At 39.1% G+C, this 72,089-nt stretch overlaps 2 protein-coding genes across 2 annotated transcripts; one reads left to right on the top strand and one right to left on the bottom strand.

Moving 5' to 3' along the window:
• Window positions 1-18,485: 18,485 nt before the first annotated feature.
• Window positions 18,486-22,678, bottom strand: LOC149835062 (large ribosomal subunit protein eL21x/eL21w). The gene is made up of 2 exons (XM_090011666.1): window positions 22,362-22,678; window positions 18,486-18,994 (listed from the first exon to the last, which is right to left on the bottom strand). The coding sequence occupies exons 1-2, from the start codon at window positions 22,596-22,598 to the stop codon at window positions 18,737-18,739; spliced, it is 495 nt and encodes a 164-aa protein (XP_089867792.1). The 5' UTR covers window positions 22,599-22,678; the 3' UTR covers window positions 18,486-18,736.
• Window positions 22,679-30,408: 7,730 nt separating this feature from the next.
• LOC149835061 (proteasome subunit alpha type-6-like) lies at window positions 30,409-58,003 on the top strand. Its single transcript, XM_090011670.1, has 9 exons — window positions 30,409-30,576; window positions 30,836-30,930; window positions 31,064-31,145; window positions 32,601-32,697; window positions 45,365-45,423; window positions 45,586-45,668; window positions 53,292-53,387; window positions 56,752-56,811; window positions 57,676-58,003. Exons 1-9 carry the CDS (start codon window positions 30,501-30,503, stop codon window positions 57,766-57,768), a joined length of 741 nt encoding a protein of 246 aa, XP_089867796.1. The 5' UTR covers window positions 30,409-30,500; the 3' UTR covers window positions 57,769-58,003.
• Window positions 58,004-72,089: the final 14,086 nt, after the last annotated feature.

Genomic DNA, 72,089 nt, shown 5'->3' with positions numbered 1-72,089 from the left:
TGCACCTTAAGCAAAGGGCTGCTTGCTTCAAGTGAGAACAGATCAGGTCATATTGTATATTACTGGTTCCTCAGTTATATTCAATTCCCACCACACATCTCACTTGATGGATATGTGTGCGGGCCCAGTCTTCCGGTTTTCAAGTGAGATGTGCAGTTCTGTACTGTGGGGGCTGAACATAGCTGACGAGGACCGCAGGATCATCATTGACTCATGAAGCATGTCAGATTTATCATAGAGGATGATCACCTTGTTGATGAATCGCTCGCCGCATTGGACAGCATACCGGTTCTTTTGGTCATCGAGAAATTTGTAGAAGGTATCGAAGGAGCAGGAGGCTGCGAGCTTAGAGGCAGCAATGAAAAGGGAGAGACGGTCGAGGTCGGACCCAGGCGAGAGAGAAGCTGCTCGAGCAATCTCGACGATGCGATCAGGATCTCTCTCGGATTTGAGAAGGGCGAGGGTGTTCCGCTCGAGCAATCTCGATGATGCGATTAGGGTCTGTCTCATATTTGAGAAGGGTGTGGGCATTCTAAGACTTCTGTTTGGAGATGAGGAAGAAAAGATTTTGGGTGTTCAGGAAGAGAAAGAGCCACCTACACCGGACCACTGCCTTCCACCACCAAGTTCCCTCCTCCCGTTTCTCACAGAGAGAGAGAGAGAGAGAGAAGATGGGGGGCGCTCGAGAGAGAGAGAGAGAGAGAGAGATGGGAGAGAAGGGGTGGGGAAGTCGAGAAGCAGGAGGCTCGAGGTGGTGGCGGGGGAGGGGGCGATATTTGCATAATTAATATAGATATATATATAGATATAGATATAAGCCAAAAAAATTCGATATCGGTAGGCCAATCAAGCTCGGCCGAGCCTTAGAGCTCAGTTCAAATTTAGCTCATTTATGGGACGAGTCGAGCCCGAGCTGACCAGGCTGGTTGTGCATCCCCTAGGGCCATCTGCGACATCGTATTGCTTACCACAAAAAATCGACAGGCATCTCATTTATGATAAGATCATGCATGATCCAGATCCAACCAATCATATGAATAACATATTCTGATGAATTAGGCCTGTTTCTTTATTAAACCGAGTTTTTTAAGTACATATCTGACAAAATTTGATCTAGCGGAGTCAAAACCTGACCCTAAAACCAATGTTGCCAGTATCATTGTTAAAATGGGTGTAACCCAGCTCGACCTGATGTCTCAAACTGATTATTCCCGACCCAAACCGAAATTGATGGACCTGTAGGTTTGTGTCGGATCCAAAATATAGAATCACAGTAAAAAAATGGGTCGGGTCTTGGGTATTGTAAATGAAGACGTAAACTCTGATGGTCCGGCCCAATTATGCACATGGATCCGATTATGTACTCAAACGACGGTCAGATTCAAGTACATATTTAAGTATTTTTGTGACACATGTTATATTAAAAATTGGCTTATTCAGTTCAGAATCTGAATGGGCCGATTCACCTCAAAACGAATCACGGTCAGATACGATTCTGACAACAGTGTCCAAGACTCATTAGAGGATCTATTCTTTGGAAGTGCAGCATCACATCATTCCAACGATGATCTTTTCTCATCACCGAGTATATACTCGTGTCGATAACGGTAGGTTTGGTCTCTAAATGTGCTGATTTTAACATCTATAATAGGCTATCACATCACCATGACCATGGTTCAACTCAGCATGTACGAATGGATCCATGTGTCTTGCAACTATGGGCCAATTAACAATCACAAAGAAGTAGGACCAAGCCGTTTGCCTTAAGGTCCACAGCCCAAGGCTTCACAAGGTATGTCTGCTAATATCCCTTATGAATTGTGATGGAAGGTGCCTATCACAAATTTATGGCTCATACCAACTTTCTGACACCATGAAGACCCATCCAGAGATTGGCAATTGGTGAAAAGAAACAGAGAATGGATGCATTGCCAATCGAACACAATGATGATTTAGCTTGTTTCAAGATCAATGAGAAACAAACAGAGAATGTGAGGACATGACATAACTGGAGACCATGATGAGGGAGCATTGCATGTGAGTGTCTTTATCGAGTGTCAGTGATGTACAAACCTTCTATTCAAGAGATGAAGAAGGCGTGTACCCTTCAATTGACGAAATGTTTTTTTATACACTAAGTTTGAATGTACAGTAAACGTGATATTTTTTAGAAGTATTTGTAGTTTGACGTCCCAGAACCTCACTTCTTAACTCTTTCTTTGATTGCATGGTAAGTGTATAGACGTCAACCAACCGTCGCAGGGAGTTCTTGAGTTTTCTGGATTTTCTAACTTCTTACTGTTACCAAGAGCACTCATGTTTTTTTTGTGCTTCTTCTTTTGACAGAGGATCAAGTAAGAGGCAGCTTTGACAGTCTGAGCATTTTGGATGTGTTAAAATTAGTAATTTATAATATCTAAATCCAAAAGTGAAGGAAAGAAATGTCTTAAAATTTCAAAGAGAAACTTTGCTTGATGAAAAGATGCAACATTATGTCTCTTTGAAATTTATCAAAAGTTATTAGGTTTCTCTTGAAAAGGTGCAACATTTTGAAGGGACATGGTACGATTTCTTTTTTGCTCTATATAAAGCCTTCATCCTTCTTGTATTGGATATGCAATATCATCTCATTTGCTCAATAAAATATTATTTCTTTTTTAGTGTGTTTGTGTGTAAGTGTGAAAAAATTCTTAAGTTCATCTTCTTCTTAACCTTATTTTTTATGGCTTTTAGTCATATTTCGTTGCATCAATTAAGGTATTCAAAACCCAATAAGTGGTATCATAGCTAGGTTGAAGGAGATCACACGTACATCAAAATCATGCCAGGAAATTTGAACAACTATGTCGTCAATCTCTTTCAACTCCAAGTGCTCGTGTTTGATGGTGAAGGCTATGATTTTTGGAGTCTTAAAATGAAGACTCTATTCGCCTTACAAGAGCATTGAGAGATTGTCCATAACGATTACGAAGAACCAACTAATGATGCAATTCTTGCATCATGGACCGCTCCAAAACAAAAAGAATTTAAGAATAAAAAAAAAGAAAGATGCAAAAGCACTTCTATATATCCAACTTAGGGTAAGCAATGTTATCTTTCGCCAAATAATGAATACAACTTCGTCCAAAAAAGCTTGAGATATTTAAAAGAATGAATTCCAAGGCTTGAAGAAGATTATCTTCATCAAGCTTTAAGCATTGTAGAGAGATTTTGATTCATTGTATATGAAAGCCAATTAATCTATTCAAAATTTTTTACCTAGAGTTGTTGGGATTATCAATCAAATAAAGAACTATGAGGATAAAATTGAGAAAAAAATAATTAATTTTTTTTAAGAAGTTTACCGCCGAATATGATTATATCGTAACAACCATAGACGAGTGAAAAGATCTATCAACTCTATCATTACAAGAATTGATGGGATCCCTCGAGGCACATGAGGAGTGGATTGCAAGGACTTAATCTCAAGTGATTCAACATGCACTTAAAACAAAGTTCAATATAGATGAAGAAAAAGAAGGTTTCAAAAGAAGACCTCATTTTTTAAAAGGAAGAAATCAAAAATTCCTCAAAGGTCGCAGCAAAAGAAAAAATTATTTTAGTCAACCAAGGCAGTTTAAGCAATTAGAAAAATACTGTCATGTCTGCAAAAAATCTGGACATGAGTCTAGAGAATGCCGATTCGAATGTACATGATGCCGAATACCAAATCGCTCTCAAAAGGACAGTTAGTTTCAAGAAAAGCATCAACCCAATTTCTCAAAAAATGAAGATAAGAATGATCAAATTGTCTTCTCTTGCACGAATGTTGAGTAAGAACCAAGTGATATATGGTATGTAGATAGTGGTTTTAGCAACCACATGACTAGAAATAAAAAGTGTTTCATCAAACTTGATGAAACTATCACCTCCAAAGTAAGAATGGGAGATGAAAATCTCAAAATATTGAAGGCAAAGGAGTCATAACAGTCAAAACTAAATCAGGTCAAACCAAACTCATTCATGATGTTTTTTATGTACCTGGCTTAGCACAAACCTTGTTAAGTGGTAGCCAACTGATGAAAATGGGTACTTAGTAAACTTTAATCATTACTAATATACTATTGTTGACAAAAATAGTCAGCAAATAATAGCCAAAGTGAAAATGACTACAAATAAGGTCTTTCCCTTGACTATGAGTTCATGTGAAGGACAAGTACTAAAGGTTGAAAGTTGAGATGTATCAAATCTTTGGCATTTAAGATTTGGATATTTAAATTATCAAAGTTTGAAATTATTGAAGCAAAAAAATATGATGATTGGGTTTCCTTATATTGATGGAGAAAATAAAATATGTGAAGGTTGTTTATGTGGCAAATTCCATGAACTTCATTTTCAAATTCACTTTGGAAGGCGAAACGTCATCTTGAATTGGTTCATGTAGACATTTGTGGACTGATGCAGATAGAATCTCACAATGGAAGAAAGTATTTTTTATGCTTCATTGATGACTTTAGCAAAATGATGTGGATATACTTTCTCCAACAAAAGTCAGAAGCATTCTCCATTTTCAAAGAATTTAAAGCCTATGCAGAAAAGGAGAGCGGGTTCAAATTGAAAAGATTAATGACTGACCGCAGAGGAGAATTTACATCCAATGATCTTTGGAGCTATTGCAAAATCCAAGACATCAAAAGGCAACTAAGTGCAGTAAAAATGCCACGAAAAAATGTTGTAGAGCGACAAAATCATATTATTGTTGAAATGACAAGAAGCATGTTAAAAGGAAAAAATCTTTCAAACAGTTTTTAGGCTGAAGCCATGCACACAACAGTGTATATTTTCACCACAAGAAAAATGCCAATTAGCAACGGATCTTAGCGACGGATTTTTTCTGTCGCAACTTTACAACGGATGTAGCGACAGAAACTTATTTGTCGCTAAGATTTATAATATTGACGGATGTAGCGACGGAAAATCTTTAGTCGCTAAATTTGTCGCTACTTAGCGGCGACTCGTTTTTGTCGTAACATATGCGACGATTACCGGCGGATGATTTTTCGTCGCTACTTAGCAACGACGTTAGCGACAGAAATATTTCGTAGCTAACTGGTCATGTAAATTTATGATGGAGTTGCGAAAAAATTCAGCTGTCGCCAAATCCGTCGCTAATTTTTACGTAAATCCCTAATCAGAGCCCCTTTTCCTCTTTTCTGTTTCGTCTCTCCCACCCGGCCGATGCAACCCTCCACCGCCCAACGCCATCCTCCGTCGCCCGTCGGCCGCCACCCGTCGTTCCTCGGTCCGCCGCCCGACCCTTCCCCCCCCCCCCCCTCGCCACCCATTCCGCCCGGCCCGGCGCCTCCTCGTTGCGCCCGGCCCGTCTTCCTCAGTTCTGCCGCCCGATGCACTCCCCGACCCACCGACCACCGCCCGTCGCTCCCCGGTCCGCAGCCTGGCCCATCGCCCCCCGGTCCGTCGCCCGACGCCCCCCGCAGGTAAATCCCAATTTTTTTTTACCTGCGGCAGGGGGGGCGCCTGCCCTATGTTTTGTTTTTTCAAGCAGGGGGTCCACTCCCCTGCCTAGTTGCTTTTTTCCGGCAGGGGGTCGAGCCCCCTGCCTAATTTATTTTTACCGGCAGAGGGGGGCACCCCCTGCCTGCGGTTTGTTTTTTTCGGCAGGGGGGCGACCCCCCTACCTCGTTGTTTAATTATTCTGGCAGGGGGTTGACCCCCCTTCCTAGTTTATTTTTACCGGCAAAGGGGGTTGACCTCCTGCCTGCGTTTTGTTTTTTTCGGCAAGGGGTCGACCTTCTGCCTCGTTGTTTAATTATTCAGGCAGGGGGTCGACCCCCTGCCTCGTTGTTTTATTTGGGCAAGGGGTCGCCCCCCTGCTTTTCGACAAAGGGTCGCCCTCCGGCAACTCATTTTTTTTTTCCGATAGGGGGTCGACCCCCCTGCTTCGTTGCCACTTTTTTCTGGCGGGGGGGGGGGGGGGGGACCCCTCCATGTTTTTTTTTTTCGGCAGGGGGTCACCTCCGTGCCTCGTATTTTTATTCGGGAAGGGGGTTGCCCCCTGCCTTTTTTTTTCCGGTAGGGGGGGCGACCCCTGCCTCGTTTATTTTTTTGGCAGGGGTCGCCCCCATGCCTCATTTTTTTATTCGGGCAGGGGGTCACCCCATGTCATTTTTTTATTCGGGCAGGGGGTCGCCCCCTGTCATTTTTTTATTCGGGCAGGGGGTCGCCCCCTGTCATTTTTTTATTCGAGCAAGGGGGCGACCTTGCCTTGGGTTTTTTTTCGGCAGACAGTGACTTCATTTTAACACAGTGTCTCTTGCAGATTTTTCAACAAAACCCGCTTGTGCCCCGCCACCCGTATTAAATAAGTGACAAAATAATGCAAATCAGGTAAATACCCGTGGTGAGTAAGTGATGCAAGTGCATCATATGTTATTTAATTTATTGGATGCAACACTTTATTGTTCACACACTCACTTAGTTGTTGGTATCTAGGACTGCTTTGTTAAAGTATGGAGATCATGCTGAGCATGATTTTAATGTATGATAATAGAAGTATTCTTATTTTTGGAGTACGGATTCCATGCTAGGCATGGTAGTAGTTAGCGAGATATTGAAGTGTGTTTGCTGCAGGTACATGTTTGACATTTTTTTGATATGAATGATTTTCATGTATTGTAACGTTTGATGTGATTGTATCCATGCTTGCATGTAGTTACTTTCAATTTAATTATGACTTTCATATGAAATTGTATAATGAAAGTATGCTTCAAATTAATGTATCGTGTTATGAATAGTTTGCACATGAAAATATTAAGTTATCAATGCATGCATCATAATTCTTGTGATTGTATGACATCATATATTGCATGATAAATTTGATATTTTCTTTATCATAGCATTCTGATGGTTCTCTTTTAACTGGTTGAGATATTATTTGTAACATCATACGACAAAATGACTGCAAACCGTAAATGAATGTATTGTAGGATAGTTGACAATGAGTTATCGCATGAATATATGGATGGTGTTGAAAGTTTTATTGAATTTGCAACGGCAAGTGTTAGTACAGTGGATCCCACAGGTCGGATTAGGTGTCCCTGCAAGATTTGTAAGAATAATTGATTTGTAGAACCTCATGGAGTTAGACATCACCTATACAGGAAGGGTTTTGTGAGTGATTATCAGAATTGGACGTTTCATGGAGAAGAACTCAGAAACAATTTTGATGCACGGGTGAATGTGGTGCACGATAATCCATATATGGATTTGATATTTGATGTTGCAGGAACAGAACTCGGTTCTGCTATGGGTCCTAGTGATGTAAGAACTGAAGTAGATGAAGAATCACCAAACGATGCAGCTAGTAGATTTTATGATTTACTTAAAGATGTTGATGAGCCACTTTAGAACGATTGCAAGAGTCACACTATCTTGTTTGCAGTTCTTCAACTAATGAATTTGAAGTCTGAGTATAAATTGAGTCAATCATATTTTGACCATTTATGCATGATTGTGAAGTGTATGTTGCCCAAAGATGAGAAATTACCACAAAATTTCTATCATGTGAAAGTTATGGTCAACACTCTAGGTATGAGGTATAAAAAGATAGATGCTTGTCCAAATCATTGTATATTGTATTTCAAGGATCAGGAAAATAATATATCATGCCCGTCATGTGGGCATCCTCGGTTCAAGCCAAAGACAAGAGGCAATGGTAGCACGAGATCAAAATAAGTTTCATACAAGTCACTCTGCTACTTTCCTATCACTTCTAGATTGCAATGATTGTATTCGAGTACAAAAAAGTCAAATAGAAATGAATGGTGTGCAGTTTGCAAGGTGAAGTCCAAACTATACCCTGAATATGATCAGTTACAAGAAGACAAGTTTATTGAAGAGAGTGATTACTATCAATCAGGTGATATCTATGACTTCTCCTATGGTCACGATGTTGCACATGATATGCATGTCATATCGCTATTGGTCGATGAAACATTCATAGAAGAGTGTGATCCAAATGATATACCAAGTGGATGGGAAAACAATGAAGAAGAAGATGATAAAGAAGATGCAGAAGAAGAACAAGAAAAATATGAAAGTCAAACAAGTGATGAAGAAGAATTCTCGAGCTAGTGAGAAAAACCTTGTAATACAAACCTTTATTTGAATGTATTAATGCAATACTTGATTTTTTGACAGATGCATATTTTGAATGTATTATTGCAATACTTGATGTGAATGATTTGAATATTTTGAATGTATAGAAATGTATTGCAATGATTTGAACGTTTTGAATGTATTATTGCAATACTTGATGTGAATGATTTGAATGTATTATTGCAATACTTGATGTGAATGATTTGAATGTATTGAAATACTTGATGTGAATGATTTGAAACAATTTGAATGTATTGCATGACATTTTTTATTTGTTAGAATATTGTTCATGGAGGTTACAATGGTCGCTCATCCAGTGGTAGTCAGGCTCAGCCTTCATCTTCACGGGCTCCTTTGATAGGTATATCATTTAAATAATTAAATACTTGATTAGTTGAAATGTACATTCTGAGAATTTCTAACGTATTTTTTTACAGATGATGTTTCGCCTGTACAAGACCCACCTACACCAATTGATCACACAAGTCAGGAGCCAACACAGGATCCACAGTCTTCTCAGTCTGGCACAAGAAGACTCATTCGAATAGTATATATCGATAATCGATCGTAAGTATTTCATTTTCACTTATTACATATCTTATAAATATTGTATATTGATATTTATTGTGTACCAATTCATGTGCAACACGAGGTTCGAGGCATAAGAAGTAGTACGCGAAATTAGGAATTCACTACTTCAACATCTACCAAGACCAATCGCTCAATGGAAAGAGTATCCAAAAGAGGTGATAGACAGATTGTGGTCCTCATTCACAGTATATAGTTATTTGTCATAGTTAATGTGTTTCATATTTATTTTTTTGTTAAAGTCATGTTCACTAACTTTCTGAAAATATTTATAGGCTTTGAATCGTTTTGCGAATACGGTGGAGGAACATGATGCAAGGAAAGTATGGTAGAAGGTGGTTGTCAATCGATTTGCAAACATGCTGCATAATATGAAGACTGCAGCAAGAAAAGCATTTGGCGGGATAGATGATCCACTGCGGTGGAAAAGCCATGGACCTCCTACTATCAGGTCAGATGTTTGGGATGCAATTTGCGACAAGTGGGTTGTGGATGCATTTCGAAACCGCTCAGCGAAGGCTGCACAAAATTGAGCAAAAATGCCCGAAGTCTATCTACACACAGGTAGATCTAAGATTTTTGGGAGCCACCAGAAGAAAATAGTAACTCATCAATATATATTGTCAATTTTATAAGTATTGTTGCAAACCTGTTAACTAAATCTTTTATCATTTCACTTTGCAGGAAGCAGAAAAATGAGGCATTGTGGCATACAATGATGTGTTTGTTGAAACAAATAAATGTCAGACCACGTGAGAGTTCGTATCAGAGAAGGCGAGAACGACAATGGTATGTATTTATTTTATTAATAAACATTGTAATAGACAAGTTACTATGATATACGTTATCATAAACATTGTAATTCTTAATTCTTAATTCATATTGTAATCATTACATTATAGGAATCATACAAGCAGCAAATGGTACAGCGATATGGCGATGACTGCACTCAGCATCCGCCTTTTGATCCTGCAGCATGGGTGACTGCAACCGGTGAACCCAAAAAGGGTCGTGTGTTCAAATTTGGGAGTAACATGAACACCACACCAGTCGTTGCCTCCTGCAACCCGGGCCCACAGAGTTCTCCCGCCAACATCAACTCTCAACGTCCTAATGACCCTGCTATGCCTTGGGATGGTGTCTGTCAGCGTCTTAAGGACAAAATGCAGTACTTTTTAAATGAAGTCATTTCCAACATTGTCTGTAATGAGTTGTGCAACTTTTTTCAGGACAGAGGAACTTCGTCTGCATTCAACATGAGCTCTGGTGACCGTCAGATATAAAGTTTTTTTACTGCCTTATAACACATATGAGCATGATAAAATCATATATAAAGTTTTTTTTACTGCTTTATAACACATATGTGCATAATAGAATCACGTATAAAGTTTTTTAACTGCCTTATAACACATATGAGCATGATAGAATCACATATAAAGTTTTTTTTCTGCCTTAGAACACATATGAGCATGATAGAAACACGTATGAAGTTTTTTTATTGATTTATAACACATATGAGCATGATAGAATCACGTATAAAGTTTTTTTTCTGCCTTAGAACAGATATGAGTATGATAGAATCACATATAAAGTTTTTTTACTGCCTTGGAGCATATATGAGCATGATAGAATCACATATAAAGTTTTTTTACTGCCTTATAACACATATAAGCATGATAGAATCACATATACACTTTTTTTACTGCCTTAGAGCACATATGAGCATAGTAGAATCACATATACAATTTTTTTATTGTCTTAGAGCACATATGAGCATGATAAAATCACACATATAGTTTTTTGCTTACCTTAGAGCACATATGAGCATGGTAGAATCACATATACAGTTTTTTTACTGCCTTAGAACATATATGAGCATGATAGAATTATATATAAAGTTTTTTTGTTGCCTTAGAACACATATGAGCATGGTAGAATCACATATACAGTTTTTTTACTAGCTTTGAACACATATGAGCACGATAGAATCACATATAAAGTTTTTTTTACTGCTTTATAACACATATGAGCATGATAGAATCATGTATAATTTTTTTTTACTGCCTTAGAACATATATGAGCATGATAGAATCACATATATAGTATAATTTATTTCAGTATATTTTGTTTATCACTACTGACATTTCTTTTCTCGTGCAGGTTGTTGGCGATAATCAGCGTAGTGGAGTTGAAAGGATAGATCAAGACACTGAACAAGAAGACGCACAAAATCTTGGCGATGATTAGATTTATGTGTTGAATTTGTTCTACCTTCTTTTTGTTTAAAAAATATAAATGTTGAATTATAAATAATTAGAACTTGTGAATTTTATAGTGGATCGATTAATTGTTTCATTTTCCTTTTATATGTATTTTGATGTGTACTTTGTTTTTTATTCACAAGAAATATAAATTGTATCACAAGAAAAAAAAATCGATATTTAATTTTCAAATAATTTTTTTAATTTTTTTCTTTTTTGTGATGGATTAGCGACGGATATATCCGTCGCTAATTAGGCATTGAATTTAGCGATGGATTAGCAATAGATATAAATCCATCGCAAAACCAGACCTCCGCAGAGTAACGACGACCTTGAGATAGATTTTGGCATTCGTTAATCCATCGCAAGTTAGTGACGGAACAGGCGACAGATATATTCTGTCACTAATTAGCGTCGAAAAATTCACGATGGAAGTTATCCATCGCTAATCTGATGCTAATCCGTCACTAAATTTTTTAGCCACGGATTAGCGACGGATTTAGGTCGTCGCTAATCCACAGGTTTCTTGTAGTGTTTGAATAGAGCTCCCACCAAGTCTATTCGCAATAAAACTCCATATGAGGCATGGTACAAGCACAACCAAAAGTAAGTCATTTTAAAGTTTTTAGTTGTGTAGCTTATAGCAAAATTCTTTCTCAAAATAATGAAAAATTTAATGAGAAAGGAGAAAAGTTTATATTTGTTGGTTATAGTGATACTTCAAAAACCTATCGCCTCGTTAACCCAAATACAAAGGAGTTGGTCATCTCAAAAGATATAATTTTTGATGAGAAATGTGAATGAGACTGAGAAACTCACTCAATACACCTCAAAGAGAGACAAATTTGACTATGTCAGACACTTCTACAAACAAAAAACTTATGAACTTAATGGACTCAATTGATTCAGAATCAGATACTCCTCATAGAATGATGAGATCTCTTGTAGATATATATGCTTCTTGTTATATGACATTGTTTTCATTTGAGCCTCAAAATTATGAAGAAGCCATCAAAGATGATATTTGAAAAACTGTCATGAATGAACAGATTTTTGCAATTCAGAAAAAATCATACATGGGAATCGGTAGATAGGCTAAAAGGAAAAGATATAGTTTGTTTAAAATAGATTTTTAAAACCAAATTCAATGAAGGTGGCTCAATTCAAAAGCACAAAGGCCAACTTATAACAAAAGCTATCCCTAAAAATTTGGAGTAGACTTTAATGAAACTTTTGCTCCAATTGTGAGAATAGAGACAATCCGAGTTGTGATAGCCATCTCTGCCGAGTTGAAAGTTTTGGTATACCAGTTGGATGCAAAATCTGACTTTCTTAATTGGGAATTCAAAGAAGAGGTCTATGTTGAGCAACCTCTTGGCTTTAAGAAGGAAGGACATGAAGAAAAAGTTTATAGGTTAAAGAAAGCCTTATATGGCTTAAAGCAAGCACTGCGAGTTTGGAATATGAAAATAAATCAATATTCAAAAGAATTTTTTTTAAAGAAGCCCAAGCGAACCATCTCTATATGTAAAGGGAGATGGAGAAGATTTTTTAGTTGTTTGCTTACATGTGGATGATTTGATCTATGTTGGATTAAATACAAAAATGATTGTCAATTTTAAAGAGGACATGATGAAGGAGTATGAGATGGCAAATTTAATAATTATGAAATATTTCCTTGGAATACAAATCAAGCAGAAGAAAAAGAAATTTTTTTATTTCTCAAGAAAAATATCATGAAGAGTTGCTGAAAAAATTTAACATGCTGAATTGTAAGCCGATGAGCACTCCAATGAGAGTCAATAAGAAGCTGACAAAAAATGATGGTGCTAAAAAGGTGGATGCTTCTATGTATAGAAGCTTAGTCGGATCATTGATTTATCTTACTAACACACGACCCAACATTGTAAATGTCGTTAGTCTTATATCCAAGTTTATGAGTGAACCAAACAAACTCCATCTTGCAGCAGCCAAAAGAATTTTGAAATATTTGCAAGGTACAAAAATTTTTGGAATCAAATATGTTGGTGAAAACAACATTCAACTTGTGGACTATACGGATAGTGATTGGGCAGGGTCAGTTGATGATCGAAAAAGTACTTAAGGATATGTCTTTTGCTTGAGATCCAAAATCATATCTTGGTCATCAAAGAAGCAAAAATACAATTCCATTATCGCTTGTAGAGGCATAATATATCGCAGCTACCACAACAGCAAGTGAAGCAGTTTGGCTTAGAAAAATTCTTTTAGATTTACAACAAAAGCTTGAAGGACCGACCATCATCAATTATGGCAACAAGTCTACCATTGCAATGACGAAAAATCCAATCTTCCATAGCCGCTCAAAGCAGATTGAGATTCGTCATCAATTCATCATAGAATTAGTTTAAAAAAATCATGCTGGAATTCGTGCCAAGCAATAAGCAAGCTAGAGATATGTTCACCAAGACATTGCCCATAGCTAAGTTCAAAAATTTCAAATCCACTTTAAGAATTACAAATCAAAAGGGAATGTCCAAATTAGTAATTTGTAATATCTAAATCCAAAAGTGAAGGAAAAAATGTCTTAGATTTTCAAAAAGACATCTTGCTTGATGAAAAGATGCAACTTTATGTCTTTAAAATTTACTAAAAGGTATTAGGTTTCTTTTGAAAAGGTACAACCTTTTGAAGGGACATGGTACTTTTCTTTTTAAGCTCTATATAAAGCCTTCATCGTTCTTTTGTTGGATATGCAATCTCTTCTCATTTGCTTAATAAAATATTATCTTTTTTAGTGCATTTGTGTGTAAGTGTGAGAAAAACTCGTAAGCTTGTTTTTTTCTTAACTTGATTTTTTTTTGGCCTTAGCCATATTTAGTTGCAGCAATTGGGGCATTCAAAACCCAACAAGTTCATCCTAAAAAATTAAGGAGATCCATAGAAACATTGAATATGCTCAATATGAGCCGTTCATCTTAAGTTGAAACTATACTGCCCATCCGAAAAAACATGAACTAGAAAAGGCGTGGGGCCCATCTCAATCTTACAAGATTTGAATGTTGTTCATCATGAGATCAACGACATCCACGAGTGCCCTGACCGAATACAGTCAGAGCACATTTTGTCCTGATCCCATCTCTTTGCTTTTTTGGTAGGTCACTGGTCACATTTTCATGTGATTCCAATCGGTTGCTTGTACTGTGCAGATGATACTCACTTTCTAAATCTCATGACAATTCCAATATCATAAGACCTCATGAGATTCTAGTTCTCACACAAATTCGATTCATTTTTTAAAACGACTCTTTATAAATGAGATTGACTTTCCCATGAGGGTACATTTTTTTAAGTTCAGTTGCTTTTGCAAAAAAAAAAATGAGATTCACTTTCTAAATCTCATGAAAATTCCAAACGCATAAGACCTCATGAGATTCTAATTCTCACATAAATGAGATTCATTTTTTGAAAACGACTCTCTACAAATGAGATTCACTTTCTCATGAGGGTACCTTTTAAGTTCAGTTGCTTTTGCAAAAACAGCAAAATGAAATTCACTTTCTAAAGTGTATGAGAAAGTGAATCTTACGAGATCGAACCAAACGTACCCTTAATATCCTTGTTGTGCTCATTCGAGAGAAATATTGTCAATATCAGTTCCAGAACTTTCAGAGAATTGGCTGGTTCAGACTTAAACTGAATCTAGTTGAATTGGTCATTTTTATTTATTTGTTATTTAAAATTTTCATTAAAAATTAACAACCTGTTGTCAATATAGTTTCGGCCTTTGAACTGTTTACCCATTCAAATTCAAAGCTGAATTGAACTAAATCGGCCAACTTCAATCAGAAAATGTCGTATGTCACAAAAATATTAAAAAAAAATATTTAAAAAATATTTTTTAGTATTTTTGAACAACAAGGCGAATCTGCCTTGTAGCATATCGATTTCTGGCTGATACAATATGAATCGGCCGATTCGCACTGATACTAACAACACTGCTCTCTACATGAATTTAGAATCATGATCATCCCACAGTTTGGCTTTAGCCAAGAAGGCCGAGTTCTTATGGGCTTCTTCTTCTTCTTCTTTTCTTAGCATTATTACTAATAGTCTGATGTGTGTGGAAGGAGTGCAACTGCAACCACAGGGCATCTTATGAGAATTTCAAGCTACGTGGAGCTTCATTTCCCCATACATCATTGGTGAGGTGACAATGGGCCATCTTGTGCTGGTTTCAGGTCATTTATAAGTGGGTCCAACCCTGGACCCAGATCCCAGATGAAATAAATGTGGAATCTGGGTCAGTTTGTTTTAGGAAAAATTTTCAGCTAAAGTCTCGCTTATTGCCTGATATTTCAAAAAGAACCCCAAGTTTTGTGAAAAGGCAATTCAGAACTCAACTTTTCATTAAAATTGTCCGATAATGACTTCATTCTTCAGTTGAAGTAACTCATTGTAACCATAAGCCCCGCATAATAAAATTAGTAAACTACCTATATTGCATATAACAAAATAGGTTAAGTATATACCTTTAATTTCAAGCCAAAGGCAAAAAATCCCATTTTATATGGATTTTAATTTCAAATCCCAAGTCTTCTTTTTTTGGATAGATAGAGCATCACCATATATTTTGGATATGGACTAAACCTTATTCCATCGAATATCATTTGGATATTGAGTCAAGTTCAAATCATGAACATTCATGCGTCTTGGATTCAGATTTGCAACTGTAGAATCTGGCCGTCCATCCATTTAAGAGAGAGAGAGAGAGACCGATATTGAGAAACAAAAGATACCCACGGGGTTATGTTGGAGAAAAACATCTTTGGTAAGAAATTCTTGTGATTTGATCAACGGGGCTCCGCTGGTTTGGTAGGAGCTGTTAGTGCACGTCACCTTGCGTTGGAACGTTGCAAGTTCAAATCCCAGTGGCATGATGTACAACTGACAGGAGTCTGCCTAACCGGCTAACCCCAGCTTGCCTATCAAATTGTGGGGATGATGGGAGAATAGGTTACGAAGATTCCTGATGATATCACCAGCTAATAATCTGTAGCAGAGTTGGAGCCAAAAATCCAAATTAAGGTGGGCACAAATACGTGTCCTTTATGCGTAATGCTGGTGCCCCCTAACAAATTAGGGTCGGCCACAAGTTTTTTTTTTTTTTTTGATAGATCGTACACTTTTAGTATGCTGCTGCACCTGAACACCTAACATATACTGTTCAGCCCCACATTACAGAAGCTGTACCCCAAAGATGGAGGGTGATCAGGTGCTCCAGCACACTAAAAGCGTGCAATCACAGAAATCATTGGAACCCGGTAACTGGCATTGATCCAACATTGCATAGTGGATGTTCTTGTGATCCCCAACCGATAGAAAATGAGCTAAGAAATCATTGGATCCCTGACATATACACTACTTAATCAACATTACATAGTGACGGTTCATCTGACAACCAATGTTGTCAGTATAGGCCTGAATCGCCTGATACATACCGTATCGGTAAAAAATCTAGATAGATATGACTTCAACTGGCTAATTTAAAAAAAAAAAACAAACTTGAAAATGGTATTTTAAAATATATATTTTTTATATTATTTTTTGACACGTGCCTTTTCCTAATTAAAAATTGGGTGATTTCAGATCGATTCATCTCCAAATCGGTATCGCCCGATTAACCTGAATAATTAGGAAAATGATTCAAACTCTGATACGATACTGACAACATTGGTGTGAACACATGCCATTAGTTGCATGCAGGCACAAAATATAATGAAAGAACAAGAATGTCACTTGAATGTGAAGGAAATTACAAAAATGCCAGCAAGCGCAAAGAACCTGAGCTTTGGCAAACTAGTCATAGGATGGCTGAGATGGCCCTCATCGGATCATTTTTCAGAAAGATTCAGAAAATCAGCACAAATCGGATTGAATAAAAGTGGTTTTGATTTGGTCTATTAAAAAAAATCAGTAAAAATTTCCTGAAAATACAAATGAAGTAATTTCAAATGGTTCATGCCCATGGGGCCTAACCCTGAATAAAAATAAATTATTTAAAACAAAAATATTAAAAACAGAGTCCAGGGCTTTGATGGAGGGAGGATGGTACAATGTGATTGCATACTTTAGTGTGCAGCTGTGCCTGATCACCCAACAGCCTGTCAGCTGTGGCCTGTGGGAAGCAACAGCAGTGAAGTGCAAGGCACACATAAAGTGTGCAATCACAATGCACCTGAACTCAATTCACTTGGATCGGTCACTGTGAGGTTTTTATGACCACTCAATTCACATGGATCGGTCCCTGTGAAAATCGGTTTTATGCCCACTGTGGCCTAATGGATTCACTTTTATCATATTTGTATGATGAGTGATGGTATAGAGGGGTCTGCCTTCGGCTGACCAGGTTCTGTACGGTAGCCATGAGCGCACTCAAAAAAACTGGTTTTACACATTGAAGTCTCAACACATCGCCGTTCCCTTATCTCCTTTGTGATTTTCCATTCAAGGTTTCTTCCCTAGTCTAGGCTATTAGATGGGTGGTCGAGATTCAATTCTTGTGGACATCAGCCCCTTGTGTAGGCCGACGTCCAGCATAGACTCTGGGGACCAGGCTCCTAGCCTCGAGTTTTACGCCTTTAATACAATGACGGTCTAACTCATGTCAACTTTCTGAAAAAAAATTCAAACTTGTGGGTCTAATTCATGTCACACGTCCCCATGTACACGAATCTTTGTGACATAGGTACTCACCATGGCTCGTTTTACTAGAAAACGCACTTCGGATTGTTTTCAACGTAAGAAAACGTAACTTTTTCAATCGATTGCAGAATTCATGGGAACTATGGAACTTAGTTTTACAATGTTCCTTAAAAAATCTACTTACATAATTTGACAATAAGTCGGTCAACGCAATTTTTTTTTACCAAATCAAATTTGTGGATATATTGGAGAGTACGGTAGACTTGAGGTCCGCGAAAATTTTTACCAAGTAAAATTTTTAGCTTGAATTTAGTATCAACAAATCCCGTAGTCGAGAGATATTGTTACCAATGCATGTTCAAAACAAAATAAATAAAACCATCAAATTATATGACACATTTTAAAAATAAAATTAAAATTACATTGATATGACAACTCGTGTTTTGTAAAGTAATCACAGTAAAGTCGTATGTCAGCAATATTTATGACAGTGTAGTAATAGGTTTCACCACAATCGTTCATGAATATCCTTTTTTCACCCACAAAAAATAGCAGAAAGACAGATATAAGAATACACACAAGAAGCACCTAAAACAATAACAGGAACCCAGATAAGCTTGAGCACACTGCCAACAAAAAAGAAGATTAAGCAAGCTAAGGCCAAGGTCTGAACTTAAACAAATTCAGGTGAGCTGGGCCTGTTTAGTAGTAAACAAGGCTCTGATTTGGTTATGCATCCCATAAACATTGAGCCCTACCCAGGCAGATCATAAAACTTGCATAATGTAGCTGATATCAAGGGCAAAAAGAAGACCTTGGTTATTGCTATTCTTAATGAAGTATCTAACCAGTAATTGTAAACCAAGATATCACAAAGAAGCTCAAATACAAGTATCTAACCATCAAACGTAAACCAAGCGATCACAAAGAAGCTCAAGTACACAAAATGTAACCTAAAACAGTCTGTAAGTTTCTGCATAAGGCATCCAAACTGGGACTCTAAAATCACGATATTTAAGAAAGAAATCCAGGCCATAAGAAGTGGATCAGTAACCACCTTTGAGATCATTGACAACATCGTACGGGATTGGGGTTACAGTTTCCAATGTCGCCCCTTCCACCATAAAGCCAGGTTTTGGACCCTCAGGCTGACGCTTAGTGCTGATTTTCTCACCCCGTGCTTTCGCCTCTGCCTTCAACTTGTCATTCCGGATTTTTCTAAGCTGGAACTCTTCTCTGCACCGTGATGGCTGAACATGCTCCACACGGACATGGATCCTCTTCCTTATAATCCTATTCCCAACCTAGCATTCCCAAAACAAAAATTTTAAACCATCAGATGATTATGCACATCAGTTCAATTTAGTGCAAGGTGTTGAAGTCCCACAAATGTCCAAAAAAAACAAATATTAGATGTCATCATGTCCACCAAAAAAGTAAACAGAGTAAATGACTTTTTTAAGCGGAATGAGTGGAACATGCCAGCAATCATCACTATTAGATAGATAACGCAAAATCACTACTGAAGAGTTAAACCTGAAAACTCATATTTAGTTGGACAAGGTAAATATTAGCATGAGTTAAAGAACTTGCACAAGAAAGTACTGTATATAAACATACAACTGAAATAAGATGATGTGGGCACCATCGTGCATAAGACATCACAATGTTCCAACACATTTTACATGCTAAACAAATTGGACAAGGAAACAAAATTAACCAGGATAAGAAAGACAGTCATTGACAGTTTAGAAACAGCACATGCAAAAATATCGACCATGATGTCTTCTACTTGCATATCATGGAATTCTTGAAGAATAAAAGCACAATTACCAAAATTATAACATGAATTCCATACAAGGAAGACAAGGGATCCCACAGAAAGAAGGAAAAGTATTCTTACACGTGAATCCTTGTCAATAAAACATTAGCCTAACGAAGAAATGTCAAGTCTAGGCGATGATTCCAAAGCACACAAACAGACATAGTGTTGTATTAGAAAAAAGAGTATTAGACTTCCTTTCACAAATCGTGAAAAAATCTCACATTTACCAAAGCCATATAACCACAAACCAACTTCACACAAAAAACAAAAACCAGTCTATGACAGAACACAGTTTCTAAAAGTAAGGACTGTAAGGTCCTTCCATCTCAACTCTCCACCCCAACCATATGCATCTCAACATCTTCTGTCAAAAGGGCACCTTGATAAAATGGAATATATTTCCTTTTTTATTCTCATGAATAGAAGCTTAGCAACTATAGTCGTCATTATTGACAAGATATTAAATTTATCATTATATAAGAAAAACAATACCTCACCATTTTGTTTATGGCATAATATTTTCATAAAAGGAAGTTCCTTAAAATTTTCCAAATTCTGGATTTCTTTTTGAAGTCAAGAAAAGCTTCTCAAGAAAATGAATTATTTTTTCATCTACCAAGAAACTTTTGTTGATATTATCCTAACAATTATGTTACTAACACTATAAACTTGATTATAATCTATAGAAAATTGATTATATCAGCTACAGAAATTTACCACACATAATTTATAAATTTGATTATAAGATTTGATAAACTAGGCTAGACTACATAAAAAGAAAAGAAAAAGAGAGAGAGAAACACGATAAACCTTCAATCCATTTTAAAAAATACATGGCATCCATCAATTTGCAAATAAAAACATCATCATCCAAATCATATCATGCAATAAATGTTATCTACCAATTTGGAAAGTGTTACACCCATTGCAGTAAAAAAACACTCGTTCAGCAAAGCCGTGGACCAATACGTCATTTGTCCTTGTTCTTTTTTCTATAAATCCCAAGCACTTGTGTCCTTATTCTAGTTTCTAGGACATGAAAAACGCCAGGTCACTTACAAGAATAGTGCCGCACCATCCCACCAACCCCTTTGAGTTCATGCAGACCAACACTGAGGTCAATTGTGATAGCTAGACTGGAACAGTTGCACTATCTTTAATAAAGAGACCTTGGTTCTGAATCGCACCCAACTTGGCTATCAGGGGAGGGGTGAAGATGAAGCGCATAATGAATCATGTAGTATGTCATACATAAGCTATTGTTCGATGTCATGTGGGCAGCAAGCACTCTATCGATGCAGGTCTCCTGCTTTCATGATCACCATGCTATACTATCTTGTTCAGTGTCAAAGGTCAATATTCAAAAGTCACATGTGAAAGTGTTGACAAGTGAAGACCCAATCATGCTAATTTATGTATGTGACTCTCTGTTTGCACAGAGGCAAACACAAGCATGCATGCCAGAATTTGCGTACTTGAGAGTTCAATGATGATTAATACCTTTCCATCAAAGCCTTAAGGGCCCTTCTATTCCGCTCAAATTTGGTGGAAGAACTAACCATTTATGAATGAGAAATGGGCATGACCTTATCTGGGCACCGTTGCTTTCATATGCAGCTCCTCCCCACCTCAAAAATGCATGATTTAGGTGTTTTTTGAATTGCATGCCCTTCATTAGAAAAGTGTCTCCTTTCTTGCCCTTGAAACAAACAAGCCTTTAACTTGGTATAAGTAGAGAGCTTGATAGTCATGCGTATTATGCTAGACTGAGAAGTCTGATTGTTCTACGACAAACAATCTCTGTTGCTTCCCATTCTAAGATATTTCATGTCAGACTAGGAGGGTAACAGCTTTTAACTGCATGTAGAAGGTAACTACTGACAACTTATTATATATCTTGCAATCAGATACGTGCAAAAGAATTTGTCTGATCATGCTCGAAGCATATAGAACAGCGATGTGATTCATGCAGAACCCATACAAGGGTGAATCATAAAATGCAAAGAGACTTAGGCATGATCATACCTTAGATCCTTTCATTTCAACCCATCATCCAGTATATCCAAACCACTACCATGATAAAGAGCTTACCAAAATGTAATATTATTCAGACATAAAGCAATTTGCATTCAACATAATGATGACATCACATCATCTGAAACACAATGTAACAAATAATGCTGCTCAATTGACACCCAAAACCTCGATATAAAAACACAAACCTCACACCTCCATTACCACAAAGCAAGACCTATCTATGAATTATCTCGTCGAGGGCAGAGTCAAGATCATTTGTGAACCCCATTCTTCTCTTCTATCATCGTCATATTACACAAAAACTTCAAAAATGCTCACTATACTCCCATCTTTCAATACATAATCACATCCCGACTTATTTCTTAACGTTTCCTCAAAAAAGAAATAAAAGATGAAAGCAAAAAAGACTTACAGGATATACACCCTTCACTCAAAGCGCTCAATGATCACTTCAAACAACCACAAACCAAATCTAACAAACTTAAAAGAGTCGTTCGATTGCAGCCACTTGTCCCAAAAACAGAAAAACTTTGAAATGAATTGGGATATTTCCATTGGAGCCCATAATGCATAACGCAACTTATATCCGCTTCGTAGACAAGTAGGTGCATCCGAACGCCCCTCAATCAAAAGCAAAAGGAAGACGCCCCCACCCAATATGACAAAAACAGGAACTGAATTCAAACATAAACCACCACCATCAACAACAACAACAACAACAGAATCCAACGTCGCCGCGAAGCAGACGAAGAGAATACCATACTGGCCTATACATTGAGTAAAGGAAATGAAAGGGGAGAGAGGGAGACCTGCTTGTTGATCTCGACTCCAATGGCGCGCTTGTTGACGTCCCAGACACGGCCGGTGCGGCCGTGGTAGAACTTGTGGGGCATCCCCTTGTGGACGGCCCCGTTCACCTTGACGTCGACGTACTCGCCGATCTTGTAGTTGCGCAGGTAGGTGGTGAGCGGGATGTACCCCTTCTTCCTGAAGGGCCTCGCGAAGAGGTCGCGTGTTCGTGACCGAACCCCGTGTCCCGCTGGCATCCTTCCTTCTCTTCCTCTGCTTCTTCCTCCTCTTATGCGGCTGCGAGTGTGGCCTTATATTGAAAGAGGGAAACAAACCCTAGAAATTTTTTTAGGGTTTTCTTTGATGATGTGGTAGTGATGAGTGAGACTCGGGTTGACCCGATTATGTTTAACCTCGGCAACCCGAACCGAATCATCATGGGATCCGAAAATTGAGCGGTGAGTGTCAATGGATCGGATTTTATCCGATAACTGGTGCGGAGTCGAAAAAATGAGATTATGACGTAAAGCTATTAGACAAACCGATCCAATGGATCCGACCCAATCCGGCTCCTTTTAGTCGGATTTGATAAGCCAAACCCGTATCCGATTATAATCGAATGCAAATGTGGTTTTGATTTTTTGCAACTGAATCTGATGAATATCCGGTTTTGATGGATATGTGAATCCTTTTACATGTAAACAAACGGATTTGGTATGATATTTTCACTGCCTACATCCAAATCTGAATTCAAATTCGTTTAAGCCAACATCAAATTAATCAGGTATGGTGTCTGCCAATATCCGACCTGAAGATGAACAGTTTACATCCCTAGCCCTTAGAAACCCTGGACACTTTTTTAGGGTTTTTGTTGGTGCGGTTGTGAGGAGTATGGATCGGGTTGACCCAAATGTTTTGAACCTCGGCATCCAACCCAATTGATCAAGTGATCCGAAAAATGAGGGGTGCATGTCAATGGGTCGGATTTATCCGGTAAGTGGTGCACAGTAGAAAAAAATTAGATTATGATTTAAAGCTATTCGACAAATCGATCCAGTGGATTCGATTCCTTTTAGTCGGATTTGATAAGCCAAAATTGTATCCGATTATGATCAGAGATGCAAATGTGGTTTTGACTTTTTGCCACTGAATATGAATATCCAGTTTTGATAAATGTATGGACCCTTTTGCATGTAAAAAAAACGGATTTAGTATGAAACCCCCCAAAAAAACGGATTTTAGTGCGAGATTTTCACTGCCTAGATCCAAATCTAAATTCGAATTCGTTTGAGCCAACGTCAAATTAGTCAGATATGGTATTTGCCTATGACCAACCTGAATACGAGCAGTATACATCCCAAGGTGATTCTATAAATGGGTAGTCAGATATGGTAATTACCTATATCAAACCTGAATAAGAGCACTATACAACCCAATGTGATGTTACAAATGGGTCGGTTTGAACCTGTTAAACGAAACCCAACCTGATTTTGAGAGACTCATTGATTTAGTTGGATATGATGAAACTTAGGTTGTTCTATTTGTTTGGCTCAGTAGAAATAAGACTTTGAATTAATGTTTTTCCAACATGAATGTTGCAAATTTTATTTTATTTTTTGGGTGTGGTTTAAAAAGTAAATAGCCCACAAGGATTGTTTTTTCAGCCCTCAACAAAATCTTTTTTTTTTTATCAAACAAATACTATCCAAAGACTTTAAGTGGGCATTTGCATGTCACCGAACAGGGGTGTTGCGGCACGGCTTTCCGTGGATTCCACTGCCGTGGGAATGGAATCAGACTCCCTTTCATGGAAACCGTTTCCGCAAAAACCCACATTCTGTGACAAAGACTTACAAAATCCTGCGAAAATCAATTTCTCTAAAATATAATTGGAATTTGGGTTAGAAAAAATGATGCAAATTGAATTAAATGAATGAATATGGATTTGAAAAATATTTTTTTGAGGAATTATGAAAATTCTTTTGAGTTTTGAGAAATGCAGTGCATTTTTGAAGTTAGCCTAAGAGTGTACGTTGAATGTGGTTGATACAAAAATTACAAATCTGGGTCTTATTCGTATTTTAACTATGGCCATAAATACGAATTTCACAGAGTTTGTCAACTCCCTAAGAGCTTGTGCACGTGTCATTCGTGTCAACCATAGTGGATTTGGAAAATGTGCATGAATTGACATACATCAGATATTGAAATTTACAAAATCAAACTATATGCAATACGCCTAGGGGTGGCAATCGGGTCGGGTTGGCAGGTCGACCCGACGGGTTGGCGGGTCAGCATACCTCAACCCGAACCCCACCCATTTAATAAACGGGTAACATGACACGACCCGCCAACCCGTTTAATAAACGGGTGGGTCAGGTAAACGGGTTGGTGGGTTGGCGGGTCGGTGGACGGGTTGGCGGGTTGACCCGCCCACCTAACTCGTTTATTAAATGAGTCAGCCGGGTTGGCATACCCCTAACACGAACCCAATCCGTTTAATAAACGAGTTAGGCGGGTCGACCCGTTTATTAAACGGGTTAGTTTAAGCCTAACCCGAACCCACCTAAGAGGCGGGTTGGCGGGTCGGGTCAGGTTTTGCCACCCCTAAATGCATTTTATTCTATGCAGAAATGTAACTCTTATTCCAAATATTACATTTATATTTATATTGAATTGAATAAAAGAAAAATAAATGAAGTCATTTTTCTGAATATCCTTGCAAAACTAGAAAATGGGGTTACCACATAAATATAGGTTTATCTGGATTTATCCAAAAATATTGAGAAATTATCAGATTTTATCCAGATGTAAACCCTGATTCATACCGCCCTGATATAAACATGAGAAATAAATAATGAAAATTCAAAAATAAGATTTAGAAATTCGAAATTGGGATGAAAATGAACAAAATGCTCCTCATAACAAGACTATGGCCTTGAAATCAAGGTTTTTAGAAAGATATTTTGCAAAATTGAGATTTTGAAATCCAAATGAAGATAAAATCAAACTCAATCTGATATGATATGATCAAAATACGAAAATTAAAGTTTAGAAATTCAAAATTGAGGTAAAAATGACCAAAATGCCCCTGATAACAATATTATGGCCTTGAAATCAAGGTTTTCAGAAATAATTTTTGTAAAAATGCAAATTTTGAAATTCCAATAAATGCAAATGATGTGGAAATCAAATATAATATGATATGAGATGATGGCATACATGTTAAAACCCTAAAAATGTAAAAATATTTAGAAAACACTGAAATTCGCCTGAATTCGACAAATTAACTAACACACAAGGCAAAAGGATTTTAAATTGACTCAAAATTGGTATGGACACCGAAATTAACCCTAATAACATAATGGAATCTGAAAACTATTTTTCTTGGCATTTTTTAATTTGGAAATTAACAAAAAAACCTAGAAAAAAAAAAGAATTTTGCCTTTTAGCCTAAACCTAATCTAATGATGACCTGGTTTCGGGTACTAACCTACCATAGAAATGTCATAAATTTTATGGGGTGACATAGGACAGTTAGGCAAGATTTTTTTCCTTTTACAGATTTGGGATTCGATCTATGGTCGAAGATTTACAGCTTCGACAAGTTTGGTCAGAATCTGGTGACTCTAGAACTTAAGGCAGACTGATAGGTTTTGGTAAAAATTACACAAAAAATGATAAACATTGATCAAAATAGTTGAAATTTTAGTAGGGTGTCTCTGACACTAAAAAAAACAAATCATCTTTTGACAACTTTGGCATTCGACCTATGGATTGGGAGAAAACAGAGGATTATCAAACATCTAATTTCGATAAAATCGAAATGACAGGGAATTCACCAGTGAACATGGTAAATCTCGAAAAATAGAAATTTGAGTCCTAAAATACTAAAATTCTGGGAAAGGACATAAGACATTAAGAGAAACAGTTTTTCTTCTGACAATTGGAGCATCCGACCTACGGATTGGAGTGCCACATCAAATTAAGGTTGGTCTAGACCCTGACGAGTCTATAATAATCTTTTCACATAAGTCTTCAAAACCCAAATTTTAATAGTGACCAAACCTTTTTAGAAAAATCTCATAAAATATAGGAAATTAGTAAATTCCACCATGGATCTACTGTATTTTTTAGAGAAAGATTCAGATCTTCCATGGGAGAGATCTCAGACCGACAACACTGCTAAAGAAAAATCTAGAATTTTCAGAGGGCTAAAATCTTGATTCAGTGTTTGATTTTTAGAATGAGGCTCCAGAACTCGAATTAGTCCAAGTTTTTGGCAGGACATTAGGATAAACAAACCCAACTATCATAAAAATTTTGGGATTAAATGATAAAAAAATAAACATGAAATAATAGCTAGACTGAACGCCTAAACCAACAATATGCTAAACTATCAATACCATTGTAATGAAACTAAACTACATGACATAAAACAATGAAGACAAAGCTAAATACAATTTAAAAATAAAATAAAATAAAATCTGCTTAAAATGATAATAAAACATTCAAGGAGACAAAATCTTAACTTGGTATATGTTGTTAAAGAGGGGGGATCCGATCCACTTATCAGATTGATTGCCCCTCTCACTATCATGATTAAAAATAAATAAAAAATCTCCAAGACATGTGAACCTAGTTTTAAATTGGATTCATGTGCTAGGTTCAAAAGAAAATGCAAGGAAAGGATCTTACCTTGGTCTTGCACTTGAAAATGGCTAGAAGAGCTTCAATGGAAGCGCTGGCTATGGTGGTTGCAACGGTTAAAGGGTGAAGGAGTTGTGATGGAAGAGGTTGCAGCAAAGGGGGCTAAAGCTTGCTCCAAGCTTCAAAAGGATGGAGATGGTGCTGACAAGGTGAGAAGAGCCTGAAGGAGGTGGCTTGCAACTGCACCAAAAAAGGTTGGAGATGACTTGTTGTGGTGGAGCAGGTTGGAAGTGGAGGTTGGAGGTAGTACTGGGCGTTAAATGGAGGTAGGCAACAACTGGAGGTACCCTTGGAAGAGATGATGCTGGTTGTTGCGATGGTGGTGATGCTGGAGAGGGTCTTGAAGATTGAAGCAGGGTTGGAGCTTGCTCCCAAGGTGGGCGGCTGCAATTTCTCTTGCAGTGGCTGGTGGCTGAAATCCTTGCTCTAATGGAGAAGAATAGGTGGAGAAGAGATAGGAGAGAGATGTTGGAGTTAGGGCTGAGAGGCTAAGAAGGTAAAGAGAAAATGCAAGAGAGCATAGGCTGCTGAATGAAATGGGAGAGAGGCCATGTGTGAATTCAATGGAAAAAATAGCCCTAGGGCTGAGAGAGAGAAAGGTGTAATGAATAAATGAGTACCAGCAGTATGGTGCTATTAGAAATATTAAGTGGGAAATAAAGGAGAAGGAAAGAAAGGGAGAAGAAGAAAGGAAAGAAGGAAGAAGGGGGGAAAGTAAAGAAGGAAAGGGAAGAGGAAGGGAAGAAAAGAAAAAAAAATAGAAGAATGGGTTGGCGTCAAGGAGGAGAGAGGTAAGGGAGAGGAAAGAAAAGGGAAGAAAGAAAGGAACGGGAAAAGAAAAAGAGAGGGAAGAGAAGAGGAAAGGAAGGAAAAATTAAAAGAAAATGGAGGGAAAGAGGAGAGGAGGTCGACCCCCCATGTGGGTCCCACCTCTCTCTCTAAAAAAAAAAAGATAAATAAAAGGAAATAAAAGGGGAATAAGAGAAACAAAAATTTTTATTAAAAAATAAATGCAAATAATTTCAATAGTGGCACCACCTTGGAATAGGTCCATATTCAATTTGAAATTCATTTCGAAGGCCAAAGGGGTAAAATGGTATCTAAAAAAAATAATTGGATGAAATGAGTTATTTTTGGCAGTTTTTTGAGATAAGCTCAGAATTTGAAGTTACGTATCCCGTTACAAAGCAAATCAATTTAGAATTTGGAAAACCAAGTTTGAAAAGAATCTAGATTATTTTCTTGAGAAAATATTTCCAAATTTAGATTCTTGGGGGTAAAAATATCAATTTTGAAAACCCAGGGTTTGAAATTGATTTTTGAAAAATTTAAAACTCAAACCTGGATTAGAATTTTCAAAATTGGAGTTATGGATCTATAAAATGGAATGAAATGTCATAGAAAATGATGAGAAACAATATAAAATGTCATGCAAAATGCCACCCTAGATGATGAATTTTGGACATTATACTTTGATTGACGCTTGCACCAGTTCAAAAAGAGGTAAAATTGATAAAATTGGGCAAAATGGTTCAATAAATGATTTGTGTCTCTGTCGGGTCAGAGTGACACTGAAAATTAAGGTTTGAGCTGGTTTGAACTGAAATGAACTGGATTGAGCTGGGTTTTAGGGTTTCAGAACTCAACTGAAGTGTCAAGATACTGACTCAACTGAACTCCTAGACTGAATTGTCAAGAAAAACTGCCATTTTTAAAGAAATTGTCACTGGAGTAAAGTGAATTGCAGACACAAATTGAGTTTGAGCTAAAACAAAGGTAACTCAAACACTGGCTCAACTGTCTGCACACAGCTTAATTTCAGCTAAATGAGCTGAAATGAGCTAAAATTGGCTCATAGACACTTGAAAGTGGATTTGAACTGAATATGGAGTACTTTAACTCTTAGTGAGCTCAAACGAGACTCAGGGAATAAGATTGACTTACTTGGAGATAATTGTCTTGGATTTAAGTGAGAAATGAACACATTTTTGAAGAAATGGTCCAATTCTGGCAGGAATAGTCATAAATGAACATGACCTGCTCATTGTGAGCTCAGGTGAATTAAAAATGATTGACATTCTAACTGTTTTGAGCTTAAGAATGAGCTTGATTGACTCTGACTGACATGGGTCTAGGATGACCTAGGGGTAAAATGATAGTTTCCCTAATAAAAGTGTGTAAAATGATAGTTTTCTAAGACAGACTCAAGGTTTGACTCCTATATTGACCTACCAGGGTTTGCATCCACACAAGGGGGAGTGTCTGAAAATGGATCAGAAAAATTTGGGGTGTTTACAGGTGACAAAGTCTGTTACTACATATACTTTGTTAACATGGTAAATTCAGTTAAGTTGCGTTTATAGAGACCTGAAAAGATCACCCCCTCCCCTTATCTTTTTTTTTTTTGAAACTTTTTTTGAATGCAGTGGGTAGGGGTAATCAATCAGATTTGATAGGATCCAATTCGATTCCATAGTCTTAACTGATATTTTAATTTTTTTTCACTTATCTTTGGTTTACTTTTCTTCATCGTACTTAATTTGTTATGGTTTTTATCCATTATCATCGCAAGCTTTAATACGTCAAGTCTCATCCCATTTAGTTGCATTTTTTTTGAGTTTTACCGAAAAAACTGCTCTAAGCACATAGACCTAGCCATGCTGGTCAGTTAGTTGCATTTGGTAAAACCATACCCATTTTTTACTATCGGATTTTATAGATATCTCAATTTTGAGGATTTGAGAAAAAAACATATTCTTCTATGAGGGCTTCACTATTAAAATCTAAATCCAAATTTGAACCCCTTTAGCACACAACTGTTTTTTTATTTTTACTCGGATAAACCACATATTTCGATAACAAGAATTCTCATAAGGCCCATTTGATTTAAACTCCAGAAATTAAAAGAAAACATAATATAAAATTCCAAGAAGTGATTTAAAACATATTTGTTTTTATAAAATACTGTTATAGAGTTTCATATTTTTGGCTATATTTTTTTAAAAATAATATAGAAAAGATTTTTCTAACAAGAAGTCGGACATTAGGCCCCCAGTTGAAAAAGAACTTGGCCTTACAAACCATGGTGTGAGATCAAAACCCCGGTTATATTCAATATAGATTACCCAAACATCAACTCCCCTTGTTAACTGCTGCCACTTGTATAAAGCAGGTCATCTCTGTAGTTCAAAACACCAAAAGGGTGAGATTTTCTTTGCTTTGTGCACGTGGCACCAAATATGGCGAGACTTGTTTTTCAAGTATTATGTGTGTTCAAGGATCTGTTTACATTTACATTTTACGTTTTACTGATAATCGGCCATTTTATAAATTATTGATCACTCCCTCCTGTCTTGCAAGAAAAGGCTTCTCTCTCTCTCTCTCTGGAGGCCGATCTCGATTCAGGAAACCCTTAAAACCAGAGAGATCGAGGAAACCCTAGCAGAGAAATGAGTCGTGGGACAGGAGCGGGTTACGACCGCCACATCACCATCTTCTCCCCTGAGGGTCGCCTCTACCAAGTTGGTGAGTGAATAGCTGTTGGTTGTTGTTAATCTAAAGAAAAATAAGGGTTTATTTGGGGAGGAAGCATGAGGGGTTTTCCGTCATCGGATTTAGTGTTTTTGATTAATTTCTTTTGAATCAAGCTGGTTATTTCCCCTTTTGTCACTTGTAATTGGATCCCCCCAAAAAGTTCGTGAATTAAGGCTTCTTTCGGGAGGGACGGCGTGTGGGTTTTCTGTTAATGAATTTAGGGTTTTCGTTTGCGTTTGTTTTGAAACAGAGTACGCGTTCAAGGCTGTGAAGGCTGCCGGTATAACTTCGATCGGCGTTCAAGGGAAGGACTCCGTCTGTGTGGTGACGCAGAAGAAGGTTCCGGTAAGTGGCACTGAATTTCTCGTGAGAATGCGGCATCTGCCGTTGAATTCGTGCCTTTTTCGCTTCGATTTCTTCCTTTTTTTTTGGTTCACAAATTGGTTTCTTGTATATATTTTTCTTTTGCTGGTTGCAGGACAAGCTTTTGGATCAGACGAGTGTTACTCATCTCTTTCCTATCACCAAGTACCTTGGATTGCTAGCGACTGGCATGACTGGTAAATTCTCACTTCCTCTGCTGGTGTGATCTCCATTTGTATTCGATAATTGGTGATAGAGAAGTTATTCAGTTTTGTTTATTAGGGATTTTGCGAAGTTGGTTGTAAAATAATTCGATTTACAACTAGAAATTCCTAGTGTCAGTGCATTTGCATGCGCTCACGCATGTGTGATTATATAAAAGCCGATTTTTGATAATCTGTCTATGTACTATTTAGTTACCTCTACTACATATTAGGATGCATTGCATTGGTATTTTCGAACATGGGATCATTGTATTTGATTGTTTTTCAAACTTATAGAGCCCTGTTTGAGAAGTTGGGTGCACTTGCTAAGAAGTTGGCAGTTTTCGGTTCTTATATATCAGTAATCAATACTTGGACAACTATTTGCTTGATGCTTAGTGAGCAAAGTTGTGTTACAATGTATTTGGATGAAATGATTGTCATTGACAAGGAAGCAGATGGGGCAGTTAGTGGAGCTGATGGCTGACAAGGGTCTTTTTCTAGTTCCTCGATTCGAAGGGGGTGTATTCCATGTTATCCATCTAGGTTCCCTTTCTAGAGTCACAAGCTTGAATTTTGTAATCCGGAGCAAGTCAATGAACAAGTGGAACTTAAGCTTAAAGCTTAGATGATCCCAAAGTTTACAAGCAGCTGGCTTGCCGATTGGTCTGCATTCCTGTTATCTTTCAAGATTCAAACGTGATTCTTGCAGTCCAGCTCATAATTTAGCCAATTATTTCCTTGATTGTTCTTCTAGCTGCAATTCTTGAACCTTTTTTTATGTGTGACATCTGTCTTAAGATTTTGAATTATCCATTCTCCTTCAGGGATGTAGCAACTGAGATGGATGGGGTGAAGGTTGATTATTGGTTTTATCCTTCGGTAGCAACCCTTATCTTCTGGATGATTAAAAGAAAAAGCGGTTATAAAAGTCTAATCATTGTGCAAGTAGTTTTAGTGTGGTTAAAATATGATAATTGCTTTTTTGGTATTAATGAATGCTGGTTTCCTGTCCTGTTTTGCTCAACCGTGATAACCAAGTTGCACTAATGTATTTGGATCAGGATACTTGGGTATATCTAAGCCCATTTTAGTTAGCAGATAGCTGACTCTTTTATGAAATCATATGGTGAATGGATTCATGCTGGCTATCTAAGTTCCGAGGGGGGTATTTTGGTGTGTATGCATGTTTCATGGATATTTTAGTCTTGTCCTCTTGTGTTTCTTGTTCACATATTACTTATCTATATTCAATTGTGGAATGTTTTCCTTATTGTCAGTGTAGAAAGTTTACTATTGTATTTAAATTAAAATACAGTTACTGAAACGAAAAGGACAATTTGGTCTTGCTGGTATTTAGGACAATTGATATCATAGCATTCTGAATTCTTCCTGTTCCTTTGTCTTTATCTCTTCATGCAATTAATCTTTTCTTAAACAAAATTTCAGCTGATGCAAGGTCGTTGGTCCAGCAAGCCAGGAATGAGGCAGCTGAATTCCGTTTCAAATGGGGTTATGAAATTCCAGTGGATGTGTTGTCGAAGTGGTATAGTGTTTTGACTTTGTGCTTTGAGGCGCTGAGTGCTTTATATATATTAAAAACTGGTCCTTTCCTATTTCTTTTTTACTATTATCTGTTAGAAAGTACATGATCTGACACATTTACTGTTTGGATCGTTATTCTGAACAAGGTTAGGCAGGATGGTAAGCATATATAATATCTTTATTTTCTAACGTGGATTTCTATACTGGGAGAAATGTTGATTTGTGCTTTTTGATTACATTGTACTTACTGGTCTAGCTCAAAGCTTTCATGTCATGCAACTCTATGTGGGTTATGAATTAATATTTTGAGCATATATGGGTGTTTCACTTTATGTATCTGTTGCAACCTTTGCACCCGCCCCCCTCTCTCTCTCTATATATATCTTCATTGTAATTTGTTATGCAACTTTGTCAGATCAGGGTGTATTTGTATATCCTTACATGAAAATTTGTGAACTTTTATGGTTAACAGCATTTCACTAGTACAATGCCCATTTTGAAAGACTGAAAATGAGTAGTCTAAGAAAAGAAAATGCATTCCTACTATAGAGGAAAACATACAGAAGATGAGAGATCACCGGTAAATTGATGCAATTGGTGGTACAGATTTTAGACAAATGATGAGCACAATTTGCAAGTGTTTGTGCAATTGGTAATTCTCTAGAACTCTAGATCCTTTGTCTCTTCTAATTCTGGTAATTCTGATCCTAGCGTGTATGCCAAACATGGTCAACACTGTCCAGGTTATGCTGGTTCTGTTATCAAAGACAAGGTTTTGTTTGTGTAGTCAAGTGGGAGTCCACCTAGCTCTCTGTGTTCAAAAGTGATGATCATTTGGTGTGGTTGTCTTCATAGTCAAGCTAATGTGAGTTCAGTACCTTTTGAAATCCTTCTTCAGGTTAGTATATTAGCATAAAAAATCCCAAGCAAATCAAAATATCAGAAGCCTCATTTATCTCTAATAGTCAACAAGCCATGATAAGCTTGTATTCATTGTTGATGATAATATGTGTAATGAAATATGTGGAAGCAAGAAAAACACTAGCCACTAAGGGCTTACAAGATTATAATCACACAAGTGCACATGCACAAGTCCACCATGGGACAATACAAAAGCCAATAAGGCATTAGTGAAAACACAAAAGTAAAAAATATCAGCCTTTATTCATTAAATGCTTAACACAAGCATTGAAAAAACAAGAGGGGGTCGACCCCTATTTATATACAAAAAACCCCCTTTTAGGAGAGACCACTTTGGAGCTCCAAAGAGCTGTTGGGAGCAAGGTTTTAAAACCTGTGACTCGGAACTCGACTCGTTCTTTATTGACTCGTGACTCGGCGGGTCAACTCGGTGACTCGGACCGGGTTTTGTTAACTTTTGATTTTAAAAGAAAAACAATATATAATTTGTCTGAAACCATGTTTTTGAGTAAACATAGTCTCCAAATGTCTGTAAGAATATAAAAACAACTGCAAAGAGCTATAGAGGTTTGCTTGAATAATTGAATTTGATTTCTATACAAGCACTTTGACTAATTCATGACTTGAATTAGAGGATTTGGTCACCATGAGTTCAGTCTGCTACTACCTAAGGTTCCTAAAATGGCCAATCATATATGCTAGCTTGTTTTAAAAGTTTTAATTCCCTCTCTAACAAATCCATAAATGTAAAACAGGGATATATGTGCATATTGAAAGTTTACAGAATGCCCAATATCAACATAAATAAGCAATTTTCTCATGTATAAAACTATGCAGAAAATATATTAATGACACAACTATAAAAAGACTACTAATATTTGAATATGTACAATGCTTGTTCACATAACAAATTGATGATGAAACCTAAATGTGACTTCCCATAGGCACAGTTGACCCGCCATATATAGTGAGAATCATTTCTTTAAAATATTTTGCTAGAATAAGTTGATAACACAGGGTGAACAGTAGTTCGAACAACATGGCGATTTTATTCTATGGATTTAAATGCTTTTTTTATCTTTAAATGATTTTTATTTTATTTTTTATACAAAATCTTATGGAGAAAAGCTTTTCATCGGCGGTGACCTTAATGGACATGTAGGCATTAGTAGGGATGGATTTAAGAGTATCCATGGAGGCTATGGTATAGAAGAAAGAAATGAAAGTGGAGAAAGGATTTTAGATTTTTGTTTGTCCTATGATATGATCTTAGCAAACACTTGGTTTAGGAAGAGGGAGTCTCACCTAGTAACATTTAAAAGTGGGGTTAATACGAGTCAGATAGATTTTTTCCTACTTAGAAAGAGAGATAGGGGTTGTTGCATCGATTGTAAGGTTATACCGGGAGAAAGTGTAGCTACACAACATAGAGTCTTAATTTTAGATATTAGAATTAGACAATGCCGCAAAAGGGATAAACATAGGATAGATCCTAGAATTAAGTGGTGGACACTGAAAGGAGCTAAACAAGGAATGTTTGTAGAGCAGGTAGTTAAGGAAGTTGATTGGTGTCTCGAGGAGGATTCAGAATCAATGTGGAATTAGATAGCAGGTGGCATGAGAAAATTGGCTAAGGAGGTATTGGGTGAGTCTAAAGGCGGTGCACCACTAGGTAAGGATACATCATGGTGGAACGATGATGTCAAATTAGCTATTAAGGTTAAAAGAGAGTGTTATAGAAATCTAAGTAAGAGTCGTGATAATGAGAATTTGGAGAAGTATATGATAGCAAAGAAGGAAGCTAAAAAAGTTGTTCGAAACGCGAGGGCTAAGGTATATAAGGAGGTTTATGACAAGTTGGATACCAAAGAAGGTGAGAAGGATATTTATAGGCTTGCAAAGATGAGAGATAGGAAATCGAAGGATTTGGGTATGGTTAGATGTATCAAAGATGAAACGCAAAGGGTTTTAGTCAAAGATGAGGAGATTAAGGAGAGATGGAAAGATTATTTTGATAAGCTATTTAATGATAGTCATGCTCTAGATCTTGGAGACTTCTCCATTCCTTTTCATGATATAAATCGTGACTTCATGCGCAAGATTCAAAAGAAAGAAATTGCAGAGGCTTTGAAGAAAATGAAATCAAGAAGGGCAGTTGGCCCAGATGGTATACCTATCGAGGCTTGGAAATGCTTGGGAGAGAAAGGTTTAGAATGGTTGACAAATCTTTTTAACTTGATTTGGCGAACAAATAAGATGCCTAATGAGTGGAGGAAGAGTACTTTGGTGCCTTTATATAAGAATAAGGGTGATATACAAGATTGCACAAACTATCGTGGTATAAAACTCATGAGTCATACTATGAAACTTTGTGAGAGGGTGATTGAGTCTAGGTTGAGGAAGGTTGTCATGATATCGGAGAATCAGTTTGGTTTTATGCCTGGAAGATCAACTATGGAAGCTATACATCTTTTTAGACAGCTTATTGAAAGATATAGAGAGAGGAACAAAGATTTGCATATGGTTTTTATTGATTTAGAGAAGGCATACGATAGAGTACCTAGGGACGTTCTCTGGTGGACAATGATGAAGAAAGGTGTTTCTCTCAATTACATTAGTATAATTAAAGATATGTATGAAGGAGTAGTAACCAATGTCCGCACTTGTGGAGGGTGACAACCAATTTTCCGATAACGGTTGGGTTACATCAAGGATCTGCTTTAAGCCCTTTCCTATTTGCGATAGTGATGGATGAGCTTACGAGATCAATTCAAGAAAATGTACCGTGGTGTATGTTGTTTGCTGATGATATTGTTTTGATTGATGAGTCTAGAGCTGGGGTTAATGCTAAGTTAAAATTATGGAGACAGACATTGGAAGCTAGAGGTTTTAAGTTGAGTAAGAGTAAGACTGAATATATGGAATGTCGGTTTAGTAAGCAACGAAGTAGTGATGGGAGTGTAGTGAAGCTTGGTGAGCAAGAAATACCGGTGAATGATTATTTCAAATATTTGGGATCCATCATTCAAAAGTATGGAGAAATTGATGGAGATATAAATCATAGGATAAAGGTTGGGTGAATGAAATGGAAAAGAGCAACTGGAGTGCTGTGCGATCGTAGAATGCCATTGCGGTTGAAGGGAAAGTTTTATAGGACGACTATTAGACCCGCTTTACTATATGGTACGGAATGTTGGGCTGCCAAGAGACATCATATTCAAAAAATGAGTGTAGCTGAGATGCGAATGCTTAGATGGATGTGTGGAAATACAATAAAAGATAAGATTCAGAACGAGGAGATACGTAAGAAGGTAGGTGTTGCACCCATTGAAAATAAGATGCGAGAGAATCGTTTACGGTGGTTTGGACATATTCGGCGAAGGCCTAATGATGCTCCAGTTAGAAGGTTGGAGAAATGGGAAAATATATTAGTTAAAAGAGGTCAGGGTAGGCCTAGGAAGACTTGGATGGAGATGATAGGAAAGGATATGAATGCTTTGAACCTCACCGAGGACATGGCATTGGATAGAATTGATTGGAGGAAAAGGATTCATGTGGAAGACCCAAAATGAATTTTCTTTTTTGGTTCATATCGCTGACCCCAATTGTTTTGGGATGAAGGCGTAGTTGTTGTTTTTTATACAAAATCTGGGGGTAACCCTTGTTAAAATATATGTACTTGTATATTTCGAAACTGTAATTTGAAACTCAAAAAACAAATTTCAAACATCCCAAAACTCGCCCGAGTCAGGCCGAGTCAAGCCGAGTCAGGCCGAGTCAAGCCCGAGTCAAGCCCGAGTTTTGGCAAACCGAGTTTGCCTTGCCGGGTTGACTCGCTGGAGGGGCGAGTCGAGCCGAGTCAACTTGTTGTCTCAGCGAGTTTTAAAACACTGGTTGGGAGCTCCCAACGGTCATAAATATGACCGTTGGGCAGCCTCCCAACAACTCTTTGGTCAAAAACCAAAGAGCCTTGGCCTTTTGGTCAAGGAAAAAAATAAAAGTAAAAAAAGGGGTACACGCAGTCCTAAAGATTATTTTATTACAAGAGTAAAAGACCAAAATACCCCTATCTCAAAAAGCAAATTATGTGGCATAAATAGTATATATATATATACTATTTTAATAAATATATATACTATTTTAATAAATATGTAGCTTATACATGTGCCTCAACAGAAAATTAATTGCCTACATTGGTTGAATTAAGGAAGTAGTGTTTCTCTACAGAAGTATTAGGGATCAACATTTGGATATTTTTGGATGAAGAAAAATGACTCCTTTTGGTAGCAACTGGCTGTGAAAATCCTCGGTGAAGCATATGAAATGTTGTTGTTGATGATGATGTATACATTATGTCATAGGGATTCGGCTAGCAGGGTGCCGCACCCGCGTCGACGCGGGTGCGGCACCGGGTGCGGTCAACCCGATCCTGGGTGCGTTGACCGCACCCAGGGTCATTTCGGTCAATTTTTTTTGGATTTTTTTTTAAAAAAAATTTGCCCTATGAAATGGGCTGCGGAATTTAAAAAAAAAAATTCTGATGACAGTTGCTTGCTTGCTGCTGCTCTTGTTTTATATAGGGACACTTGTGTCCATAACATCTGACGAGCTTTGTTGGCATCCCATGCTATTCCTGCCTCCAAACAATTAATTCGCAGCGTTGGAAAACATACTGTTAACTTGAAAATGATGATCCTTCTTCGTCAAGGATTTTCTCTCTCCATAATAAATGATAATGGTGGTGGTAGCCTTGGTGGCTATTAGTATTCACTTTTCTCCTGACGAGATGGGTGCTCTAGTCGTAGCCTTGCGTAGATCTCTCTTTTCCACATGTCAAATCCAATAAATTTCTTTTAGCTGTGATCTGTGTGCAACTATATATAAAATGAAATTTTAAGAACCCTAGGCAGTGGCATGGCAGTGGAGCCGTAGGCCTCGTGAAGACTCTCTCTCCAACAAACCACAACAAACCTTTCACTTATATTTTTTTTCGTGAAGACCAGGGAGTTTCAGACATGATTGAATCATGATAGTCAGCAGAACGCAGCAGGCTGGGTCGATCAGATTGCCAATCCTTTCGGTTCATCAATTTTGTCCCATTGTGCCAAAGTACACAACAAGCAGAACGTGGGTAACAAGTCTTCAAACAAACACACCAGCAAAAAAAACTGGACCCCAGACCCGCGTCGGGGGAACCCCCTGACCCCCTTCTCTCTCTCTCTCTATATATATATATATTTACATTTTTGCCCCTGCTGCACCCCCGCACCCGCACCCATGTGACATAGTGTATACACTTTCTATTTTACTTTTAGAGGAAACTAAAAGTAACCTTTACCAAAAACAAAGGCGACTACAATAATGAGAAATGAAGAAATTTCCTGAAGACAGGAAACTAAATGACAACATTGGTAGACTCTAAGGGATAGAGATCCCTGTTAAATTATGTAATCAAACTTGTAATTTCGTATATATATTTTATATATATAAGGTAATACATATACATATATATAATATATGTATATGTATTTACCAATTATATATATAAAATATATATAGTCATAGTAAGGGTAGTTTAGGAATTTTACACATTCTTTTTCAAGAATATGTTTTTTTTTTGTATTCTCTTTTTTCTTTTTCTTTTTGTATTTTTGTTTTTTGTATTTAATGCATTGTACATGCATTGGGAGGGGCCCAACCCACTAGTCGTTGGACCCCTCCAACGGTCACAAATGTGACCGTTGGAGGGGCTCCAACGACTATGTGGAGCCCCTCCCAAGGCCTCCTCCAAGCCCTATTTATATGGGCAGCTCCTCTTGTATTTTGGCAAGGGATTTGGGATTATAGCCCAACCTCTTTAGTGTTTATGAAACTTATGGGTGCAAGTGCACATTTGTGATTCGGTGTGTTGTGTTTGTTGTGCACAAGTGTTCTTGGGTGTGTATGTTCACACATTTATTCTTAAGGTTGTGGTGTTATCGACTAAAGTATCTTGTTGAAGATACTTTTACATGGTATCAGAGCCTCGTTGAAGAAGAAGAATTGCGACTCGCCTTCTTTTGCATTCCTCGGGAAGCGTGCCTTCAAGTTTTTTTGAAATAAAAGAGGATCATCTTCTTCGAGCAATATTTTAGGAGCTCCTTTTGTCAAGAAAGACGCAAAAAGTAATTAAGGTACATACTATCTCTTGCATTCTTTCCTCTCTAATGGGCGAAAAAGACTCCCATTTCTCTCTTGGGTTTAAGCTTAATGGCTCAAACTATCATGTTTGGGCCGGTAATATGGAAGCCCATATTAAAGCAAAGGGGCTTTGGGGTTACGTTTATGGATTCATACCGGAACCGGAACCCAAAATTACCATTGTTGAAGGAGGTGATATTAAGATTCTTGAAGGGGATGAAAGATAAAAGGCCCTTGAAGAGTATTCTAAGAAACATGATGATTGGGAAATGAAGAACTTCAAGATATTATCTTGGATTTTCTCATCCGTTGAGACCAAGATAAATGCCAACATCATCAAATTTAAAAGGGCTTCCGAAGCTTGGGTATATCTTGAGAAAATGTACACCTCAAGAGATCTATCCCACAAGTACTTTCTTCAAAAGAGGGCTTTGACTCTCCAACAAAATGACATGACCATTCGGGAGTACTTTGCCGAATTATCCTCTATTTGGGACGAGCTTGTAATTCTTGAACCTAAATGGAGTGGTGAGGCTATCGAATTAAGGCACAAACAACTTGAAGAAGACCGGTTCTTCAATTTTTTAAATGGCCTTAGACCCGAATTTGAACAAGTTCGGTCCTCTCTTCTCTCCGCCTTCACATCCCCCTCACTCGAAGATGTTATCACCAAGCTAAGTGGTGAAGAAACCCGTATGGGGATTGGCAAAAATAACCCTAGCATTCTTGTTACTTCTTCTACTCAAGAAGATGGTGAAATGGCTAATGCCGTGTCAAGACCGGGAAATAACATGAGGACCTATAGACCTCCTCATTTCAAGAATCAAGGTCAAGGAGGAAATGATCGGTATGGCAAAAGAGACTATAGCAAAGTAACTTGCTATCATTGTAAAGAACCCGGACATATCAAACCCTTGTGTCCTAAATGGAAGAAATTGATTGCAACGGCTATGGCATCTCAAGTTGAAGAACGACCCCCTTTATCAAGTGAGTCTCTTTCTCTTCAACAAATCGTGGAAGCCCTACAACCTCTTCTCAAGGGAGGTACTTCCGGAGCCGCTATGTCATCCTCTTCCCCCGGTAAGACATCTTGGCTTTTAGATTCCGGGGCATCCTTTCACATGACCCCTAGTTATTGCACTCTTTCAAATTTTTCTAAAAGTGCTTTTCCATCCTTTGTATCAACCGCGGACGGTACATCTCTTGAGATTAAAGGAATAGGTAATTTTGAAAAACAAGACTTCTTTGTTCCAAAAATTCGTTTTATCCCAAACCTTAACCTAAATCTTCTTTCCGTTTCCCAACTCTCGGACCATGGTTGCGATATAAAATTTTCTTCTAATAAATGTTGGATACAGGATCGCCGGTCCGGGAGATTGATTGGGGAAGGCTCTAGAAGAGGAGACCTCTACTACGTAGATTTTCTTCAAGTTCCCAAGAGTCAATTTTGCAACGTCGTCCAAAACAAAGACATTCATGTATGGCATAAGAGATTGGGTCATCCCAATATTGTTAAAATCTCGTATTTGCCTTTTGTTAAACATCTTTGTAAAAGTGACTTTTTGTGTAATGAATGCATTCTTGGGAAAATGAAATGTTTGCCCTTTCCTCAAAGATCCATGTTTACGACAAAACCATTTGAAATTGTCCATTCCGATGTATGGGGACCGGCTCCGGTAATGTCTAAAGGAGGTTTTTCATATTATGTAATCTTTGTGGATGACTATACTAGGTTTTGTTGGATCTATTTCCTTAAACATAAACATGAAGTTTTTTCAACCTTTAAAAATTTTCACATGATGATTTCAAATCAATTCAATGGATCTTTAAAAATTTTTAGGTCTGACTCTGGAGGAGAATACCTCTCAAATGAATTTAAGGGTTATCTTGAAAATTTTGGAATTCTTCACCAAAAATCATGTCCAAAACCCCCTCAACAAAATGGGTTAGCCGAACGAAAACACATGCACATCATTGAAACAACTAGGACTTTGCTCATTTCTCAAAACATTCCAAAAAAACTTTGGGCTGAGGCAGCTCTTACCTCTGTCTATCTCATAAACCGACTTCCATCGAAAAATTTAAACAAAATTTCTCCCTTTGAAAAACTGTATGATAAGGAACCTGATTATAGCAGGTTAAGGGTCTTTGGGTGTAAGTGTTTTGTTCTTACTGATAAGAATGACAAACTTTCTCCAAAGGCCATTCCTTGTGCCTTTCTTGGCTATTCTGAAACCCAAAAGGGGTTTCGTTGTTATGATATCAAAAGTGATAAGTTGTATGTTTCCAGGAACGTGAGTTTTTTGGAAAATGTTAGTGGATTTGAAAGTTGTGACCCCCATAATGAAAATATGGATTACTCTTTTTTATTTGATTTACTGAATAAGGACGATGATACTAGTGATAATGAGTCAAATCAAGATAACCCAAATGAACTTGAAACCGAGGAAAACATCTCCTTGTCTCCTTCGTCACATCAACCTATTGAATTACCTAGAGACCCTATCACCTACTCTCATAGAGATCAAAACAACTTTAGGAGTGCTCTTGACAGATATAATGATGCCAGTTCCAGTGCCTCTCAGAATGAAATGATCCCTCGTAGAACTGAGAGAAGTAGAAGACCTCCTTCTAGGTTCATTTCTTATGACTCTTTCTCACCAAGATATAGAGCCTGCCTTAGTGCCATCCACTCTTATATAGAACCTAGAAATTTTGAAGAAGCACGTAAATGCCATGAATGGATTAATGCCATGGACAATGAACTTGAGGCTCTGAGAAAAGCCAAAACCTGGGAATTCCAAAATCTTCCTAAAGGCAAGAAAACAATAGGGTGCAGATGGGTTTTCAAAGTAAAAACTAAAAGTGATGGATCCCTTGAAAGGTATAAAGCTCGCTTGGTTGCAAAAGGATATAGTCAAGAATATGGTATTGACTATGAAGAAACTTTTGCTCCTGTAGCTCGTATGGTCACTGTTCGATGTCTTATAACCGTTGCCTCTATCAACAAATGGAACATCTATCAAATGGATGTGAAAAATGCCTTTTTAAATGGCGATTTAAGCGAAGAAGTCTACATGGATGCTCCTCCTGGAATGGAGACTCCTAAGGGAAAGGTGCTTCGTCTTCAGAAAGCACTCTATAGCCTAAAACAAGCTCCCAAGGCTTGGTATGATAGATTTAACTCTGTTATGATTGAGAATGGTTTTTCCTCTTGTTTTACTGACACTGCTCTATTTGTTAGAAAATCCAATACAGGGATTGTTATTTTACTTCTGTATGTTGATGACATGCTCATCACTGGGAGTGATTCTAACGGGGTTAAAAGTATAAAATCTATCTTAAAAGATAAATTTGAAATGTCTGACTTGGGTTTTTTAACTTATTTTTTGGGAATTGAAGTGGCATACTCTCTTCGAGGATATTTCTTATCTCAAACTAAGCTTGCTTCTGAGATCATTGACAAGTCAGGTATTACAGATGAGAAGCTGTGTGAAACTCCTGCGGTAGTAGGAGCAAAGATGAAAATTGATGATGGAGTTCCCCTATTGGATCCTACACCTTACAGACAGCTTGTAGGGTCCCTGATGTATCTGAGTATTACCAGACCAGATATATCCCATGCAGTCCATACTGCAAGTCAATTTCAGCATGCGCCTACATCCGTTCACATGAGTGCCATCTTACGGGTCGTAAGATACATAAAGGGTACTCTAAATAAGAGAATTTTTCTGTCCTCTTCCTCTGATTTAAAATTGATTGCTTATACTGACTCAGATTGGGGAGGTGACCCAAATAACCGTCACTCCACCACTGGTTTTTGTGTGTTCTTAGGAGACTCACTAATTTCGTGAAGATGCAAGAAGCAACAAAAGGTGTCGCTCTCCTCAACTGAAGCTGAATATCGTGCCATGGCCACTACTACCATGGAGATTGTTTGGATTCACCAACTGCTAGAAGACATAGAGATCAAAATTGAAGGACCCACCAAGCTATGCTGTGACAACAAAAGTGCAATCTACATTGCAAAGAACCACACCTTTCATGAGCGGACAAAACACATCGAAATGGACTGTCACTATGTTCGTGAAGCATATCTCCGAGGAGTTATCGACCTTCCTTATGTCACGTCCGAATATCAGTTGGCCGATTTCTTTACTAAAGCCCTGTGCGCTCCGCGGTTCAACTTCCTTCTTGGCAAACTATCGGTCATCTTGCCCTAAGTTTGAGGGGGGGTGTTAAATTATGTAATCAAACTTGTAATTTCGTATATATATAAGGTAATACATATACATATATATAATATATGTATATGTATTTACCAATTATATATATAAAATATATATAGTCATAGTAAGGGTAGTTTAGGAATTTTACGCATATTCTTTTTCAAGAATATGTTTTTTTTTTGTATTCTCTTTTTTCTTTTTCTTTTTGTATTTTTGTTTTTTGCATTTAATGCATTGTACATGCATTGGGAGGGGCCCAACCCACTAGTCGTTGGACCCCTCCAACGGTCACAAATGTGACCGTTGGAGGGGCTCCAACGACTATGTGGAGCCCCTCCCAAGGCCTCCTCCAAGCCCTATTTATATGGGCAGCTCCTCTTGTATTTTGGCAAGGGATTTGGGATTATAGCCCAACCTCTTTAGTGTTTATGAAACTTATGGGTGCAAGTGCACATTTGTGATTCGGTGTGTTGTGTTTGTTGTGCACAAGTGTTCTTGGGTGTGTATGTTCACACATTTATTCTTAAGGTTGTGGTGTTATCGACTAAAGTATCTTGTTGAAGATACTTTTACAATCCCTAGGATTGCAATGCTACTTGAGCCAACCCAAACCAATGTTCAGCTGGAGAAAAACCAAGTACAATGTTTGGCATCGTTTTGTACCCTGACATGGATGGAGAAGAGTAAAGGTCACTTTCCTTTTAAGTATCCATTTCACCACTTTGACCTCACATGGGTGTTGAATGGTGTGTGTGTGTGTGTGGGGGGGAGTGGAAGGATGTGTGCATGCACAACTCACACACAGACAGAGCAAACAATATACAATAGTCTTTGGGGTAGTAACCTATGGCCTGATGACCCATAAACCATGCGGTGCCTTTGTTGACCAATTTCAGATTTTTAGGGAGAAAATCTGGCTAATTGTTTGGGTCTTTCTAAGTGAGACCTCTATTCATTGGAAGAGGAAATAAAAAAAAGAGGGGGCATGTCTGAACTCTGAATTGAGTCCTAATGCTAAATTTGTGACTTACATCATTCAGGTTACGTATCATACGATCATGCTATCCTGCACAATTCAGCAAGTTCTTTTTCAGCTAGAGAAATAGTCACATGTGACTTTTTTTCTCTTTCAAAGACATTTTCTTGATTAGTTTTTAGCATTCACAGCATAGATATTTGCTCCTCGACCTTCTCCTGCTAGCTTGCATTTCTAGTTTTTGGTTATTCATTATTAAGCTTCGTCACCCTAATGCAGACTGGATTTCCATGCAATATTTGATGGTTGGTCTTGATTGTAAAATGGTTTGATTAGTGTGATTCATTTATATGTTTGTTCAGGATTGCAGACAAATCACAAATTTACACGCAGCATGCCTATATGAGGCCTCTTGGTGTAGGTACATTCTTTGCTTTTGTATTTCATTTAGATGGTTGTTTCCTATTCTAGGCATGTGAAGCAGGATTGGTTGATTTCTGTGGTAGCAAACATTTTCTGATGCTTGCTTAGTTCTTCTGTTTCTTATTTCTTTTATTTGCTTTTTTTTTGTCCGATGATGAAGTGGCCATGATCCTGGGCATTGATGAAGAATTAGGGCCTCAACTCTTCAAATGTGATCCAGCTGGGCACTATTTTGGTCACAGGGTATGTGAACATAAGTACACATTCGTCTCTTACCTTTCATATGTATATCTAATGTTTAGTATTCATGAGTTACTATTAGTGGAGCCATAGAGGACATTGCTATCTTATAGTGAATTTTGTTCGTCTTCCAGTACACTAGATAAATCTATTATTGTTGCTTGTATTTTTCTACAAGCCAAGAGAGTCCTCGATGGTCTGCTGTCACAAGAACATGTGTTAACTACACGATGACGATGACATCTTTGAAATTTGTATCACTTATACATTAATTGTACAATATGGCTAGAATGAATAGTTATATATTTGCTGATACATAGTATGTACAAATTACATTTAGACTTTGAATCTGTTTAATTAAATTCTAAAAAACTTATGAAGAGTTGCTAATCATTTTTACTTTACTTAAATATGGTTCCTTACCTTTTTCACGCTGTAACCCTTCTCCAATCCAAGAAATAAAATCATGTATAGTCCTTGTCATTCAGTTATCTACTACTGCATCCAGATATAAAAGGTTCCTCTAAAAGTGCTTGTCTACAAAACTTATGAAGAGTTGCTAATCATTTTTACTTTACTTAAATATGGTTCCTTACCTTTTTCACGCTGTAACCCTTCTCCAATCCAAGAAATAAAATCATGTATAGTCCTTGTCATTCAGTTATCTACTACTGCATCCAGATATAAAAGGTTCCTCTAAAAGTGCTTGTCTACAAAATTCTTTACTTATTTTTGCTCTCCAACTATATCATTTAGAACTAATGAAACCTTAGATTTTAAACATATCTGCAAGTTCCAATTTCTAGATTTAGCATTGTTGGTAGATAAAATGGTTATCTAACTAAATTCTAGAGTAAAAACCAGAGTTACCAGTCGAGGAAGCAGGAGCGGGAAGCGATACGGGAAGCGGGAGTGGGAAGCGAGGCACTTTCAAAAATTTAGGAAGCGGGGAAGCGTGGGACCACTTAGAAGAAAATTATGAACACAACCAACATGATCCAAATTCCCTAGGCTACATTATTCCCTAGTTAGACATTTCTCGTGGTTAATTGATTAAAACAAGATTGCAAGTGACACTGCAAACCCAACAAGATAATGAAGAGTGGAAAAAACACTGCACCTAAGCAAGCCCAATCTTAGCTCAACTGAGTACAGACAATAGTGTGGGGTCACCCAATTAACTAGTAACCCCCCAAATCCCCAATGCACTTCATATCTATTAACCATATTCACAAAAATATCTCGGGATTTTTTAAGCCACGCTATTTTTAGCGCAAGATCTCCAGAAACAAATATAATCCTCCCACAAAAAATGAGACATTTTGAACATATCATGGTTTTTTGTTGCAATATCATTAACATGATATCTACATTTTTATATTTTAATGTTTTTATTGTGTTTTCTCATACATTTTCAAGTTTTAAATATACATAGATCCCCCTCCCCCCCCCCCAATTTTTTCTTCAATTTATTGCAATATTTTCGTTCACTGTCAAGAAAATACCAATAACGAGATTTGTGACTTTGCTATTAACCAAGCGTCGCAGCGAGCAAAGTGACTCTCTGTGAACGATCAACGCAGAAATCCTGCTTTGCTGATAAGAATCGATCGATGTCACCAAGACATCTTAAAAATTCACGTTTCTAATGCACAGTGACAACATCGCCATCTTGCCGGCTGAAACCCAATCAAACCCATCAGTTTCTTTCCATTCATTTCCAACCAAACACGCATCGAGCTCGATCGAGACTCGGTAGCAGATCAAACAACAACAACAGAGGGACGAGAAATGACAGAGGAGAGAGAATCGAGAAAAGAGAGCGTACCTGAAAAGAGACATCGTCGGTGGCGGAGGTCGCCGGTCGTCGGACGTGAATAGCGGAGGAGGTCGCCGATCGTCGAACGTCAATGGAGGAGGTCGTCGATCGTCGGATGTCAATGGAGGAGGAGGTCGTCGGTGGCCGAAAACGAGAGAGAGAGAGAGAGAGAGAGAGAGAGAGAGAGAGAGAGAGAGAGAGAGAGATGAAAAAAACAAAAAACCCTAAGTTTTTTTTTTATCTTTATGATTTTTTGAAAATGCCCATTTTGCCCTTATTCAAAAACGATTTTCTTTAATTTTTTTGTTTTTCACGTGTTAATTTTTTTTAAAAAGGGGCAAACTTGACATTTTGAAAAATGCGTCCCCCTTTAAAAGAGTACACATACCCCTTTATAGGGCGACACACTTCCCTTTAAAGGGGGACGCGTACCCCTTTAAAGAGGGACACACTTCCTATATTTTTCATGCTCTTCCCCACGCGTTTTGGAAGCGCCGCGTTTCGCGCTTCCGAAGCGCGTTTCGGGGAAGCACGCTTCCCCTAGTACATGCGCGTTTCCGGTAACTCTGGTAAAAACTAAACTCAGATGTTTGAGGTTTGGTATCACTTTCTTCTCTCATACAACCTCTTATCTTGATCTTAGTCAAAAGTCTAAGAAAGGTATTCCATGCAGCCTCTTAACAAACTATGTTTATTTATTAAACATATAATTGTGCACCTTTATGTGTGTATTTAGCTAAAGGATAAAAAAATCAGATCCAATCTCTTTTTCATTTTGACATATGCTCAAAGATATATGCATTTGAAGTACTACATTTTTTTTAATGCAAAACCTTAAGGATCTTTATAAACAAGTTGGCCCGTATTCATATCCAAAGGGTTAGAAGGACTTAATTTTGATAATTGGGAGTTGGTCACACTACCTTTGACTCAAGGTGGTTAGGCCTTAGAAAGGTTCAAGTTATTGAAGACAACTCTCTAAAGCATGGAGAAGTGACGTAGAATTGAAGCAGGATGCATCCTGGTCCAAGATCCATTTTTGCTCTTTTTGTTTTCTAATAATTGAATCATAGTTAGGGTTCAAATCTAGATTAGGGTTTTTCCAGCTTCATATAAATATTCATTGTAGAGAGTTTATTTTCAGTGTTGATGAATGAATGCTTTGAACCTCACTGAGGACATGGCATTGGATAGAAATGAATGAAGGAGAAGGATTCATGTGGAAGACCCATAATGATTTTCTTTGTTGGTTCATATCGCCGACCCCAATTGTTTTGGGATGAAGGCGTAGTTGTTGTTGTTGTTTGATTTTTTGTTCATTTTTTATAGATTCATAGTTTAGCATAAGCGTAGATCGTCGAATAATCTTTGTGAATCCGACAATGGATATGCATTAAATGATGCAGGAGCGAAGCATGGTTGATTGGGACTGGGATCTGTTTAATCCATTTGATTTTCTATTATGCTTTTAATTTTATTTAATTAAATACATAGCATAGCATTGGATTTCGAATTGTAGTTAAGTTTTGAATCCATCTTGGGTCCGTATTAGAATTAAGGTTTGTGTTTTGTTTATAAATATTAAATACTCCTTGTAGAGGCTTTTATTTCAGAGAGATGAATAATAAATGGGTTTGAGTATTTTCTTTAATTTCTGCATTTTTTCCATTAGATCTCTAGTTTTTCCTAGAATAGTGTATGAGTAGTTTGTAGATCACAGATTTTCTTGCGAATCAGGCAATCAATTTGCATCAGTTGGTATCAGAGCCACATGTTTGCTTTCCTCGCAATGACTCAATGGTCGAGGAAGGATTCTATGAATCAGGGAAGCGCTCAACGATCGTTTGGCAAACGATCAATGTCACTTCATGTAAAGTTTAGATCACATGGTTGACATCCTTGACAAATATTTAACGCAATGTTGTTAAAAGCATGCCTCGAGGTGAGGCGCTGCCTTTGGTACCTCGATGCGCACTGAAAAAGCGCGAATGCCATGAGGTGTGCACCTCGTAGGCTAAGAGGCGCATGCCTTAGGCTGAGGCGCGAGCCTCATTGAGTTTGGGTCAAATGGTGGTCAAAGCCCTCATTTAACCCAAATTAGATGCGGCCCCGATTGATTAGGTTACTCCCATCTCTCGCTCTCTCGTTGTTTCTCTCTCCCTCTCCTTCTCTATGTCATTCCATCTCGTTGTCTCTTTCTTTGGTGTCTCTCCCTTTGTCTCTTCATCTCGGTGTCTCTCTCGTCTCTCTCTCTTCCTTTCGGTCTCTCTCTCTCTCTCTCTGCCAAAAGGAAGAAGAAGAAGAAGAAGAAGAAGAAGATATTCTTCTCTCTCTCTCTATATTTTTTTCCCTGTTCTTGAACAATCGGGCTTGCTAATCAAAAACTTACTTTATTTGTCTTAATTATATATATTGATTTGGTGCTTATTTGTGCTTTATAGAGTGGCATGCTTGTTTGCTATGTATAACTAGCTTTGGTGTATAACATTATGTTGTCTTTTATACTTAAACCTTGTGGATTTTGTTGTACTTTCAATTTGTAAAAAGGGCATTAACTGTTATGTTTAATAACTCTAGTTCTATGTCACAGGGATTCGGCTAGGAGGGTGCCGCACCGGGTGCGGTCAACTCGATCCTGGGTGCGTTGACCGCACCCAGGATCATTAATGTTCATTTTTTTTTAAAAAAAAAATTTGCCCAAATGGGCTTCGAAATTTTTTTAAAAAAACTTTATGCTAGTCTGTCAGCACAGCTGCTGACAGCAGCTGTCTGTCAGCTGCTGACAGCAGCTGACAGCTGCAAAATTTGAAAAAAAAACCCCGCCTATTCTCCAACCCCCTTTATATATATATATATATATATATATATATATATATATATATATATATTACATTTTTGCCCCTGCCGCACCCCCACACCCGGGTTTTTTGGAAGTGCCGAATCCCCGCAGCCGCACCCGCACCCGCGCCCGCACCCGCACCCGCGCCCGCACCCATGTGACATAGCTCTAGTTGATATTTTATTAGTTTTTACTTTACAATTCACATATTCATTTTTTATGTTGTATTTATATTAATTGTCTTTTGTTCCTTGGTTAAATAATCACGTCTTCTTTGTTGGATCAGTTAAATTATTGCGATGTGGTCATTGCTTGGAATTCATTTTATAATTTAGTTTAGATTCTCCACTTAATATCCAATTATTCATTAATAGTACATGAATGATGCATCTTTATTTTTACGCCTCGCTACGCCTCAACACTATTTACAACAGTGAGTTCAATCTTATAGCTTGAATTTGACCACTCCATTGACAGAGCGCAACCCTAGAGCAATAGCAAGGGAGGCCAGGTTGAGGGAGCTGAATCACCGAGTCATGAATAAAGCACACGATTCTGTGGTTATTGAGGCCCTAAACATGGTGGTTCAGCCTTTGGTACAACACAACCAACTCTTCGTGGGGCTAGAGCTTTTGGTGAGAAAGATCGAGGGTCAGCCATTTCTGTAGCACTCATCTTAGATCTTGACAAAGCCCTCACCGTGAAACTAGTTTGGTCGCCTCACCATCCAAGTGTGCAAACATTGAAAAAAATTTCCACCGATCGAGGCATGACTGTAAACACGGGCCTGATCGATCAACAAATGGCAAGCTTTCAGGTATTCAAACCATGGAACACAACTTGGGTCCCCACCGAAGCACCACTCCCTTGGGAGGGCCAACAAACGGCAGGGTCGACTGGGAGCTGCTACCTAGTCGGGACGGGCCTGTTGGGTTCCCGTTGGCCGTACTTGGCTGGCGGTACCCTGTCCCACCAGGTGTGTCTCCCAAGCCACCCCTCTTGTTTTCTCTCTCTCTCTCTCCTTGCGAGTGATGGCCAGAGCACCCATGGGCCGCCCGCTGGCCGGGAAGAGGTCGGGGCTCTCTCGCCTACCTTCTTTGGCCGACAACACCCTGAGGGCCAGCCGCCTTGCCCCCTCAAGCCCCACAATGTGCAGAGGACCTAGGGTTTCCTTACCCTAGGTCATCCGCCCCCTTTCGCCGACCTTCTTTGGTCGACGATACCCTGAGCGGCCAGCTTCCTTGCTCCCTCAAGCCCCACAATAGGCAGAGGAGGTTCTAGGGTTTCCTAACCCTAGGTCATCCACCCCCTTTCCGAGAGAGAGAGAGAGAGAGAGAGAGAGAGAGAGAGAGAGAGAGAGAGAGAGAGAGAGAGAGAGAGAGAGAGAGAGCTGCCTGATGACCCAGGTCGAACTAGTTCGTTCCTGAACTGGTTCGGTTCCACTTATTCCAACCAATTGACCCTTGGGTCGACTAATAGAACTGATTCTCTCATTCCAGATTCGTTCCCACTCGATTATGACCTCTGTAACCCTGTTTTGGACAAATTTCTGCCCTGAAATCTATCCAACCAAACCCCATTGAATCCTAATAGCCTCTTAAACCCTCCTGGACCTATTCAACCCAAACTATTTCTGAAACTAACCCATGTTCAAAGCCTGAACCTTTCCATTTGACTCAGGTCCTACTCTAAATCCCATTAAGGACTTGGACCTAGTTATAGAATATCTGGATCCACTTAAACCTGATTGTACCAGAAAGCATTTGCAAGTGGACTTTCCTTGCTTGACCCAAATATCTTGTGTGTTTCCATTTCAGACCTTTCTATACCCATAAAAACAATAGGCTCCACATACTTCTCTTATTAGGGTCATGTGCGAATTGGATCTTGCCAGCATCTGTTCTGCCTGATCTACATGTAGCAGATCTGCATCTTCTACTGATTCCACTCATTTCTTTTTGAAAGTTGGACATGACTGAAATAAGCGCGAGACAGACTCGAGTCTGAGTCTTCTCCAACCCGGGAAGAATGATGCAGGAGCGGGGCATGGTCAACTGAGTTTAGGATCCGTTTGTATCCATTTGATTCTATTTTATGTTTTTAATTTGATTTAATTAAATATTTAGCATAGGATTGGATTTCAGATTGTAGTTAGGTTTCAGATCCATCTCGGATCCATATTATAATTAGGGTTTTGTGTTTTGTCTATAAATACTACCTATATAGGCACATATTTCAGAGAGATGAATGAATGGGTTTGAGTATTTTCTTTAATTTCTGCATATTTTCAATTAGATCTCTAGTTTTCTCTAGTATAGTGTAGGAGTATTACATAGATTTTCTTGCGAATAGGGCAACCGATTTGCATCGAGAAGCCTCAAAAAAGGAAGATTTGCTGCATGGGATTTCATGCTTTTCTTATATTGGGATGAACAAGTCACAATGAGGAAATGTTTGGTGCACACTTGATCTTTGGAAGGACTCTCAGCTACAGGAACAATCACTTGTGGGAGGCTTGTGCTTCTGCTCGTGTATTCCCGTGCATCCATAATCAAAACTAGAGTGATCCACCATGCATGAAACTGTGGGCTATTTTGGATACTGTATTTGGGCCTTAAAGAAATGATAATGTGGGAGGGTATAAAATTGATGTAAATGAAGAAGACTTTAATAGATGCAGTGTCCCCCCTTCTTCTCTTCCTTGATTGAATGCTATTCTTTAATTAACAAATGCTCATGTTCTTGCTTAAGTCGTTTCATATTAGATTCCCTTGGCTTCTGTGTGCATGTATGTGGGTGGGTGGGTGCATGATGGTGTGTGTAGTGTGCTGCAGTTTTTTCATTTGTTTCCTTGTCTATCATTGTAAATAATTGTGTACTCTAGGAGTTTATTCCTCCCCCTGAGTTGCACTAATATTAATGAGTTAGACCTAATTTCTTGTATTTTTATTATTTTAAAACTTTGTAGGCAACAAGTGCTGGATTGAAAGAACAAGAAGCAATTAACTTCTTGGAAAAGAAAATGAAGAACAATCCTACCTTTACTTATGAGGAGACTGTGCAGGTAAAGATTTCCAGGCAGCATGGCTTGTTTTTGTTGTTGGTGTTCTTTCTTCCATACAATTTTTTTTGCTGAATTATTTTTGTAATAGTTATAGTGCATGGCTTATCGATTGCTACAGAGAGGCTCATATTTCAGATTTCAGATTATGCTATTTGTTTCGCCTGTAACAGTTATGCAGATTATCTTAATGACCTATCAACCGGAAAAACCAGAAAACAGTAGCATCATAAAAACCATGTAGTTTTTCAAATACTAACCTGTATGCAAATATAAATTTGGTGCTTTGTTGCTATCTTTTACTATGATAAGTTGTACTCTGTCACAGGGACTCGGCCAACTAGGTGCCGCACCTGCGTCGACGCGACGCGACACGGGTGCGGCACCCGGTACGGTCAACCTGAGCCTGGGTGCGGTCAACGCACCCAGGGTCATTTATGTCCAACTTTTGGACTTTATATATATATATATATATATATATATATATATATATATTGCCACACCCAAGTTTTTTGAAAGTGCTGCACCCCCGCACCTGCACCCACGTGACATAGGTTGTTCTTGGCTTGTTACAGAGGCTCTGGCAGCTATAAATGCAAATATATAAATTCTTAACTGTAAATCCATTGATGCTCGAGCCCTTTGACCAAAATGATAGCTTGTTCACACCTGGTCATCTGAATGCTTATCAGAATCTCTCGTTGAGTAATTTTGTTCTTTGACTTGAGGCTTGGAGTGAGGTGCAAGATCTGTACTGCATGTGCCTTGTGGGCTTTGAAGCGTGCCTTATATTAGTAGGTGGTTAGTGGGAAGTAAACTGATCAAAGTTTTAGTTGGCATCTTGTTAGTCATTTCTATTAGGAGATTTTGGAACATTTTATTTTCTCATGGTTTTGTTTAAATAATAAAAACTCAGGTATCTTTTTTCCCAATAGATTGCTGATAAAAAGAAATATATTGTGGTATTGTGATGTTTACAAATCACAATATTTTCAAGATATCATAATTTTTGACATTCCGATTTCTGAGCATGTGTTAACAGATTCTTTTCTCACGATATTTTAAAAATGTTGTGATATTTGTCATATAGATGGAGAGTAAATCTCCCATTCCGCATTATTAGAGAGAGAGAGAGAGAGAGAGAGAGAGAGAGAGAGAGAGAGAGAGAGAGAGAGAGAGAGAGAGAGAGATTCATTCTCAATTCCCTATCCTTTGGCAAGTCCCAGTTGGATTCTAGCAAAGGTGGCAACCCCTGTCCACCCCTTGGCAACTCCAAATGATGTCTACAAGCTGGAGAGTTTTTGTTTTTGTTTTGTTTTTAAATCCTCCCCAGAATTTTATGACGGAACAACTTTTCTGCTTGTGAACAAGGTAGAAATGACCTGTGTTACATGGATACTTCTAGGTGCGGTTTTCTGAAGTACAAGTGGCCAGGAAAATGAACAGGCGGTTGAGTGTCTTGCACTTGGACACGAAGTGTCCAGTTCATAACACGAGGTCTGACACTTGGACACTAGATGTCCAGTTTATAACATGATGTTTGAAACTTAGATACAAAGAGTCCAATTTAAGACATGAAGTGCCCAATACCTTGGACAAAGAATATCCAGATTAAGACACTACTAGGTGTGTCATTGACACAAAGTGTTCAGCTTAAGACACTATTTAGGTATCTTGGAGACGGAGTTTCTAGTGCCTTGGACATAAAGTATCCAAATAAGACGCTCTTAAATGTCTTGGATACAAAGTATCTAGTTTACGATACATTTAGATGTCTCGGGCACAAAGTATCCTACTTAGGACATATTCATGTTCATATAATTTATCAATGATCCAAATCAAATAAAAATGGATATACATTTTTTATTTGATTTAACAGGACATAATATTTTTTGTATATCACTAAAATCATTAGAAATATTAAAATAAATTTAAAACATTACCCAATGTGTCAGTGCCCATGTCCATGCATCCGAGTGTGTCCTTTCATGTCATGAGGGACACACCACCAAAATAGCATGTACCTGTAACACAGAATTTATGAAGACCCAAGTGTTTGCTTGGACTAGGAAACTTGGCTTGCCAGAGAGTTTATATTTATCATTGAAGACAATTAGTATATGTGTACCCTTTTTTCCTTTTTTTGATGACAAGGGTCACATCGTGGTCGAGCCCTAATTGACCACACTCTATAGTGGTAAACCCTGGGGGAATGGACCGCCCCCATGCCAGTGCTCCATACTTGTGGATTTGATCTATGGGGGAAATGAAGTTCATGATGTCCAGGGCCTCTGGACATCCTAACCAACTGGGTGTCCCTGTAGGTAGGGATGCAAACAAATCGGATCCAGATCAGCTAAATACATAGGAAAGTCGGATCTGAGTCCAGTCGAAACAACCAAAAATCATAAAAGTGGCATACTGTATCCGGTCCGTTTGCATCCCTACCTGTAGGGACATCATGTGTAGCTTCCTGTTGAGGAATGGTATACTAAAGATTTCCTTATCATTTCGATTATGGAAGCATAGTCGTGCCAAAATTTAGTGTTCTCACAAATATCTGTCTCGGCAAGTCAAATTCTCCCAACAATATAGGTTTAGTTGGAAAATCTTGAAAAATCTTGATGCTTAAAATTTAAAAAAATATAAAAATAACATAAATATGTGATAAAATAACATGTTTAGATAATATAATGCACACTAAAAGAAACAAGTAAAAGATATAAAAAAGAAGTAAAAATATACTTAAGATATAGAAAAGAAAAAAAATGTAAAAGTAACAGAAAATATCACAATATTATTGTGATAATATGTCCATAGAATTATTTTTGAAAACACCACAATGTTTTTCCTTTTAAATCATTTTCTCCAAAAAAAGGCTATATATAGCTGATATTTTCAATATGTCGGTTATATCTGTAACTATGGTATGTTTATGCAGTCTCTTGAGAAATACCCAGAATCTATTCATCACTTGATACTGTAGCGTATAGACTGGAATGCTGAGATTGCCAGAAATGTCTATGTTCATGTCTATGTGCATGAGAATCTACGTTGTCTGAAGACTCTGAACGATCTGTTTACCTCCAAATTTGTAGCCTGTACCTTCTTGCTGTCCGAATATATCATAGTAGTTTTTGTACATATGTAACACAGATGATAAGTTAGTACAATGCAAACTATTTTTTGATGGATTTATCAACTTAAAGTTCACCATTGCTTTTCATGGATCAGCCATTTTCGCTCAAGAAATAGGCCAATTTGATAGATATTGATTTGATTCAATTTTCATTGATGGTCATGTATGCATTTTCAATTTAGTCCATTGTCGTGAAGCTTCTAATTTCCAAACCATTATATTTTGTAGACTGCAATATCTGCTCTGCAGTCTGTTCTTCAGGAAGATTTTAAGGCTAATGAAATTGAGGTACCTCTCTCTCTCTCTCAAACTTGCACACACAAACATAAAAATGAACTTCAAAAACAATCCTGTCATTTTCTAGAAGATTTTGATATCCATTACATTATCTGATACAGTGCACCAATTAATATGCTGAGAAACCATGTATGTTTTGGTTATTAAAAGAAGATGACCATTGTTGTGGGCAACGATCTGAGATTCTGGCCTCGGTTTGGTAAAGGCTCATCTTGAGCTATTCCTATTGATAAACAAGCTGATTTCGAGCTTGAGATTAAGCTGGTAAACTGCTTCTCTAAGACGCTGGAAAATTACACACACACACACACACACACACCATCCGTGAAACATTAGAAGAAAAAAATACATACTGTAGTTGTCAGGTTTTCCTTCTAGACCGATGGTGAGGTTCAACTCCCTTTCCTTTGATAAAGTTGAAAAGTAGCTCATATTTATTAAACAAAATTTTTATTGAATGTGGCTTGACTTGATCTTGCTTGAGTTTGATGTGGTATTTGAGCCTAATGAGTTGGGCTTGTACAGCCCTGATTCAGGTTCAGCACTGCTTGGCTCAGCTCATGTTAAGGCTTTTTTTTTTCCGATGAACATGTTGAGGCTTACTGACTGTCCACTGTGTATGAGTTGCTGGGTACTTTTTCCAGCGTCTATGCTTTCCAAGAAAATACTCACCATATACGCATGTTAACTTGTTTAAATTTGTTTTGTGCTCATAATAAAACATTAACTATTTTCTTTTAACTTGTCTATGTTAGATTGTTAGGTTTAATAATAATTCCAATAATTTTCAGCTAACTTCCACACACAACCCCTCTTTGGTGGAACTGTAAATAACGTGCATATGATGTTCAATAGGTTGGAGTTGTGGGAAAGGAGAATCCCATTTTCAGAGTGTTGTCCACCGAAGAGATTGATGAGCACCTGACAGCCATTAGTGAGCGTGATTGATCATTGCCATTGTATTAGGGTACCTCACCTGTCCACTTATTTATGGAATATCTATCAGTTGTTGGGATCACTTGGGTTTGGTTTTTCTTAGCTCACCTGATCTGGATAGTAGTTATTAACTGTTTTTGTTGTCGAAACATTTATTGCTTTTTAACACTTCAGATCAATGGAACATTTGAAGGAAATTAAACTGAAAAGGGAAGCTTGAGAGAAGGATCATTCGCTGATCCACAAATCCAGATTGTTAGTAATTTTTGGTCTTGTTCTGTTTGGCGTATTGATGCGTTTATCCGAGTGTGGTGGTGTGATGTTAAGCTTTCGGCCATCCTGTGTGGATGTTGTATTAAGCTCCATAACGGATCCATGACAGACTTGATTAGTCAAGGATTAAGGGCAATGGTTGGCACTGGCAATATGTTCATGGTGGTTTTAAGATTGTTCGAGTTTTCTCTAAGGCCTTAATGGATTGCTAGTTGAAGGATAACCTACCTGATTATATGAACATAAAAAGATGGTAATGTAAAGGTGGTATTATTGTTGATGGATGTCAAATCCTTGGATTCCGAGGTCATGCCCTGCCTGGCTGCGGGCATTATTCTCTCCGCTTTCTTATCCAACCGCCCCTCTTTAGGGCATGATTCCTTCGCCAATTGAAGGATCATTTTCTCGCATTTGTGTGACTTTTTTCTCGTACCATTTCCAGCTTGATAATGTGGGGCTGTGAGAATGAATCAGACAGGCAGAGTCACGGGGCTGAGCAAGTGACTTTGATTCTACCAGCGGGGTTCTCATAGGAGCAGTTTGTGCAAGTCGCCATCTGATGGAATGTTGCAAGTTTGAACCCCACTGATATATGGTGGCTGCATAACTGCCTGCTAGTATCAACAGGCCTCTGGCCTGTTCGTGTTGGCTTAACAATATTTATATAAGGGAGGTGGCCCTAGGGCTGGGAAACGAGATGAGCGGCTGGCTCAGCTCATGAGAAGCTCTGTGAGCCTCATTTAGCTCGGAGCATGAACATGGCAAGTGCGGCTCAGCTTGTCTCGTTTAGGCTCGTTTTATATATTACATAGTTATATAATATACATTTTATGCATATATTATATATAATACATGTGTTCTATACATTTATTTTATATATATATATATTATATGTGTTATATATATTATATATTTTTTATATTATCAAGTTTAAAAAAAACATTAACAATAAAGTTTTAAAGAAAACGAGCATTGGAATGCCAAACTCGAATCATAACGTTCTCTGGCTTGGATGGTCATGAGCCCAGCTCGAGCTGGGGTTTATCCTTAATGAGTTGAGCTCAAACAGCCCAAGCTCGGCTAATTCTGCTTGTTTACCAGCCCTAGGGGCCCTAATTCCCCCAGATCCATTATAGGAAAAAACTGACACTTTGATTCTCATGAGCGTTGTACTCACGAGAGAATGATCCTGATGAGAATCTCTCCAAGGGCCGTGTAAATGTGATCTTGATGTTAGCCAATCTCTCACCGGCTATGTTTCTGATGTTAAGAGAGGTGGCCAGAAATGATAAAGGGTGCTGCTCGCTTGTAAGTGCCGGCTGTTTTTATTTTTGGTGGAGAGAGAGAGAGAGAGAGAGAGAGAGAGAGAGAGAGAGAGAGAGAGAGAGAGAGAGAGAGAGATCGAAACTCGAATCTATTAAATTCCTAAAATCACTAGCATCTTGGTGTCCTGCCCAATTAGTGTTGTTGTCAACACGGCAATGCTACAATGAAAATAACATTCAGACCACGCAGTCTTTCTAAAAACAGGTTACCGCAGGTAAAGTTTGTATTTGTATTTCATTTTCTCCAACACATGATTGCAAATATCACCGAGAATTTGAATTTGAAATTGTATTGCAGGAAGTCGACAACCTGTGAACTTGTTAAAATTTTGAGAAATTCGAAAATTTGATTTTTAATGTGTTTTTTCATGTCTTTTTTGAATAAGTTGGCTTATCACTAGCAAGGAGCCCATGTAGAGTGAATGGAGTGGCATGAGATACAAACCCTCTAGATCACATAGGGATAGGTTGTTTTCATCCAATTTATCACCACAGATGGATTTGTCATAGTACAAATGCTGAGAATCATCGTGTGGATGATGTTTTTTGACCTAAAAATATGATTTTAAGTGTTTCGTTGATAAATTCTTTCAAAGTCTTGCCTTCATATTGGAGTCACACAACTCAAGTGTGGATTCCTCCTGACCAAATTAATTAGATTACATTTACAAGATGTCTTTGGAAGTGACATGCATTTCCCTTTTCCCTTTACTCTCTGTCTTTCATTTCTTAGTTTTGCCGCCCATCAGTTCAGCCGAAGTGTAACCAGTATTTCCTCCTTCTCAACCTTGTTGTGGGAGGCTGCAACAACAGACAACTCTCTTTATAAATATTGATTCAGAGCGTAGTTGTGGAGAATTCTCTTCTTATTTGTGGAAAAACACGCTTCTGACTCGGTTTCTTTTCGTTTTCTCCTCGCTTCCCACTCCTTTCATTCTTGCTTTCCCTTTGTTTGTGTTTTTCTTGTTAATATATATATAACAAAGCCCTAAAACGGAATCTTTCCAAAGTTTTAACCGCTTCCAAACGTGATGGCAAGGTCATTGATTTTCAAAACTTGAATCTGGTGATCCACTTGAAGCCAGCCCATCATTCTTAAGGGCATTTACGCCATTCCATGACCACCTAAATGGAACGGGCTCAGCTTTTTGGAGTTTCCCATTTAACATAGGGGAGTCTCCTCTGCCCCATTTTTAGGTATGGCATTGGGTCCGGACTCAAGTTTAATTGGGTCTATTATAAGAGAAACCATACTCGAATCCGATAAGAACTATATGAATCAGACACGGATCATACCTGGCAAAATAATATTTTTTATCATTTTTACATTGAAAATTTGCAGGTCTTAATCGGAACTCGGGTTGGGCCCAGGTCTGGTATAAAATTTTACAAACTATACCCGAATCCATGTATTAATTGGACCTTTGGGTCTGGACCCGAGTCTTAATGGGGCCTTATTATTTATCACCATACCTGGACCCTATAGGTTTTGGTCCGAGTCTGATAGGGTTTGGTTTGGGTTGGGTTGGGTTGGGTCTGGTAAACCTGACCCGTTGACACCCCTACCCTTACCAGATGAGTAGAGCCATTGCTTGCAATTAAAAAACAAAAAAAGCAAGCATCCACCAATGTACTCCATGTGTTTGTAAGGTGTAAGATTAATCCAAATTCCAAAAGTCCTTTAAATACTGGCTTCAGGATACTTTGTTATAGGGAAAAAAGGAGAGAGAGAGAGAGAGAGAGAGAGAGAGAGAGAGAGAGAGAGAGAGAGAGAGAGAGAGAGAGAGAGAGAGAGAGTAATTCAACATTACCACTCATGAAGATCAACAAAATGTTGAACCCATGAACTGAACAAGAACAAAAGCCAAAACAAAAAGAAAGCACAAGAGAAAAGAACATCAGACAGATAAATGGGCTCACGCCGGAGCCGCTTGCTCAGATTGCGACAAAGGATATGTAGCATCAGCAGGAGGGAGTGGAAGATCGCATAAACATCTACCAAGATTTTATGCACCAGGTTTTGAATGTTAACTGAAATATGACGAAAATGAGCATCGTTTCGCGCCATCCAAACAAACCATCAAGAAGTAAGCAACCACGTCCGCCAGATGAACCTCCACCTCTTGCTGCGCTTAATACAAACCGCCCCCAAGATCAGATCTAGCGCAAAGGACTCCTCCTTAACAAATACTTCTGGATGCCTCCAGGTCCTGCTAAAGATTTCCATAAATATTGGGCAAGACCAGAACAAGTGAAACATAGATTCTTCTGCAGCTTGACAAAGCACGCACCAACTCGGGAGTTGAATGCCCCACTTCTTTAAATTACTGTGGGTCTGGATCCTATCGTGCAAAATTAACCAAGCCAGGACTCGAGAATGGGGGGAAGGACCCTTCGCCCAAAGCACATCCTCGGGCAACCAATCAGCTCCTAGCGGTAGCAACGATCTATAGACTTTTTTTGGTGAGAAACTCTCCGCTTGGTGCCAACGCCCACTGCAACCACTGACCAAAATTTCTGGAGACCTTAAAATGGTCTCTAAAGCAGGCTAAAGCCCTCAACCACGATTTACGCAAGTGCGAGACCGCCAAACCTCGGGTTCCCAGACGAACCGGGATAAGAGCTGGATCCCCATATTTAGCAAGAAGCAAACTAGCACAAGGGTTATCCGGTTGGTGGGCCAACCAACATTGCTTGGCGACAAGAACAATGCTTCGCAGTCTGGGCGCAGGAATGCCTAAACCACCCATACGCCGAGGTAGGACCACCGAATGCCAACCAATCAAGTGACGCTTACCTTTGAGTTTACACCCAGACCATAGAAAGCCTGCCAGCAAGCGCGTCAGCTGCTTCTCTACTCCCACAGGCATCACAAACATAGACATGAAAAATTCTAGAATAGTTGAAAGAACATGTCTGACTAAGGTTAGACGGCCAACGCTAGAGAGATAAGATGACTGCCACGAAAGCAATTTGCGCTTCACTTTTTGAAGTGTCGGAGCCCAAGCAGCTGAAGAGAGGTGCTTCATCACTTGTAATGGCAAGCCAAGGTACATAATAGGCAAGTCAAAAGTAGTGCAATTAAAAATTCTCTTTCCAGCTGCAAGCATATTGGCATTAACATTGAACATGGTAATAGAGCATTTGGTCTCATTTAGAGAAAGCCCAGATATGGAGAGAAAGAACTGAATGATAAGCTTGAACCTAAGCATCTGTTGAACATTTGCATGACAAAAAATGATCATATCATCAGCATAAGTAAGAATATGACCCAGGAAGTCAGAAAACTGCAAAAGATCAATGAAACCCGATACAACAACCCGCTTAAGCAAGACCACAAGACCCTCAGCAACTGCATTGAACAACAAAGGTGATAGGGGGCACCCTTGCCGCAAACCCCACCCTAGCTTGAACCGGTCTCCTCTAATACCATTGATATTTAACATGGCCTGGGCATTTGAGACCAGCTCTCTCACCCAACCAGAAAAACGACGACCAATACCGAAATTTGCTAACATTTGAAATAAGAATGGCCAATGCACAGAGTCAAAAGCTTTATGAAAGTCTAATTTAAGGACAAAGTAAGGTTGACCGCTATGCTGCAAGGAATGGACAACCTCAGACGCCATGATGAACGAGTGCTGGACCCTCTTATTACGGATAAAGGCAAACTGAGAGTCTGAAAAAATCTGGTTAGCCGCCGATTTTAGCGTATTCGCCAATACCTTGACAAACATCCGATAGAGAGCACTCATAACTGAGATTGGTCGGAATTGAGAAATATCATTGGCCTCATCATCTTTCGGAATGAGCGAAATAATAGCAACATGCAAATGATAAGGCAGTCTGGAGTTACGATGAAACTAATCAAACATACTCACCACGTCTGATTTAACACAGTCCCAAAAGATTCTAAAAAAGTCGACATGAAACCCGTCAATGCCAGGCGCTTTCCAACCCGACAGATCCTTAATGGCCGAAAAAATCTCATCTTCAGAGAACCTTCTTTGCATAGATCTGGCTTGCTCAGGCTGAATTGAGCCAACTAAGATATTACCAAAGACACCCTCCGCAGTTAACGAAGCAGAATATAAGTCCTTAAAGTATAGCGAGACTGCCAGATTAACGTGCTGATTGAGATAACAAACACCCTCAATGGAGATAGAAGGAACAACCTTCCTCCTATGACGATGGGAAGCATATGAGTGAAAAAATTTAGTGTTGCCATCACCAGCCGCAAGCCATTTCACCCTAGACCTTTGCTTCCAACGAATTTCCTCTTTGATCCTCCAGCTTTTCAAGAGCATAGTTAATTCTAAGGACCTGACCTGAAGACTGAGGAGTTGCAAATAAGAAAGAGAGTCAGGAGAAGACATAGACTGATACAACGCAGAAATCTCTTGATCCCATGCGGCTATTTGCTGAAATTTCTCCACCTTACGACTATGAAGCCAAGCTTTGATATCCTTAGCTAGACGAGAAAGCTTATTTTGAACACGTAGCGCGGCCCAATGCTCATCAACAGTTTTGTTCCAAGAATTAGTAATAACCGAGAGAAAACCTGGCTCTTGAAGCCACCATTCTTCAAACGCAAAGCTCCTAGTGAGTTAAAAGCCATCCCCCCAATGAGTGATGATCTGCCCATGATCTGAGATAGAGGAAACAAACAACACACACTTAACATCGGGAATGAGGTCCAATAAATTAGGGGTGACAAAGATCCTATCTAGGACCCTACAGCACGGACGAGACCGCATATTCGACCAGGTGAAGCGCTCCCCGGTTAAAGGAATAAGGTAGAGAAAATGACGGTGAACAAAGTCTTAGAAACCTCGCATAGAGGGATTAGGAATTACGAGGTTATTAGAGTCATGGATAGATAACAAACAATTGAAATCCCCCATAAGAAGGTGACAATCCGCGCTGGAAATGACAACCCTATCAAAATCATCCCAAAAAGCGGGCCTCATGGCGGCAAGATTAGGTCCATAAACAACAGAAACCACTACTCTTCTATCAACTGTCTGCAAATTGAAAACAACAGACAGATAGAAAAGACCCACATCCAACTGTGATAAATTTAAAGACTATTTTCCCAAGATAAGGATACCTCCTGCATGATTTACCGCTGGCTTATTGAAATAGTCAGCTCCCTGCCAGATGCTAGAAACGACCACGAGCGAGATGACCTCCATTTTAGTTTCACATAAAGCAAGAAGGTCGGGCTTTTGCTCCCTAACCCAATTAGCCAGAAATAGGCGTTTAGTGGGACAATTTAAGCCCCTAACATTCCAACAAACAGTCTTCATAGAACAAAATCTTGAAAAACCCATGGTTGGTGGCACCGAGATGACCTTCTTGGGGACCTAGCATCGGTAGCCGAAACAATTAACGAAGGTCTCCTTCTTCGCTGACCACCAGCCTTGACAGACGACTTCAAGTGACCATCGAAAATGCCCAACTGCTCACAATCTGCTCCACCAGAGTTGCAAAGAGAGTCCCCAATAATCGCAGAAATAGCTGAAATCGTCGAATCCATATCAACAGCTATAGCTTGCAGCTGTGTAGAGGAGAGAGAGATATCCAGCAACTTAGCTGCATCGACAACCGTGACACCCAGGGGTTGTGGACTAGGATGCTGTTGACCCTGTGCTGGACTAATAGAGGAGACCGCATTTGGCGGAATACCAAAAGATTTGGTAGAAGAAAAAACCTCAGAGACATAATGCGATACAGGTAGAGGACGAGGAACCGAGGAGCCAAGCACCCTGTATCTGATTGCCAGGTTGGTTCTAACATTAAACACAATAAGATTGATAACCAGATAGTCAGAGCGTCTGAATGGAAAAATAATAAGGGACGATTACAGATTCGTCCTTTGTCCATCACACGCAAGCCTGCCCAACCGCGCCTCCAAGCTGAAATGGCAATTGGAACAAAGAGAAGCAGATACCAGGCCCCGAGCTTGAGAAAAAGCTAACGACTGAACTCCATTAGAGAAAGCATTGCTATCATGATCAAATTTTTGTGGGCCCACCCTAGACAAAGCTCGTGATGGCAAGGATGGCAAAAATTTTCTCTGCTTTCCCCGAGCATGCCTACCCAACCGCGCCACCAGTCCGCCACGAGAATTAGTGCAAAAAGAATCAGACGTCGAGCTCTGTGCATTATAAATACTGAGCGGCAAATCTCCAAGAGAGAAAGCATTGATGGCAGACTCAATTTTTTTGGGCCCCACCCCTGGCAGAACTTGCAATGGTTGTGAGATGCCATCAAAAGCTGGCGAAGAGTCTAACATAGCTGGAGCAATAGACGGAAAAGAAAGCTCAAAGCTGGAGCAATAGACGGAAAAGAAAGCTCAAAGTGCTGCGTCTGGACCGGGACCCAAATAGACCCAATCTTGACAGCAGTGAATGAAATCGTCGGGTTGTGGAGATTGCCAATCTGCACCCATGGCGAGAAGGATAATTTTTGGGAAGGTCGTTCAGGAGTCTGACTTGCCGGATGACGCACCACCCCAGAAAAATCTTTAGAGACTAGATTCATCCCCGATGAATGAGAATGTGAGGGGTTAGATCGTCTTCGCTTCCAGACTGGGTGTTGACGAGAGAGAAAAGATAAGCTGCACTTATGACAATCACAATGTTTGTGGAAGTTCAAAGAAAAACAATTAGCACACCACCAATCCCCCGGCCTGACATGACTCAACTGAGATCTATAGCGAATAGCATGGAAAGAGCTTTGCCAAGTAGATGGGACTTGCTTCCATCCTCGATCAGCAACCCATTCTGGAAGCTCACGAATGAAGAAAGGAGAAACAAACAAAGCCTTAACAAAGCACGCTTCGAGAGGCTCTCGTCTAATAGCTCGCAGGAAAAACCTAATGTCCGAAATATGAAGAGAGCCCACATCTAGGCATGATCGGAGGGAGTCCGAAAGCTTAGAGAAGAACCAACGATTGAGTCTGAAAGGCAAGACAACATCCAATCCCCATCGGCGAAGCACAAAGGCTGCACCCCAGTCGTTCACAGCTTCCTTGATGAAATGTAGGGCTCGCAGGTTGACCCTCAATGGGAGATCTGGAGCAAGTCCCCAAAAATGGCTAGACGAGGGGCGCATAACCGAATGACGAAAGGCACCGATGAAAGAGCCTATGAAACTCTGAAAAAGGGAATAAACAAGATAGAGGCACACCTGCGAGGGTCGGGGACTCCGGCGGTGATCGGCACGACCAACCAACGCAGCACAAGCTAGGGCAACCTCCGTTCGAGCCTGCCGCTTGAAATGCAGACTTTGACGCCTTCGTCAGACATCGACCGAGACTTCCACCGGAAGGCAGTAACTGGGCTCAGAATGTCAGCAGCGGCCTTCCCTTCGGCACCTGAAAAAAGAGAGAAAACTGGAAACCAGGCTGCAATGAGACCGGAAACCAGGCTGCAAGTGGGGTTGCCGGAGGTTCCGTCGAGTTGAGTGAGCAGAGAGTTGACCAGATCGGAAACCAGGCTGAAAGGGGATCGCAGGTGGTCCGTAGGTGCAGGGGTCCGGGGAATCGAGGCTGATAGTGAGGAAAACGATGGTTACAGGGCGATGGTTGACAGATTGGGATGGGTCAGGAATCAGAGAATGAGGTGGCAAAGGTCGGAAATCAGAGAGAGAGAGATCCCTCACGCTAGAGGCAATGGTCTTCTGCTAAATCACTAGCGATCTGAGGGGGAGGGGGCTGCTTTCGCCGAAGGGGGCTCCAGCTGAAGAGAAGAGGGCGTGAGACAGGATGACCTAGGGGGAGAATGAGGAACTCAGGGAGAGAAGGAGAGAGAGTGAGTGGGGAGGCTGGAGGGTGGCCTATGCAATGTAGGCTCCGACGATATGGGAGACTCAGGTGCAGGCGGGGGGTCGGGGTTGCAGCGAGTCGAGGAGGGAGGGTTTCGCACGGGGAGGAATCGGGCGTGGGAGAGAGTCGAGGGGAAGAGAGGCAGAAGACACAGGGGAGAGGGGGAAGGATAACGTCGGCGGGAGGAGGGGCTCCGACGAGGCGTGCCGGCGTGAGGAGGGGCTCCGACGAGATGGGGTTAAGCAAAAAGATCAGGCGGACCAGAGAAGGGGAAAAGGCAATATTGGGGAGGAATCGGGCGTGGGAGAGAGTCGAGGGGAAGAGAGGCAGGAGACGCAGGGGAGAGGGGGAAGGATATCGCCGGCGGGAGGAGGGGCTCCGACGAGGCGTGCCAGTTTGAGGAGGGGCTCCGGCAAGATGGGGGTTAAGCAAAAAGGTCAGGCGGACCAGAGAAGGGGAAAATGCAGTATTGGGGAGGAATCGGGCATGGGAGAGAGTCGAGGGGAAGAGAGGCAGGAGACGCAGGGGAGAGGGGAAACGATACCGCCGGTGGGAGGAGGGGCTCCGGCGAGGCGTGCCGGCGTGAGGAGGGCTCGGACGAATCGGGCGGGAGAAAAGAGAGAGGGAGAGGCCTAAGGAGGACACCTACTGCGCCGACCCTGTCAGGGGAAGGTGTCCGTTGCGTGGGCCATCCGAGAGAGAGAGAGCCGAGAGAGCAGGTCAGAGACTAGAGAGAGAGAGAGAGAGAGAGAGAGAGAGAGAGAGAGAGAGAGAGAGAGATGGCTAAAGTGAGAAGAAGAGCAAGATTATTATTTGATGAAAAGAGGCTAAAACTGGCCGAAAAAAAGGACGTGTGAGAGAGCTCAATAAGAAGCAGCCATTCTCGTGGTAAAGTGAGATAGTAAGGGATGTTCACCAATACAATACAATACAATAACTTTTGAAAAGGGTAAACTCAATAAGAACCAGCCATTCCCGTGCTAAAGTGAGATAGGGTTTAAGAACCTTTAGGTGGAGTAATTGGATGCAGGGTGCAATGATTGAGCCGAGTAGCTACTCAGGCACCCGAAACACAATACTCATCCCCCTCCCTGCCTGCATGCCATTCATCATATGTTAAGGATGTTTTCTTACGAGTCACTAAACAACTAGTGATTTAAAAAATCATCCAACATAACAGAACGATGATACATACGTGCTGTGTGATACAGATCTGGTCCTATGCTTAAGCTCACTTAAATGATGGAAATTCCCTTCAGGTTGTTGCATGAAAGTCAATTTGTTCTACCCAAGGAAATTGTGTTTGACGCACATGCATCGGTTTATCAGTTTAGATGTGTTCTCTAGTGATTCTTGCCAATTTTATTACAAGTTGGATATAAAAGCAGCCTTTGAAATTAGTAGTGTTGGTTATCAAGAAAACAATATATACATCGCAGTAGGAAATTTTAAATGAAAATTTTCCTTGAATATGATGTTACGATTCTTGGTCAAGAGAAAAATGGACAGATATGCTGGATCTTGTTGGATCTTGATACAAATCCAGTGTGGCGGTCTCATACATGAAACCTATAAGTCAAAATGAATAGTATTGGATCCAAAGATGAATCCAAGTATTGGATCTGAAATATGAATCTAGGTATAGATCCAGAGTAATAAGCCACAAATCCAATGATCCACTTATATAGTGGGTCATTGAGTTATGAACCACTGAGTAGGCCCCACATCACATTAGATTCTAAGGAAATGATAAGTATTCCTAGCTCCTGACTCCGCAGAAAGAGAGATCGATAATTGCATTGAGAAAATCCCTCATAAAGCAGGTTGTTAATCACAATTCAATTTCATTCTCCTCTCACTCTCGGATTCTTATCCCTCGCTGCGCACACCCTGATCACAAAAAATTCAACAGTGTTATCATAGCCAGATTCTGATGTGCGCGATGTTGCCCGACGAAAATAAGCTTTTCTCACCAGAAAACCCAAGAATTATCGACGATGCTGCCCGCAGGAATCACCAACATATGCCAGAGATGCATGGAAGGGAACCCAACTTTAGAAGGGTGTGTCTGCCCGACGGCTGTGTCCAACAGTTCATGCTGTCGAGGTGAGGCAAAGGAAAAAAAATCGAGGGATGGGCGGTACTCATGGAGGAAGGCATTCCATCTGAACCAGCATTGGTTGATCTTCGCCAGGAAGCAGTTGGAGGACAAGCACACCCTCACTGACTACAACATCTAGAAGGAGTCAACCCTCCATCTGGTGCTCCGTCTCAAGGGAGGGATGCAAATCTTTGTGAAGACCTTAACCAGGAAGATAATCACTCTGGAGGAGGCAGTGAAAACTCATCCACCGAGCTCCGTAGCCCGTTGAAACTGGTGGCCATCAGCGCATCCGCAGACATGCGGTGTAATGCCTTAAAAATACCAACTTAAAAATCATGAATTTTTAGACAAAACCTTTTTTTATAAGATTGCGCAAAGCGATTTTTTTTTGGAAGGCTAATAGTTGGAAATCTTTGAGCGGGTTACATGAAGGAGTTTAACATTTGCATGAATATATGAAGAGTTTTCTATTACAAAAATGAGATATAAATTTGAATTACAATCTTTAACAAAAATTTCAAATCTTGGGACACTCCCCAAAATGACTACCAGAATCGTGTGAGCCGTTTAAAAGCATGGGTCCGGTCCTCGCAGCACATCAGCCCCATCGCACCACCTGTCAAGCATCACCTGTACCCCATAAAATAGGGTCAAAACTCTTGCGAGCCGGTAAGATGCTTCCATAACTTACCATTAATGAAAATATAAGCTGAACTAGCATGCTTATGCAATTACATTCATCATTCATTCGCAACAACTAACATTTAAGCAAGTATAACCACAAGCAGGAATTGTATAACTTTAGTAGCGGAATCAAAACTAAGCAGTGATTATCATCATCAAGTAAAGAGCATTTATCTAGAATCATAACCGAATGTATTTAAGCAGATAAGCAATGACTCAAGCAGAAATCATCCAAATATGCTATCATAAGTTAGTAGTTTGTAAATTAGTTTAATTGTTCTGTCTTGATTAGTCCTTCGGGTACACGAAGAAAATACATCGTATCTGTGAAAAATACCATCGATGTTTATTATTCTATTGAGTGTGATAATCGGGGTACCTACAGACCGGATAACCAAACCTCATGTGAGCGGCCCTTGGCCGAGAAAATCATTGCATAGGCAACAGATTGCAATCCATACTACTGCAGTAGCTGAGGAATACCACTATTGGTAACCTCGACCTCCCTAACTCTTAGTGACTGGAGGTCACGAGGATGCCACAACTCCTTAAAACGTGTTGTAAGGACAACCTGTCACTCAGGGTTGTACCATCACCTTCTCTAAGGTGAACCATTTGTAAATGAGGCTCTTGGGCGGTTTATTTTGTTAGGCTTAGTTAGTCATCATTCTCTTCTTTCGAGGTACTTAGGCGCAACGAACTTATGTTTTCCGCAGAGCAACACGAACATCATGACGAGGTCAGCCCACCCATTCATGTGCTCTAACATATTTCAACCAAGAGGAGCACCTTGCCTGTGACGGCGATAACCACACATTATTTTAGGGGTGTATGGATTTTATAAACAAGTGAGCTCAACTCACGAAATAGGTTCAACGCCCAACATAACTCACCATGGAGTTTCAGCATGCAACTTAGTGTTAAGTACAACATTACATACCCCTACTGTGGTGCTCTAAGTCCCCCTTTTCATTTTTAGGACAAATCAAATGTCAAGTAGATAACATGCATCCTATGTCATGGAACATCAACCTCGTGCACACGATTCTATTCTAGCAGTGAATTGCATGTTATGAAATAATCGACATATATATGTCTTTTGATAAATTATGATTCATTTAGACAATTCATTCTAGTGACAAGTTGTGAAAGCAATGCATGTAAATTTTCAGAACTTGTCAAGCATGCAATAATTCCAGTAAGTATAGATTATGAACTATGTTATTTCAACCAGACATATATCTTTCAATGCATGTTGCCATATGTGTTGTTCATGCAGAAACTTGCAGCAAGCGAGATGTTGCCATGAGCATGAAGTTTTACAAATAAAGCCTCAATAGAGTCATTCGGTGTGGTGGCTTATGTGAGGCACCAAACAATGTGACTACCGGGGCTGCAATCAAGCCCGTGATTCTGCCATAACATAAGATGAACCTGCTGCACGGGTTTAGCTCAAGACAGAAAATTAAACCAGGTATATGGCGCCTAATCAGGTCCGGGGTGACAGGTCGTAAGGCCAAAAATGCAACAAGTAGGGTATCACATTTTTACGCGTGTTTCACCCTTAATGTAAGGACCATCGTATCGTATGAAGAGTAAGTTGGGAAAACATTTTATTTACATGCTCGAATTTTGGAAAATTTCATACTTCAATATGTTTTTGCAGGGCAGCGCATACTTGCCCAAAACTATCCGTTTAGGGTCTGATTTGCGAGGCCCAACAAGACAATAATAGAGTTGAGGTCTGGACCGCTCTAGTGGGTTCAGAAAACAGAAAGATTTCACAAGGATTTTATCAGCAGCCTAGCTGCCATACTGCAACAATCGCGAGATTCGGGTTCTGCGGTGCTGGGACTAATCGGTCCAAAAAAAACACTTGCTGCTCAAAACAAAATCCGACGGCTAGTCACCGGCTGCCGCTCCTGCAGGGTGGGGTAGCAAGGCGAAACATATAGACACAGGAGTACTATTATAACAACGCCACGAGTCTCAGGATCTGATTCGAACTGACACACAGGTTTGGACCCGCCGGTTCTTGCACTTAGGCGAACCCCTTAGTGAAAGAAAACAGAACGTCTGACACATGGTAGCCTGGACATTCCAAGTCATGGGGTAA

This window comes from Nuphar pumila, chromosome 6 (genome assembly GCF_984573655.1).
Source record: "Nuphar pumila chromosome 6, dmNupPumi1.hap1.1, whole genome shotgun sequence".
NCBI lineage: Eukaryota > Viridiplantae > Streptophyta > Magnoliopsida > Nymphaeales > Nymphaeaceae > Nuphar > Nuphar pumila.
Note: the sequence above shows the minus strand (reverse complement) of the source record. Positions and strands in the feature narration are given on the sequence as shown.

What these genes read in the sequence shown, in the direction of transcription:
- LOC149835061 (XM_090011670.1), top strand. Translation starts at nt 30,501, where the DNA reads ATGAGTCGTGGGACAGGAGCGGGTTACGACCGCCACATCACCATCTTC. An exon ending in GGGTCGCCTCTACCAAGTTG is followed by an intron (nt 30,577 to 30,835) that starts GTGAGTGAATAG and finishes GTTTTGAAACAG; the next exon opens with AGTACGCGTTCAAGGCTGTG. An exon ending in GGCACTATTTTGGTCACAGG is followed by an intron (nt 45,669 to 53,291) that starts GTATGTGAACAT and finishes AAAACTTTGTAG; the next exon opens with GCAACAAGTGCTGGATTGAA.
- LOC149835062 (XM_090011666.1), bottom strand. Translation starts at nt 22,598, where the DNA reads ATGCCAGCGGGACACGGGGTTCGGTCACGAACACGCGACCTCTTCGCG. An exon ending in GAGTCGAGATCAACAAGCAG is followed by an intron (nt 18,995 to 22,361) that starts GTCTCCCTCTCT and finishes TGGGAATGCTAG; the next exon opens with GTTGGGAATAGGATTATAAG.